Source organism: Oncorhynchus kisutch, linkage group LG3 (assembly GCF_002021735.2).
Source record: "Oncorhynchus kisutch isolate 150728-3 linkage group LG3, Okis_V2, whole genome shotgun sequence".
Taxonomy (NCBI): Eukaryota; Metazoa; Chordata; class Actinopteri; order Salmoniformes; family Salmonidae; genus Oncorhynchus; species Oncorhynchus kisutch.
Genome location: NC_034176.2, coordinates 58,614,199 through 58,685,353, shown reverse-complemented (window position 1 = coordinate 58,685,353; position 71,155 = coordinate 58,614,199). Strand labels below are relative to the sequence as shown.

The 71,155-nt window shown below is 40.8% G+C and overlaps 5 protein-coding genes and 1 pseudogene across 6 annotated transcripts; 4 read left to right on the top strand and 2 right to left on the bottom strand.

The window, feature by feature from the left end:
* The first annotated feature begins 11,304 nt into the window (after positions 1-11,304).
* pop4 (POP4 homolog, ribonuclease P/MRP subunit) lies at positions 11,305-14,862 on the top strand. Its single transcript, XM_020477877.2, has 7 exons — positions 11,305-11,673; positions 11,860-11,912; positions 12,473-12,696; positions 12,827-12,904; positions 12,996-13,057; positions 13,215-13,316; positions 13,439-14,862. The coding sequence occupies exons 1-7, from the start codon at positions 11,667-11,669 to the stop codon at positions 13,573-13,575; spliced, it is 663 nt and encodes a 220-aa protein (XP_020333466.1). The 5' UTR covers positions 11,305-11,666; the 3' UTR covers positions 13,576-14,862.
* Positions 14,863-16,762: 1,900 nt separating this feature from the next.
* Positions 16,763-19,583, top strand: LOC109886121 (pleckstrin homology domain-containing family F member 2). Its single transcript, XM_020477866.2, has 2 exons — positions 16,763-16,967; positions 17,102-19,583. The coding sequence occupies exons 1-2, from the start codon at positions 16,876-16,878 to the stop codon at positions 18,003-18,005; spliced, it is 996 nt and encodes a 331-aa protein (XP_020333455.1). The 5' UTR covers positions 16,763-16,875; the 3' UTR covers positions 18,006-19,583.
* Positions 19,407-30,477, bottom strand: LOC109886089 (protein C19orf12 homolog). Its single transcript, XM_020477843.2, has 3 exons — positions 30,340-30,477; positions 29,510-29,683; positions 19,407-21,351 (listed from the first exon to the last, which is right to left on the bottom strand). The coding sequence occupies exons 1-3, from the start codon at positions 30,449-30,451 to the stop codon at positions 21,086-21,088; spliced, it is 552 nt and encodes a 183-aa protein (XP_020333432.1). The 5' UTR covers positions 30,452-30,477; the 3' UTR covers positions 19,407-21,085.
* si:ch211-260e23.9 (tumor protein p53-inducible nuclear protein 2) lies at positions 30,458-34,266 on the top strand. 2 transcript variants are annotated; one of them, XM_020477859.2, is made up of 4 exons: positions 30,458-31,117; positions 32,396-32,562; positions 32,767-32,902; positions 33,015-34,266. In XM_020477859.2, the coding sequence occupies exons 2-4, from the start codon at positions 32,436-32,438 to the stop codon at positions 33,241-33,243; spliced, it is 492 nt and encodes a 163-aa protein (XP_020333448.1). In that variant the 5' UTR covers positions 30,458-31,117; positions 32,396-32,435; the 3' UTR covers positions 33,244-34,266. The 2 variants fall into 2 exon arrangements, with proteins under 2 accessions (XP_020333448.1, XP_031665416.1); XM_031809556.1 differs by having other exon boundaries at positions 30,490-30,875.
* Positions 34,077-37,101, bottom strand: LOC109886101 (uncharacterized protein F13E9.13, mitochondrial-like; annotated as a pseudogene).
* A 226-nt stretch (positions 37,102-37,327) lies between these two features.
* On the top strand, positions 37,328-42,065 carry LOC109886072 (G1/S-specific cyclin-E1). Its single transcript, XM_020477835.2, has 13 exons — positions 37,328-37,513; positions 38,015-38,062; positions 38,259-38,346; positions 38,439-38,498; positions 38,695-38,864; positions 39,292-39,427; positions 39,878-40,024; positions 40,122-40,217; positions 40,493-40,627; positions 40,857-40,968; positions 41,089-41,246; positions 41,417-41,543; positions 41,635-42,065. The coding sequence occupies exons 2-12, from the start codon at positions 38,049-38,051 to the stop codon at positions 41,531-41,533; spliced, it is 1,233 nt and encodes a 410-aa protein (XP_020333424.1). The 5' UTR covers positions 37,328-37,513; positions 38,015-38,048; the 3' UTR covers positions 41,534-41,543; positions 41,635-42,065.
* Positions 42,066-71,155: the final 29,090 nt, after the last annotated feature.

Genomic DNA, 71,155 nt, shown 5'->3' with positions numbered 1-71,155 from the left:
AAGTCTCTGAATGTCCTTGAGTGGCCCAGCCAGAACCCGGACTTGAACCCGGTCTAACATCTCTGGAGAGACCTGAAAATAGCTGTGCAGCGACACTCCCCATCCAACCTGACAGAGCTTGAGAGGATCTGGAGAGAAAAATGGGAGAAACTCCCGAATTACAGGTGTGCCAAGCTTGTAGCATCATACCCAAGAAAACTCAAGGCTGAAATCGCTGCCAAATGTGCTTCAACAAAGTACTGAGTAAAGGGTCTGATTACTTACATAAATGTGATATTTTATTTATTTTATTTTATAAATTTGCCAACATTTCTAAAAAACGTTTTTTGCTTTGTCATTGTGGGCTATTGTGTGTAGATTAATGAGGGGAAAAAACGACTTAATCCATTTTAGAATAAGGCTGTAACGTAATCAAATGTGGAAAAACTAAAGGGGTCTGAATACATTCTGAATGCACTGTATGCCAGATATGGTATGTACTGGTCATGCAGCCGAGCCCTTTTGTAAAGTCAGTTTGTGATCGTATGTTTAGCAGACCGAGGTAGAACATGTGAACTCAGCTCTTTTGTGGATGGTAGAAATTGAGTGGGAAATAGTCCGTGCCTGTGTTATCATAACGATTAGCAGGGCTAGTTTAAACATCAAAAAACAGACAGTGTGTTGTGTGTCAATAAGATTGCGATATTTATGAAATATTTTCCTTGGGTAAACATTTTAACTCAAAGGAGCCCATGGATATGTTTTAAGATTGCATTCCATTCTAATGTATTAAAAAAAATATGTAACCTTTGTTTAACTAGACAAGTCAGTTAATAATGACGGCCTATACCAGCCAAACCTTGACAACGCTGGGCCAATTTTGATACAGCCTGAATTGAACTAGGGTGTCTGTAATGATGCCCCTAGCACTGAAATGCAGTGGCTTAGACCGCTGCGCCACTCAGAAGCCATCTGCTTGTAAGTGTTGGAGGGGGGTGGTGTTTTGGACAGTCCAGAGAGGGCCCATCTACAGCTGGTTCTTCGCCCCTTGATTCATCATCTCCCCAGCCTGGTTCATCACCTCTCCGGCCCCTCTCCCCAACACCCAGGCCCTTCTCACCAACACCCAAACTCTTCTCACCAACACCCAAGATTGCTGTTCACCACTGCTCCCCATTTGATTTGATTTGGAATACATTTATTAGGATCCCCATTAGCCAAAGCCAATGGCAACAGCTAGTCTCACTGGGGTCTGACACATAACGAAAAAGACATTACAGACAACATACTTTACAATTTACATACATTTAAAAACATTAACATGTAGTATGCATCTGTCACGGCTGTTGAAAGATGAGGAGCAAGGCACAGCGTGGTGAGCATACATTTTCTTTATTTAAATAAAAAATGATGCAGAACAAAACAATAAACACTACAACAAAAAACCAGTGAAGCTCGAAGGCTATGTGCCCTAAACAAAGTCAACTTCCAACAAACACAGGTGGAAAAAAGAGCTACCTAAGTATGGTTCTTAATCAGAGACAACGATAGACAGCTGCCTCTGATTGAGAACATCACCCGGCCATAAAACATAGAAATAAAGAAACTAGAATTCCCACACAAGTCACACCCTGGCCTAACCAAAATAGAGAATAAAAACCTCTCTATGGCCAGGGCGTGACAGCATCTGTCAGTTACACATACATGTCAGTACATACACACAACAAGTAGGTCACATGGGGGAGAGGCGTTGTCCCATGAAGGTGTTGCGCTATATAAGATGGAAGGGAGTTCCATGAACTCATGGCTCTGTATAATACTGTACGTTTCCTTGAATTTGTTCTGGACCTGGGGACTGTGAAAATACCCCAGGTGGCAAGTCTGGTGGGGTAGTGTGTGTGTCAGTGTTGTGTATGAGTTGACTATGCAAGCAATTTGGAATTTCCAACACATGAATGAATGTTTGTTACAAAAACAACAACTCTTAGCCAAGGGAGACTGGCATGCAAAGTATTAATATTTGACTATATTATCAAGACTGTTTCAATGACAGCTTTTTTCCATCGACCTAACATTGCAAAAATCAAAAACTTTCTGTCCAAAAATGATGCAGAAACATTTATCCATGCTTTTATTACAGTTAGACAACTGCAATGCTCTACTTTCTGGCTACCCGGATAAAGCACTAAAATAAACTTCAGTTAGTGCTAAACACAGCTGCTAGAATCTTGACTAGAATCTAAAAATGTGATCATATTACCCCAGTACTAGCCTCTCTACAATGGCTTCCTGTTAAGGCTAGGGCTGATTTCAAGGTTTTACTGCTAACCTACAAAGCATTACATGGTCTTGCTCCTATCTATCTTTCCAATTTTGTCCTGCCGTACATACCTACACGTACGCTACGGTCACAAGGCCTCCTTACTGTCCCTAGAATTTCTAAGCAAACAGCTGGAGACAGGGCTTTCTCCTATAGAGCTCAATTTTTCTGGAATGGTCTGCCTATCCATATGAGAGACGCAGATCCAGCCTCGACCTTTATGTCTTTATTGAAGACTCATCTCTTCAGTAGTTCCTTATGATTGAGTGTAGTCTGGCCCAGGAGTGTGAAGGTGAACGGAAAGGCAATGGAGCAACGAACCACCCTTGTTGTCTCTGCCTGGCAGGTTCCCCTCTCTCCACTAGGATTCTCTGCCTCAAACCCTATTAAAGGGGCTGAGTCACTGGCTTACTGGTGCTCTTCCATGCCGTCCCTAGGAGGGGTGCATCACTTGAGTCGCCCAATGGACCTCCCGGTCGCAGCCAGCTGCGACAGAGCCTGGGCTCGAACCAAGAGTTTCTGGTGGCACAGCTAGCACTGTGATGCAGTGCCCTAGACCACTGCACCACCCGGGAGGCCAGAAGGGCTTTATAAATAAAGTTGACTGATATTATCCCTGATTAAAAAGAAGAGGAAGAAGTGCTGCTCTATTCTGGGCCATTTGCAGCTTAACAAGGTCTTTATTTGCAGCACTTTACCATATGTGCGTCGTTTCAGGAATTTAGGCATGTGTCGCGGGTCACTACTTCACTGGAGAGCCTTATGAATGTAAACTTTTTTAAAATCAAAATGTGTTTTTTGGCAGAAATGCCATCTCGATCATGTGAACTTTCATGTGCCTTAAAAACAAACTTGTATGCCATCTGTAAATAGGAATTAAATTGTTAAATTACGAGCCTAGTTGGTTTAGCCACAGAAAAAGCCAGCAACCTTCCCGCTAGCCATAATTGACTGAGATAATGAGTGTGCTGGACATGTCGAAGAGATGAGTTTGGATTCATCTGCCATATACCACGCTTCTGTCTATTTAAGCTGGTCAGTATGTGTAGATAATCTTGTTTAACGCGGCTTTTAAAATATATATTGCCTAGTAAAACTGCATAAGTGTCACGCTCCACTTTCTGGAGGACCGAGTTTTGAAATCAGTGGAATTCGAGTATGATAGCTAAGGAGATGGAGAAAACACATGTCTCCGGATTACATCTTCAAACTTTGTGCAACCATGGCACCCGTGACAGGGAGACACATCCATCCATGATGTATATGGGTAAGAAAGTCTAGCTAGCTACATTTTGGTTAGCTACCTGCAGATTCATGCAGTGTAGTAACATCAGGAGTTGGGATTATGGTTCATTGTTTACCTAGCTAGCTAGCTAGCTAGCTTCATGTCTTAACCTCTTGAGTGTAGGGGCAGTATTTTGATGTTTGGATGAAAAACGTACCCAAATGAAACTGCCTATTTCTCAGGCCCAGAATCTAGAATATGCATATAATTGTCAGATTAGGATAGAAAACACTCTAAAGTTTCCAAAACTGTCAAAATATTGTCAGTGAGTATAACAGAACTGATATTGCAGGCGAAAACCTGAAGAAGGGCCTTCTATTTTGAAAGCTCCCTGTTCCATTGCATGCCTTCCCTCCATTTAAAGGGATATCAACCAGATTCCTTTCCCTATGGCTTCCACATGGTCTGAACAGTCTTTAGACATAGATTCATGCTTTTATTCTGAAAAATGAGCGAGAAAGATCACATTGCATCAGTGGATGGCTGGGTGCCAACAGCGTTTTGCATGCGCGAGCAGCTTGGAGCAGACATTTTCTCTCTCTCTCCTATTGAAAATGCTACGGTCCGGTTGAAATATTATCAATTATTTATTGTAAAAACAACCTGAGGATTGATTATAAAAAACGTTTGACATGTTTCTACGAACTTTACGGATACTATTTGGAATTTTCGTCTGCCCCGTCGTGACCGTTCGAGCCTGTGGATTTCTGAACATAACGCGCCAACCAAATGGAGGTAGTTTGGATATAAAATAAATCTTTATGGAACAAAAGGAACATTTTATTGTGTAACTGGGAGTGCAAACATCCAAAGATCATCAAGGGTAAGTGATTCATTTTATTGCTTTTCTGACTTTCGTGACCAATCTACTTTGCTGCTAGCTGTTTGCAATGTTTTGTCTGCTGAGAGAGATGTCCTTACATAAACGCTTGGATAGCTTTCGCCTGAAAAGCTTTTTTGAAATTTGACACGCCAGGTGGATTAACAAGCTAAGCTGTGTTTTGCTATATTTCACTTGTGATTTCATGAAAATTTAATATTTTTAGTAATTTCATTTGAATTTGGCGCTCTGCAATTCAGCGGATGTTGACGAAAAGGATCCCGCTAAAGGGATTGGTGCGCCAAGAAGTTAACAAAATACTCCACTATGCAAGTAACCATTTCGGGTGCGTTCATAAATTCAGTCTGGCCATCTACTCCGATTTCATAGCACTCTCGTCTGACTGTGCCAGAGCGCAGAATAACTGATGAATATAAAAATGCTCATCACCCGTTGAATATGGCCAGTGTCTGTAAACGTTGGCAAAAAAGTGTAATTAAATTGTTGCCGGCAGCACAGTTACAGTCAACAACACTCTGGATAACATAAAAACAGCCTAACCAGCTCTGCAAGGGCGAGTAAAATGGTCCGAGTTTGGGTAGGGGCTAAAGCTTAAGAGGGTGTGAACCATGCTGAATGGGTGTAGACAAAGAAGAGCTCTCCAGTATGTATCAAAACATTCAAAGGCCATTTTCTCCAAAGTTTATCAACTTTCAAAGCATAATTACATAAAAAACACAATTTCAAATTTTGTAACATAAGACCGAATCAAGGCAGACGGTCACATATGACTGGACAGTAATCAAGATAAGATAAAACTGAAGGCTGCAGTACATGTTTTGTTAAGTGTGGTGTCAAAAAAAGCAGAGCATCTATTGCATTTATTACAGACCTCTCCCAGTCTTTTGGGAAACTATTGACTCTACATGGTTTGACCATGACAGTTTACAATCTAAGGTAACAACAAGTAATTGAATCTCCTCAACTGTTCAACAGCCACACCATTCATAACCAGATTCAGCTGAGGTCTAGAATTTAGGAAATGATTTGTACCAAGTACAACGCTCTTAGTTTTAGAGATGTTCAGGACCAGTTTATGACTGGCCACCCATTCCAAAACTGACTGCAAGGATTTCAGTGACTTCTTTTCCTGTGGTTGCTGATGCGTATATGGTTGAATCATCAGCATACATGAACAGACATGCTTTGTTTATTGCCAGTGGCACATCATTGGTAAAAGTAGAAGGCCTTGATGCCTGCCCTGTTGTATACCACACTTTACATGTTTGACATTAGAAAAGCTTCCACTAAAGAAAACCCTTTAAGTTATATTAGACAGTTAGCACTGAATCAACGATATGACAGAGGTTGAAAAGCCATAATACATACTTTTTCTCAACAACAGGTAATGGTCAATAATATCAAAGGCTGCACTGAAATCTAACAGTACAGCTCACACAATCTTCTTATTATCAATTTCTTTCAACCAATCATCAGTCATTTGTGTCAGTGCAGAACATGTTGAGTGCCCTTGTCACGATCGTCGTAGGTGGAAGAAGAGGAGGACCAATGCGCAGTGTGATAAGTGTCCATATTTTATAATAAAATAACTGAACACTGAACAAAACAACAAAAAGACAAACGAACAGTCCTGTACGGTGATGAAAAAACACTGAACAGAAAATAATCACCCACAAAACACAGGTGGGAAAAGGCTACGTAAGTATGATTCTCAATCAGAGACAGCGAACGACACCTGCCTCTGATTGAGAACCATACCAGGCCAAACACATAAACACAACATAGAAAAAAGAACAAAGACTACCCACCCCAACTCACGCCCTGACCAAACTAAAACAAAGACATGACAAAGGAACTAAGGTCAGAACGTGACATTACCCCCCTCCCAAAGGTGCGGACTCCGGCCGCAAAACCTGAACCTATAAGGGAGGTTCTGGGTGGGCGTCTGTCCGCGGTGGCGGCTCTGGCGCGGGACATGGACCCTACTCCACCATAGTCTCGGCCCACTTAATTGGCGCCTTGGGAGAGGCGACCCTCGCTGCCGACCTCTGACTGGGGACCCTTGCCACGGATTGAGAACCATACCAGGCCAAACACATAAACACAACATAGAAAAAAGAACATAGACTACCCACCCCAACTCACGCCCTGACCAAACTAAAACAAAGACATAACAAAGGAACTAAGGTCAGAACGTGACAGCCCTTCTCTATAAGCATGCTGAAAGTCTGCTGTTAATTTGTTTACAGAGGAATAGCATTGTATTTGGTCAACAAATACAACAAAAAACAAAAAATGAACAGTTTGCTAAAGGTTGGCAGCAAGCTGATAGGTCTGCTGTTAGAACCAGCAAATGCTGTTAAACTACTCTTGGGTAGTGGAATGACTTTGGCTTCCCTCCAGGCCTGAGGACAAAGAATTTCCTCTAGGCTCAGATTAAAGATTTGACAGATAGGAGTGGCTATAGAGTCATCTACCATCCTCAGTACCTTTCCCTCTAAATTGTCAATCCCAGGAGGATTGTCATTAGTGATCGATAACAATCATTTTCCCACTTCTCCCACACTAACTTTACAAAAGTCAAATGTACAATGTCTCTATTATTAGTTTTTTAATGCATGAGTACAATGGCTCACTGTTCGTTGTTGGCAATTCCTTTCTAAGTTTGCCCACTTTGCCAATGAAGTAATCATTCAAATATTTGGCAACATCAAATGGTTTTGTGATGAATAAGCCATCTGATTCAATGAAAGATAGAGTTGAATTTGGCTTTTTGCCCATCATTTCATTTCAAATTCAATAATTATTTATATCATTGATCTTTGCTTCATAACTTAACAGAGCTTGAGAAAATCTGCAAGGAATAATGGGGAAAAACAAAACAAATCCCGATCTGCAAAGCTGATACAGACATACCCTAGACGACTCAAATCTGTCATCGCCGCCAAAGGTTCTTCTACAAAGCATTGGCTCAAGACTTGTGTAATGAGACGTTTCTGTATTTAATTTTCTATAAAAGTTGAATATATTTCTACAACCACGTTTTCACTTTGTCATTATGGGGTATTGTGTGTAAATGGGTCGGATAAATCAGGTTTTTTATCCATTTTGAATTCTGTAACACAACAAAATGTGGAATAAGTCAAGGGGTATGAATACTTTTTGAAGGCCCTGCATCTTGCATCACTTCTTCATCGGTATTGCTGTCACAGAAATGCAGGGCTCTAAAATGAACCAATGGGAATTCTTATGTGAGCAGGTAGTTAACAAAACACCCTCTACTTGGTGCTACATTTGAAGAATTCCTCAAAGACAAAACCACTGACTTTTATAGCCAGACACATGGTTATACATTTTTATTTTGCTTGTCAGGGAGATTTGTTCGGCTCATTCATTGTGACAGACATTTGAGTCCTCCTAAATCATTGAGGACCTTGGATATCAAGCTTTAAATGATTTAGACATTTTTACATGTGATTAATAGTGTCAATTACGGCCCTATTCAATATGCCGAGATTTGAGTTTTTTTTAGCTTCCAATTACATTCTGCTCTTAGTTCTACCATAGTTCTTGGGATACTGTCTGGAAGCCTATGGCTATGTGCTTTTCTTTTGTAGGGGAACATACAGTATACTCTTAGAAAAAAAGGGTTCCAAAATGGTTCTTCAGCTGTCCCAATTGGAGAACCCTTTTTGGTTCCAGGTAGAAAGAACCTTTTTAGGTTCTAAATAGAAGAAGAAAAATGTAAAGAGTGTATGTGCACACACTTTCCTTTTTTATTTAGTAGACACAATTACTCCGATAGATTTGCAGTCCCTACAGCTATGTATTGCCCATTCAATGACCAAACCCCAACAGTGGTATTATTAGCCGTCTGTTCTACCCAACTGAGCTACCTCGCTTCTAAGCAAGTGTAAAAACCTGGAGGAGAGAACCACTAAGTGTAAAGAAGAGTAAAGGTCAGTGAAGCCCAGCAGAGCTGCAGAGGCTGAGGTGAATTAAAACTGACCTTCACAATAACACATCAGAGCACAACAGTGGAGGACAGCTCTAATCTCCCAGGTATCCGGCTAGTCAAAAAGGCCCACGTGAGAATCCCCTCCTACCAAGTGCCAATATGAATTTTAAGAAAAGTGAAATCAATAGTCAAATCATGACTTAATTCTCACGTCCTGGGGCATAAGCCAGAGGCCAATCATTTAGTCTTTAAGGTGAAAAGAAACAGACACAAGAATACAAAGTCAGTCAGCTAGATAAGCGCAACAGGGGTTGAGTAAAGATGCTGAACATCTTTTGATGGCCTCCTTAATAATATTTGCTGGAGTACATTGAGACTACCGAAACTAGAAGAAACACACAAGTGCAGGAGAACAGGTATCAGGGGAGCAGAAAGCTGGTGGGCATAACATAGGCTTAGTGCACTTCATTGCCCAACAACAGCCTATTGATGCTTCACTGAAATTGAGTCTTTAAAATAAAAAGTAATCTAGCTTTTCTAAATTGTTCTGTCACTCTGAAACTAAAACAGCATGCTTGTTGAGGAGGGGGGATTATCACTGTTGGGGCATAAGACTACAAAGAGACTCTCTCGTCAGCAAAAAAAAAGATGACTATAATTGTAGAATATTTGTCTGGTATAATTTGTGTGGATGCCATTTTGATTTATTTGAAAATGCTATACATATATGCTATTTTAGGAGCAGGATGCATGTTCATGTCTTATGGAGAATAACTAGCTAGCTAAACATTCAAAATATGACTCACTCAAGTATCAGCTTCCTAAATAATGTGATAACCCTTCATATTAAGCCTCTTCACGCATTAGTCTAGTTGTAGGGTAGCCAACTACACAACTCCTCGATTTACGATGAAGGTGAGCTGCTGCTAGTATGAGTGGACTGGAGCTCCGATGTCACATAAAATTACGTTTTTATTTTAAAAAACATCTGAAGTTTGAGTCCACTAGGTGTATCTCTACAGCATGAGCATAGCTCTAGGAGACATAGACATCCCCATGCAAGCATCTTGTCTTATCATTTTGGGTACTTTTGAAAATGTGATATATCAGCTTGCAAACAATGTAAAAATAAATATATATCATTGCATTAATAAAGCCACAAACAAACATGGTCTCTTTTTTAGTTTCTTGAGTAAGGCATCTCCAAAATGCAGGTGTTCCACCCTAACTCAGTGTATTCTGTGGTGGTGGGGCAAGTCACTCATTGGGACACTAAGTCACCGCCAAGTCTATGGGTAGAGCTAGAAATGCATGCATCACCTATGCATATTTGTAAACAACAGCTGGTGCACAAAATCTAAGGAAGTCTCGAGGTTTTGCTCACCTGAGGTAGAGTATCTCATGGTAAGCTGAAGACCACACTATGTGAAACCAGAGGGAAAACAACTCTGGACCACCTTTACACCACACACAGACCCATACAAGCTCTCCCTCGCCCTCCATTTGGCAAATCTGACCATAATTATATCCTCTTGATGTGCTGCCTAGAAGCTAAAACTAAAACAGGAAGCCCCATTGACTCGGTCAATAAGAAAGTGGTCAGACGAAGCAGATGCTAAACTACAGGACTGGGATTCTTCTGATGGCATTGAGGAGTATACCACATCAGTCCCTGGCTTCATCAATAAGTGCATTGATGATGTTGTCATCACTGTGATCGATCGTACATACCTCAACCAGAAGCCATCGATTACAGGCAACATCCGCACTCAGCTAAAGGGTAGAGCCGCCGCTTCAAGGAGCGGGACTGTAACCCGGAAGCCTATAAGAAATCCTGCTATGCTATGTCTGTAGCCATGAAGTGCTTTGAAAGGTTGGTCATGGCTCACATCAACACCACTATCCCAGAAACCCTATACCCACTCCAATTGCATACCGCCCCAACAGATCCACAGCTGATGCAAACTCTATTACACTCAACACTGCCATTTCCCACCTGGACAAAAGGAACACCTATGTGAGAATGCTATTCATTGACTACAGCTCAGCGTTCAACACCATAGTGTCCTCAAAGCCCATCACAAAGCTAAGGACCCTGGGACTAAACACCTCACTCTGAAACTGGATCCTGGACTTCCTGATGGGCCCCCAGACTTCCTGATGGACCCCCAGGTGGCAAGGGTAGGGAACAACACATCCACCACGCTGATCCTCAACACGGGGGCACCTCAGGGGTGCGTACTGAGTCCCCTCCTGTACTCCCTGTTCACTCATGACTGCATGGCCAGGCATGACTCCAACACCATTCTCAAGTTTGCTGATGACACAATAGTGGTAGGCCTGATCACCAACAACGATGAGACAGCCTATAGGGAAGAGGTCAGAGACCTGGTGTTTTGAGGGTACTATGAAGCTGAAGCTGCCAGTTTGCTCTGTTCTGTGAAGGGAGTAGTACACAGCGTTGTACGAGATCTTCAGTTTCTTGGGAATTTCTCGCATGGAATAGCCTTCATTTCTCAGAACAAGAATAGAATGACGAGTTTCAGAAGAAAGTTCTTTGTTTCTGGCCATTTTGAGCCTGTAATCGAACCAACAAATGCTGATGCTCTAGATACTCAACAAGTCTAAAGGCCAGTTTTAATGCTTATTTAATAAGCACAGCAGTTTTCAGCTGTGCTAACATAATTGTCAATTAGCCTTTTAAAATGATAAACCTGGATTAGCTAACACAATGTGCCATTGGAACACAGGAGTGAGGGTTGCTGATAATGGGCCTCTGTATGCCTATGTAGATATTCCATAACAAAATTGTTGTTTCTAGCTACAATAGTCCATTACGACATTAACAATGTCTACACTGTATTTCTGATCAATTTGATGTTATTTTAATTGACAAAAAAAAATGTTTTTCTTTCAAAAACAAGGATATTTCTAAGTGACCCCAAACGTTTGAACCGTAGTGTATAGACATTTTTCAGAATTTTCGGGAGGTGCTGCAGCACCCTCAGCACCCCCATACAGAAGACGCCTTCCTCCAATGACTCTTATGTGTAATGTAATGGAACAAATAGTCATGATCAAGTGCTAGGTTTACGGTAGGAACGTCTCAAGGATCCCCTATAGCCATAGCCTCTCGCCGGCCTAAGTCAGTGTTGCAGCTGTGCGCCTGCGTACGGTAGTCCCATGTGTTGTGAATACATGCATTGTCAAAGTTGAGTGCTAGCTAGCTATTTTACAACTGGAGCTGTGGCTTCTACAGACATACTTGCGTACCAGTTGAAATATGGAGAGTGAGTATCCTAACTTGTCTTTTTTAAACGAACTATTACTCACATGAATCCATTCATTGTTCATTATTTAAAGATTAGCTAGCTACACGTTTACGAACGTTAGCATATGTGTTGTTCCTAGCTACATCTCACAACATTAGCTAAAATGCCAACTGATAACGTAACATTTGTTCTCTTATCTTCTAGGACTCGTGCAGGCTAGCCTACCTCCTGATCAGGGACACATTCTGGGTATAGTGGTGGGTATCCTACGGTGCTGTTGTGATACTGTCGTGTTCGCTATCATTATGTAGCCAGGAATGAGGTTGGACACAACCTGAGACAGGCATTTATAGAAAGCATTCCACTGCAACTAGGTAGTCTGCTGTTCGGATCTAATCACAGACACTCTTTAACATATTCACCATTATAAACTGAGTGGTTCGCAAACCAATGGAATGAACGACCAGCCGGCTTGGGTAGCAGCCCTAGATTTGTGTTGGAACTATATCTTGTGGAAGGATGGAATAGTATGAGTAAATTCATACTATGTCAGTCATTATTTGAATATGTTGGTAACCCGTTGTATAAAAGTCATAATGCTTTCAAAGCCAGTGTTTGGAGGATATAATGGCATGGTTTGCCGGGCCCTCTACTAATATATCCTTCAAACACCAGCTTCTCAGGCATTATCACTTAAATATGCTGCCACATAGCCTAACTGTTTTCAGTTGTGCAGACAAGCTAGCTACATAGCCTAACTAGCCTGTTAGTTATAGTTGTCTCGTGATGGGATATGTCTGTTCTGGTGCCCATACAGTCTCAGAGTGATAAGCAGGCGGAGATGTTCACAAATGGCTTTCTGAAGAACAGTTTACCGGGTATGAGCAAGAAGGAAATCGGCGACTTCATGCTTCACAAGGCTGTGGTTCTAAAGTATGCGAAAAAGGAGAAGAAAAAGAAAAACAAAAAGAGAGCCAAGGGTCTCAATGCTAAACAAAGGAGAGAGATGAAGGTCTTTCAGCTGAAACCAGAGCATCAAAAGTTTGTACATGCTTTTTCCTTGTAGTAGGACTAAATATGTTGTTTACACTGCTCTGACATGTTAGAGGTTTACATCCTAATAAGGCGTTTTTTTTATTTTTACAAGCTTGTTATTATTTTATCTCTGCAGATATGAGCTTTTCTTGCCCTTGCATGAGCTATGGGAACAGTACATCAGAGATCTGTGCAACGGATTGAAACCAGAGAGGTAAGAAAAGCCTTTTATTTGGTTCATGTAGGACAAAGCTTTTTGTATGGCTAGAATGTTAAATCCTAATAACATGACATCTCTTTTGAAGCAACCCACAGACAATTCAGCAGAGGCTATTGAAGGCTGATTTTCATGGTGCCATTCTTACAGGTGAGCGTTTGTTTATTTGGTCCAAAAAACGTTTGCCGTTACTGTCACTAATCGATGCCAGTCTTCAGGATCTTAATTGGCACATCTATGGCACATTGTGTATATATATATTCATGTGTATGTAATGATTACCAATGTTTTTGCGTGTGTGAAACAGTGGCCAGGTCCAAATGCCCCTCGTATGTAGGCACCACAGGAATCCTAGTGCAGGAGATGAAACATGTCTTCAAAATCATCACAAAGGAGGACAAACTGAAAGGTTTGTACGCCACATTTCAGTACCTTTTTGTTTAGGTACTCGTTAAGTCTGCTGTTGTTGAACTGTTTTTCAACTGCCAAACTGCCATTCTATTTTCTTCCTTATCTCTCCTTCTTCTGCAGTCATACCGAAGCGAAACAGTGTGTTTGCTGTGGAGATCGATGGCTTTGTCTCCCATATCTACGGTAGCAAGTTTGAACTCCGCTCAAGCGAGCGATCCGCAAAGAAATTTAAAGTCAAAGGAACCATAGACCTGTGATCCTGTTGGAGTGTAGTAATGAGACTGAGCTCAGAGGCTCAAAGGACAGAGAAGTAAACAACTCCTGTCAGGATCTATAATAAGGACTATCACCATCTTCAATTCTTATTTTCAAGTCATATGGGAACCTCGGCTTCTGTTTTGGATGCAAGTCCTGTTCTATAGCATTTTATACTGTGGCAAAGACGGAAGACCTGACAAACTCAAAGCAATCAGAACATAGTTGTGATTAGAGAGCATTTGTGTTGGTATTTTCTTTTTTTGTAAACGTGTCAATTGATTGGTCAATGATTTAATTGTAAATACATTGATCTGTTTTGAGCAACACTACCTATGTCCACAAGGTGGCACTAAATCAATCTGCTTCAATGTATGTACAATAAACATATCTATCTCTATAAATTGTTGTCAAATGACAGATTACATTTCCTTGATCAGCTAGTTTGAAGTAACACAATGAGTTACAATACAATGATACTACTATGTGGAAACTGAAAATGTGCCTGTCTTTGGTATGCAAGATGCTTAATTTCCTGATAATTTGGGAATTTCCTAGTTGCTCAACTTTATGAGGTACCTGTTGTATATTGTTGGTTTGGATGTTGGTTTGTCAATTGAAGTGGCGTAGATACTAAACATTGCTGACCTGAAATTTTCATTTGGTAGTTGAGTTGCATTGACAAGTAGGTATCTCTGTTGGCGTTTGGATTGCTCATATTTGTTTCTTAACCATGAGTGTGATTTTGTCAACTTGTTATGCTATTACAATAATGACAACTGAGTAATTGAATTTATATATATTTTTTAAATCAATTTAATAGACAGCATTTGCTGTCTGTTTTGTAAAATATTGTAACATTTTATTTCCCTCATTTCCCAGTAAAAAGCCTATCCCTGTTCTAAGTAGTGTGCTGATGCATGAGATATTTCGTTTTTTGGGCAGGTGGTGTGTATGAGACCGACTGGAAGGGAACCACTTAATGTCATCACTTCCTTCTTCACTGGGACTTCAAATATGCTTTCTACTTTCTTTTCACAGGGTGTAAGGGGTGGTGAATCAGTCTGTGCAATGCAACACATGTGTCTATGACCTCATTTGATGCTGCAAAAAGCATACATTTTTATTCAACCTTGTATGTGTAATATTCAAGTCCACTGTTTCTAGCATGCATGTGCTATGTTTATTTGTTCAGCCCTGGTGACTTGGCATTCCATGCTAAAGAATAGCCATACTGGGGCATATTGTGTTCCCTCATTAAAAAAAACACAGGATGCACATTAACCAGATTTCACAATTATTTTGTTCTACTTCTGTATTCTTGTAAAGCGTAGAGCTAGTTGGAAATCTGTCATATTTGTCATGGTATAATGGTCGGTAAGAGTATTCCTTGAAACAACGTCTTAATCTTTTTCTCCACCTGTACAGTCTTTGCTGTATTCTGCTCAACCAGACAGACAATTGGGGTTGTTCTTTAAATGTTGGTTGTTGACAGTCAGTTGGTCTGTTTTAAAAATAGAATGATGCCTTTTTGGTAAACATCAGGCACAGTTAAACTGTAGTGTTTTTTTCTACTGAAAAAAGGCCAACCTTGTTAGCTGTAACAACTCTTGCACCTAGTTCAATGATACACACGTTTGAGCTAACACAACACAATTACATTGTTTACTCATTCCTAGTTGTGTTTAAAGAAGATATGGCCTCTGAAAATGGCACTTTGTGTGTTTGCTTTTTTAATCTGCGTGTTCCATCATAAGGTGGCCTGAGAAGATCACTTGTGATTGTGATGTTAAATTTTTTCAATGCTTCCCTATCAGAAGTTGGTCTTTGTGTAGGCCTATGTCCTAGTTTATACAACATTCCATAAGAGTGATCCATCAAGAGAACACTTTCTCATACTACCGAATATTTGTGGTTTTCCCCAGAGCGAGTGTCTGATCAACATGCAGCAAAATAATTTGTGATTTTCCATTCAATGCTGCTTTTCAATTATAGCAAGTTCATTGTTTTGTTTTTCAGCTGCAACCATTAGCTAGTATCACTAACCGTCATTATATTCCTATAATTTATAGACTTGTGATTTTTTTCTTATCATTATATTGTTATTAATATTTCTGCTTAAAGCTGGAATCCTTGGTTGCTATGTACATTTTTGGACCTATAAATGGATGATAAACTGAACGGGTTATGATAGTAGGTGCCAGGTGCACCGGTTTAAGTGTATCAAGTACTGCACACTGCTGTGTTTTTCACTCCACAGTTTCCTGTGTTTTATCAAGAATGGTCCATCAAAAGAGGGTGTAACTCAGTATTAGGAATGTGTTCCAAATGTTTTGTACACAATTCAGCAGGGCATGGACTCGACAAGGTGTCAAGTGTTCCACATGGTGCTGGCCCATGTTGACTCCAAAGCTTCCCACAGTTGTGTCAAGTTGACTGGATGTCCTTTGGGTGGTGGACCATTCTTGATACACACGGAAAACAGTTGATTCTGAAAAACCCAGCAGCATTGCAGTTCTATGCAAATAGTCTGGGTAGCCATTTGATTAGCCGTTCAGGAGTCTTATGACTTGGGGGTAGAAGCTGTTAATACTTTTGGACCTAGACTGATTGAACAAGTGACATCAATAAAGGATCCTAGCTTTCACCTGGATCTACCTGGTCAGTCTGTCATGGAAAGAACCATTCTTAATGTTTTGTACACTCATATCCATTGATTTTTGAATAATTATAAATGCCACATGAGCTTAGGTTAACTGTTGTTTTTTACTCCAGTGTTTGTAAACATTGTACATGTAAACAAACACTGTATAGCCTCAAAACATGGTTAAAAAACATGTTGATATCATGGATGATCAGTCCTTGCATCCATAGCTCTCTCTATGAATGTGAGAGTGTTTACATTTCTCCAAGACCCATCCCTCAGCTTTTTACCAAAACACTGGCGGGATGACAGCTTTATTATTGTTTCAATTAAGGATGCTAGCTCTAATGCTGTCCAACAGGGGTTTTCCTATATTCATAGTCCTAGTCATAGAATTTGCATTTACAATACTTGTATTTACTGTAATTTAACAGGATCTCTATGCCCCGAGTCACATCCCGTCATGTTTTGGAATCTGGTCTTGCCTGTTTTCCTTCTTTCTAATTGCTCTCTCTCTCTCGCTCCCCGTCAAGTTGTTTTGGAACTCCCCATGCTGTGCGACTCAACAGGAAATGTGAGTTTCACATATAAAGGACCTCTTGTGGCAACTCACTCTTCATTACAGAAACTACTACTTGACACTGACTAAACCTACTGTATGGTGGTCAAACGGGAACTAAGCGATTTACTACTGAGACACAGACTGCTGCAGCGTAAACAAGATATTAATCACAAAACAGAGAGTAAAAGGTACAATTTACTATTTTTCACTATACATTTATTAGATCATTAGTGACATAGGCCTACCATTTTGTCTCATGTGTAAACTTAATGTCATTTTTTTGTTATTTACATTGTATTTACATTTTGTGAATTTCCTGTAGTGTTGTAATCCAGCTCATCATGGTGGACCAGCTGGCTTTCACGCAAGAGAACAGAGAGCGGATCCAGGCAGTGGAGAACTCCTTTGGCCCCTCTGGGAAGTCCCTGTTCAGACCTGGCCGGGTCTTGATAGGCGAGGGGCGGCTGATGAAGCTGTGTCGACGCCGCCCACAGCCCAAAGTATTTTACTTGTTTAATGACATTTTGGTCTACGGTAGCATCATCCTTCATGGACACTGGCACAAGAACCAGCAGATAATCGCCCTGGAGGATATCCAGCTAGAGGACCTGGAGGATGGGGTCAGCATGGAGAACCAGTGGCTGATCCGCACCCCACGGAAGTCATTTTACGTGTCAGCTGCCTCTGCTGAGGAGAAGCATGCCTGGATGAAGCACATCGAAGACTGCAAGTTCAAGCAGCTGCAGCATGCCGGCTGCCAGCCCGGATGCACCTTCGCCACCACCTGGATCCCTGACCGGGCGTCCGCCATTTGCATGCGCTGCTCTAAAACATTTCGGGTCAACAAACGTCGCCACCACTGTCGTCGCTGCGGCTTCGTCGTCTGCAACGCCTGCTCCAAGAACCGGGCCGTAATCTGCCACATCTCTACTAAGCCTGTGAGGGTATGTCGACTGTGTCACCTCAGTCTCCAGGACCATGGGTTGCTGACCCAGGACGAGGTGCGTTCACGGGGGAACAGTGATGGGAGGAACTGCTCTGATGAATACGAACTGGTCATGCCTGAGTACGAGGCGACTATCGACAATGAGGCAGATGAGCGGGTAGATGACCACGCACCACACAAGTGGGTTGAGTCTCAGATCAACTCTTGGTCCCCGTATAACTATTTAAAACCGCACCATCAAAGTCCCAATCTCACTGGCTTGTCAAGCCACTTGACTTGAATTGGATTGACTTTTGGACAATGTGAGAGGACACTGAAAAGTATTTACTTAATGAGTATGTGGTGAAGAAGTGTCAAATCAAGACGTTACAAGGTCACATTTAATCAGAAATATTGTGCAAATATGAACACTACTGGATCAATATATTCCTGTTAATATACCTTTGAGTGTATTGGGGGGGGGGGGGGGGGCGCTTATGTGTCATCCGTTTGATAAATGTTAACCTGTATTATGCATTGTTGACTGTCCATTATACACACGCGCAGCATCTTTGTTTACATGAAATATTTTGCACTGAATACTTTTATATTCATCCTATACTTATCTTCTTTAAAAAAAAGGCATGTTGACTAAGATAACGTGCCCATATTATGTGTACCTGCAATTATAACTCTAAATGACAATACCTATACTCGTTTATCACATTCACATCAACCATTTACCGATAAAATAAAACATATTTTGATAGCAACCTTTTGTCATCCTTGTCCCGAACACCTGGTAAGACTGCTTTGTTGACCTCCAAACAGCTGTAATCAAACTATTAAGTGCTTAGTGTTACAAAAGTCCAGCAGACACATGAAACAGTCCTGGGGCAACAGGTGCAGTAGATAAGCCTTTAGAGAAAGTTCTTCCGTCACTTGATTTTCCTAACTCTAGTGTTGTCATTGGCAATACTCAGGCCAACTGCCAATGACATTTTGGAAAGAACATTCAAATGCAACATGTCTATCATGAACACTTTATCTAGAAGTCTTTGCTTGGTAAAGCTCCGCCTTAGTTTACTGGTCACCATAACAACACCCACCCGTAGGAAAAAAAATTGCGTTGAAATTGGAGACATATCTCCCTCACTCACTTTAAGCATCACCTATCTGAGCAGTTTACACAGCCCATCTGTAAATAGCCCATCCAACTACCTACCTCATATTGTTTTTATTTACTTTTTTTTTGCACACCAGTGTTTCTACTTGTACATCATCATCATCTGCACATCTATCACTCCAGTGTTAATTTGCTAAATTGTAATTACTCTGCTACTATGGCCTATTTATTGCCTTACCTCATTACGCCATTTGCACACACTCTATATATATTTTTCTATTGTGTTACTGACTGTTTTGCTTGTTTACTCCATGTGTAACTCTGTGTTGTTTTTTTGTCGCACTGCTTTGCTTTATCTTGGCCAGGTCGCAGTTGTAAATGAGAACTTGTTCTCAACTGGCCTACTTGGTTAAATAAAGGTGAAATACAAATAAAACACAAAATAACACTTCAAACAAAATCAGTTTAAATTGTCTACTGTCTAAAAGGTTTTTCAACGAAGATATAAGACTGCTCTCACATCCCAGACTACCAATAAAGTGGTGATGTAATATGATATCGTGAGACTTCAAACCATTGGAATTTGAAAAAGCTGTGATTAAACTGTTTATTAGTAAGCCACTCCTACAAGACTAACAACCATCTCTCAGAAACGAATGACATAACTTCTTATGAAATTTCTCCTGGAGATTAATAATCTATCTTTCTCTGTATGATGTTATGACAACCTCCATGACTACATTTGCTTGCAAAGAAGGAACAAGGAAACGTCTAGAAAAAAAAAAAGAAAATGCACAGAGGCATCACAACAAACAACCTTTGCACATACTTCAAAAAGTGCTTTGATACCTTAAGATTCTAGTATTATTCAAAAGTCTACATTTGAAACATTGAAAAAGAGGAACTATGTCACATTGCGTTCCATTTCAGAAAGCCAGAACAAAAATACTGCGTAATTGCATCAGATCAGATACCATTCTGTTACATGCATGCATCTGTCCAGGAGAGATTACATTGCGTAGCATTGTCTTCCTTTTCTTACAAATAACGTGTTAAGTGGTTGAATTTCCCTTTACGAAACTGTCAGTTGATTCACTGAAACAACATGTTTTCTGGCTTAATTATGTCATACTAAAAGCTTGTGGTGATCATACAAGTCACCTTTGACCTTTACTTAATTTATCATGATTTTCATATAAACACTTCAGTACAGAGCATTACAAAAAGTGTCCAAGATTTTCCCAATTAGTTAATTATAGGACTGGGTGGGACTTATCACCATTATGCCCCAGAAGTATTAAGGCCGGTTTCTCAGAAGTACTCATCTCTTACCATGTTCACAACGCATGAGTCGCTTGAGATCCCAGGCACACTTACAAGAGGAGTGATCAGGGTTATTTTGTCATTGTCTTTGTTGCAAATAAATGTCAATTATAAATGCACAACAATATTCAACGTGTACATTTCAGTGCAGAATATTGGCAACAAATGATGCCCTACAGTACAAATAAAGTGCACCATATTGATTAACCGCTGGACTGTTCTTACAAGAGAAGTTTCAATCATACCGCTACATTCAGAGGTAAAACGCTCTCAACTAAAACCAAACAAATGTGTACATTAAAGGGCAATTCCACCACTTTTCCACCTCACATTCATCATCTCCAGCGCCATACCAGTGTCTACATGCAGTATGTAAAAACAGCGTGTTTTTATGATCTGTGGTGAAAAAGATAAATTCATTAAAAAAAATGCTTCTCTGTGACATAACAGGCTAGGAGTAAAAGTAACAAAACCGTGATTTTCAAAAAAAGTTTCTAGCCAGAGGGTATTTTCTTGCTCCTCACGTCACTGCGAGTCTCAAAGTGTTTGAAAATCACTGTTTTTAAATATGTTCTAACTTTGGATGATGTCATTGGGTAGAACTTTTAACTTCATATTTGTTTCTGCAAAACATAGAAATGTGCCATTTTCACATATGTAGACACTGGTATTGTTCTGGAGATAATGAAAATCACGTGAAAAAGTGGTGGAATTGTCCATTAAGTGCTTTAACAAAGGATATGATCAGATATTGGGTGACATGACAGGTCTGACATGAGCCTCGATGTATTAACTCCATAAGGCCTCTTCCAGTGAAGGTTATTTCAGTCTCCAAAAATAAGCTGGAGTTGAATTTGAGTACAAAAAGTTGTTTCTTTCAAAAGGCAGCAAATGTGTGTTCTAAGTTCCTCCAGATATTCCGTCTGTGTAGATCAGTCCCCATATCTCACCTCTGCTCTCAGTTCCTTTGTGATATAACTGAGTAGGGCAGCAGTGACCTGCTGCTGGAGAGTAGAATTCCCTATGACCAGAGCGGTCAGCTGGGCCAGGTCTGTCCAGTCCAGTGAGCCCAAAACGGCCATGATATCAGCATAGAGCCTCTGCTGCTGGTGGGGAGGCAGCTCCATGATGATCTGAGGGAGAGGTCTGAACTGTCCACTGGTCATCCACCATCCCAACAGGCCACCTACTGCACCACCTAAAGAGCCACACAAACGAGATCTGTGTCAGAAGTTCAAGAGGGGAGAAGAGCTGCAGCCCACAGATGGTTAAACACTCATGGTTTTAAGATCTACAGAGAAGACAGAAATACCAATGGTGGAGGTGTGGCTGTTTATATTCAGAACCACATTCCTGTAAAGCTTAGAGAGGATCTCATGTGAAATACTGTTGAAGTAATATGGCTACAGGTTCATCTGCCTCACATAAAGCCCATTCTGGTGGGAAGCTGCTACAGACCACCAAGTGCTAACAGTCAGTATCTGGATAACATGTGTGAAATGCTTGATTATGTATGTGATATCTATAGAGAGGTATACTTTCTGGGTGATTTAAATATTGACTGTCTTTCATTAGGCTGCCCACTCAAGAGAAAGCTTCAAATTGTAACAAGTGCCTGCAACCTGCTTAAGGTTGTAAGTCAACCTAGCTACAAACAGTACAGAAATGAAATCATCAACATGTATTTATTAAATCTTTACTAATGCTGCAGAAATTAGCTTGAAAGCAGTATCCAAATCCATCAGATGTAGTGATCACAATATAGCAGGCATATCTCAGAAAACCAAAGTTCCAAAGGCTGGGCCTAATATAGTGTGTAAGAGGTCATACAATATGTTTTGTAGTGATTCCTATGTTGTTGATGTGAAGAATATTTGTTGGTACGTGGTGTGTAATGACAAACAACCAGACGCTGCACTTGACACATTTATGTAATTGCTTATCCCAGTTACTAATAAGCATTCACCCATTAGGAAAATTACTGTAAAAATGTTGAGGAATTGAAAAAATGTTATAGTTGAGAGGGATGAGGCCAAAAAGATGGCAAATATGTCTGGCTATACAACCAATTGGCAAATGTACTGCAAATTGAGAAATCATGTGACTAAACTCAATAGAAAAGAAGAAGAAGAAACTACACTATAAAACAAAGATAAATTACAAAACATAATAGTAAAAAGCTTTGGAGAACCTTAAATGAAATTTCGGACAAAAAGGCAAACCCCGCTCCATCATTCATTGAATCAGATGGCTCGTCCATCATAAAACCATCTGATAATGCCAACTGCTTTAATGATTTTTTCTTTGGCAAGATTAGCAAACTTAGGTATGACATGCCAGCAACAAATGCTGACACTACACATTAGAGGTTGACGATTAATAGGAATGGCCAATTAATTTTCATAACAATCGGAAATCGGTATTTTTTTTACACCATTATTTATCTAGGCAAGTCAGTTAAGAAGACATTCTTATTTTCAATGGCTGCCTAGGAATGGTGGGTTAACTGCCTTGTTCAGGGGCAGAACGAACAGATTTTTACCTTGTCAGCTCGGGGATTCAATCTTGCAACCTTACGGCCTGCCTCACAAGGAGACTGCCTGTTACGCGAATGCAGTAAGAAGCCAAGGTAAGTTGCTAGCTAGCATTACACTTATCTTATAAAAAACAATCAATCATAATCACTAGTTAAACTAGTAATGTCATCAACCATGTGTAGTTATCTAGCGTGTCCTGCGTTCCATATAATCGACGAGGTGCATATTCGCAAAAAAGGACTGTCGTTGCTCCAATGTGAACCTAACCATAAACATCAATGCCTTTCTTAAAATCAATACAAAGAAGTATATATTTTTAAACCTGCATATTTTGCTAAAAGAAATCCAGGTTAGCAGGCAATATTAACCCGGTGCAATTGTGCCACTTCGCTTGCGTTCATTGCACATAGAGTCAGTATATATGCAACAGTTTGGGCCGCCTAATTTGATAGAATTTTACGTAATTATGACATAACATTGAAGGTTGTGCAATGTAACAGGAATATTTAGACTTATGGATGCCACCCGTTAGATAAAATACGGAACGGTTCCGTATTTCACTGAAAGAATAAACGTCTTGTTTTTGAGATTATAGTTTCCGGATTCGACCATATTAATGACCTAAGGCTCATATTTCTGTGTGTTATTATGTTATAATTAAGTCTATGATTTGATAGAGCAGTCTGACTGAGCGATGGTAGGCACCAGCAGGCTCGTAAGCATTCATTCAAACAGCACTTTCGTGCATTTTGCCAGCAGCTCGTCGCTGTGCTTCAAGCATTGAGCTGTTTCTGACTTCAAGCCTATCAACTCCCGAGATTAGGCTGGTGTAACCGGTGTGAAACGGCTAGCTAGTTAGCGGGCTGCACGCTAATAGCGTCTCAAACGTCACTCACTCTAAGACATGGAGTGGTTGTTCCCCTTGCTCTCCAAGGGCCGCGGCTTTTGTGGAGCGATGGGTAACGCTACTTCAAGGGTGGCTGTTGTCGATGTGTTCCTGGTTCGAGCCCAGGTAGGGGCAAGGAGAGGGACGGATGTTATACTGTTACACTGGCAATACTAAAGTGCCTATGAGAACATCCAATTGTCAAAGGTATATGAAATACAAATTGTATAGAGAGAAATTGTCCGATATGTCCTATAATAACTACAACCTAAAACTTCTTACCTGGGAATATTGGAGACTCCTGTTAAAAGGAACCAACAGCTTTCATATGTTCTCATGTTCTGAGCAAGGAACTTAAACGTTAGCTTTTTGTACATGGCACATATTGCACTTTTACTTTCTTCTCCAACACTTTGTTTTTGCATTATTTAATTCAAATTGAACATGTTTCATTTTATTTGAGGCTAAATTGATTTTATTTATGTATTATATTAAGTTAAAATAAGTGTTCATTCAGTATTGTTGTAATTGTCATTATTACAAATAAAAAATAAATTGTCCGATTAATCGGTATCAGGGTTTTTTGGTCCTCCAATAATCGGTATCGGCGTTGAAAAATCATAATCGGTCGACCTCTACTACACATCCAAGTATATCTGACCAAATTGTGAAACACAAGTATTGTATTTTAGAATTCCATAAAGTAAGTGTGGAAGTGGTGGAAAATGTATTGCTGTCTATCAAAAATGACAAGCCACCGGGGTCTGACAACTTGGATGGAAAATTACTGAGGATAATAGCGGACGATATTGCCACTCCTATTTGCCATATCTTCAATTTTAGCCAACTAGAAAGTATGTGCCCTCAGGCCTGGAGGGAATCTAAAGTTATTCCCCTACCTAAGAATAGTCAAATCTCCTTAACTGGCTCAAATAGCTGACCAATCACCCTGTTACCAAGCCTTAGTAAACTTTTGGAAAAAATGGTGTTTGACCAGATACACTGCCATTTTACAGTAAACAAATTGACAATAGAAGGCCATTCAACAAGCACAGAACTTACACAAATGACTGATGAATGGCTGAGAGAAAATGACGATAAAACGTTTGTTGGGGCTGTTTTGTTAGACTTCAGTGTGGCTTTTGACATTATTGATCATAGTCTGTTGCTGGAAAAACGTATGTGTTGTGGCTTTACACCCCCTGCTATATTGTGGATAAAGAGTTACCTGAAATGATCTCAATCCAATAAATGTTTATAGAAAGTTAGCAAAAAGAGATAAGATCTTGCTACCATGGAAAGGAAAATACCTGTCTATTTGAGGAAAAATCACCCTGATTAACTCCTTAGTTATATCACAGTTGACCAATTTGATTATGGTTTTGCCTACACCTAGTGACCTGCTTTTTAAATTATATGAACAAAAAATATTCAATTTTAATTGGAACGGCAAGCCAGATAAAATTAAAAGGGCCTATTTATATAACAAATATGAATTTGGTGAGCAGAAATGATTAAATATTAAAGCATTAGACCTCTCACTGAAGGCATCAGTCATACAAAAGTTGTACTTAAATCCAAACTGGTTCTCTAGTCAATTGGTAGGAATGTCTCATCCTATATTCAGTAAGGGTCTTTTCCCTTTATTCAGATTACACCTGCTCACTTTCGGTTGTTTGAAAATATCTTTATTTTTTAAACAAGCCTTAGAAAGTTGGTTGCAATTTCAGTTTAATCCACCTGAAAGGACGGAACAAATAGTATAACAAATATTGTGGTTAAATTCAAATATACTAACTGATTAAAAAAAAATGTATTCATCGAAGAAATGTTTAAAAAAGGTATAATTTTAGTGAATGATATCATAAATAGGACAGGTGGAATTATGTCACACATGCAGCTAACAAAGACATATGGAAATGTCTGCTCTACCCAAAATTACAACCAATTAATTGCAGCATTACCACAAAAATGGAAGAGGCAAGTAGAAGGCGGAAAAAGTAAGGAACTTGTATGTCGGCCATGTATTAAAGAACATAAATGGTTAAAGAAAAGTGTGATATATAAAAACATATACCAATTTAATTTAAGGACCAAAAAAACTGACAGTGGTGCCATATAAATTGCAAAATAGTTGGGAAGAGATTTTCGATGTACCCATTCCATGGCACATGGTCTATGAATTGATACGCAAAACAACGTCGGATTCAAAACTTCAAATGTTTCAATATAAATTACTATACAAAATTCTTGCAACTAATAGAATGTTATATATATGGGGGATACAATCTTCCCAGCTCTGCATATTCTGCTGTGAGGAGGCAGAGTCATTAGATCATTTATTTTGGTATTGTCCATATGTAGCTCGTTTTTGGTCACAGGTCCAGGAATGACTGAAGAATTGCAACATTTGCCTAGAACTAACGCTACAGATAGCAATACTGGGTGATTTAAAAAGCCATAGTCAATCAATCAATAATATAATAATTATTTTAGCAAAAAAATATATTTTAAATTTACAATCTGTAGAATCTATGAGAATAGGAAGGTTCAATTATTTTGTGAAGCATCACAGCACAGTTGAAAAATATATGGCAAATAGAAATCCGAAATGGATGATGTTGAGAGAAAGATGGGAGGGGTTGAATGGAGCTGAAGGGTGGGACTAATAGCAAGGTAAAACATGTAGAACATACAGGGTCTGTAAAATGTATATAGGTTCGGAGCTTTTGTGAAATAGCATAGTTACAAATAGAAATCAAACTGGATGGACATCAGAAATAGAGGAAGGACTAAGAACAAAGAGAGAACTATTGTAAAGTAGACTGTGTCTGTAGAATGTGTATAAGATGTATGGATTGAAGGTAGAAGCAGAAGTGTTTATTAGTTTACTCCAATTGGGGGATCGGCGGTACGGTTTGCGGGGAATAATAATAAAGGTATATTCTTTAAAAAAGTATGTATGTCTATATAGGTATGTGTATGTATATATGTGTATATGTATGCATGCGTGTATGGATATATATATATATATTTATCCCAAAAATATGGGGGATTGGAAATGATGCAGACAATTACATTGGAAGCAACATTCTTTCCGCAATATTAAGCTGATCCTCCCTCTAAAAAATAAAACTATAAAATAAAAAGAGTTACATGTCTAACAGAGGGTGTTCTTCAATGGAAGCCTCTCCAACAAAAGCCCGGTAGAATCAGGAATTCCCCAGGGCATTGAGTAAAGCCAGTGTGTCTATGAATGCGGATGACTCAACACTATACACGTCAGCTACACGTCAGCTACACTAAACCCTAAACCTACACTAAATCTTGTAATGAATAACGTGGAAATTCAGCAAGTTGCGGAGACTAAACTACTTGGAATAACCCTGGATTGTAAACGGTCATGGTCAAAACATATTGATACTACAGTGGCCAGGATGGGGAGAAGTCTGTCTATAATAAAGCGCTGCTCTGCATTCTTAACACCACTATCAACACGGCAGGTCCTACAGGCCCAAGTTGTCGCACCTGGACTACTGTTCAGTCATGCCGTCAGCTGCCACAAAGAGGGACTTTTTAAAAAGATGGAACATTTTAATTGGCTCAGAACAGGGTAGCACGGCTGCCCCTTGGATGCACAGAACATTTCTACCCGAATGCTATACTTTATAAGCAGACTGCATATACCATGAAAATCTCATAGCTGCACAAACACAGAGAGCTAACATAGTCAATCTCTCCTGGCTCAAAGTGGAGGAGAGATTGGCTTCATCACTACTTGTATTTGTGAGAGGTATTGACATGATTGTGGACTACAGGAAAAAGAGGACCGAGCACGCTCCAATTCTCATCGACGGGGCTGCAGTGAAGCAGGTTGAGAGCTTCAAGTTCCTTGGTGTCCACATCACCAACAAACTAACATGGTCCAAGCACACCAAGACAGTCGTGAAGAGGGCACGACAAAACCCATTCCCCCTCAGGAGACTGAAAAGATTTGGCACGGGTCCTCAGATCCTCAAAAGGTTCTACAGCTGCACCATCGAGAGCATCCTGACTGGTTGCATCACTGCCTGGTATGGCAACTGCTCGCTAAATAACTCTACCTATATGTACATACTGCCTCAACTGTGCGCACATTGATCTTGTACTGGTACCCCCCTGTATATAGTCTCGATATTGTTATTTTACTGCTGCTCTTTAATTACTTGTTACTTTTATTTCTTATCCATATTTTTTAAACTGCATTGTTGGCTAGGGACTCGTAAGTAAGCATTTCACTGTAAGGTTTCACAATTTGATTTGATGATGCACCGAGCTGTCTGTTTAAACTACTGGCACACAGCTCGGACACCCATGCAGTACAGAACAGACTATTGTAGGCGCACAGTACTACATAGTGCCATGATTACATGGAACTCTATTCCACATCAAGTAACTCATGCCAGCAGTAAAATTAGATTTAAAAAACAGATAAAATACACCTTATGGAACAGCAAGGAAACATAGACACATACATACAAACACACAATAATATACGCACTATACACACATGTACACATGCATTTTGTGTTATAGATATGTGGTAGTAGAGTAGAAGCCTGCGGGCACACACTTAATATGTTGTGAAATCGGTTATGAATGTATTGTAATGTTTTTTAAATGTATAACTGCCTTTTATTTATGTATTTATTTCACCTTTATTTAACCAGGTAGGCTAGTTGAGAACAAGTTCTCATTTGCAACTGCGACCTGGCCAAGATAAAGCGTAGCAATTCGACACATACAACAACACAGAGTTACACATGGAATAAACAAAACATACAGTCAATAATACAGTAGAACAAAAGAAAACAAAAAGTCGATATACAGTGAGTGCAAATGAGGTAAGATAAGGCAATAAATAGGCCATGGTGGCGAAGTAATTACAATATAGCAATTAAACACTGGAATGGTAGATTGGCAGAAGATGAATGTGCAGGTAGAGATACTGGGGTGCAAAGGAGCAAAAATAAATAAAATACCAGTATGGGGATGAGGTAGGTAGATAGATGGGCTGTTTACAGATGGGCTATGTACAGGTGCAGTGATCTGTAAGCTGCTCTGACAGCTGGTGCTTAAAGCTAGTGAGGGAGATGTGAGTCTCCAGCTTCAGAGATTTTTGCAATTCGTTCCAGTCATGGGCAGCAGAGAACTGGAAGGAAAGACGACCAAAGGAGGAATTGGCTTTGGGGGTGACCAGTGAGATATACCTGCTGGAGCGCGTGCTACGAGTGGGTGCTGCTATGGTGACTAGTGAGCTGAGATAAGGCAGGGCTTTACCTAGCAGAGACTTGTAGATAACCTGTAGCCAGTGGGTTTGGCGACGAGTATGAAGCGAGGGCCAACCAACGAGAGCGTACAGGTTGCAATGGTGGGTAGTGTATGGGGCTTAGGTGACAAAACGGATGGCACTGTGATAGACTGCATCCAGTTTGTTGAGTAGAGTGTTGGAGGCTATTTTATAGATGACATCACCGAAGTCGAGGATCGGAAGGATGGTCAGTTTTACGAGGGTATGTTTGGCAGCATGAGTGCAGGATGCTTTGTTGCGATATAGGAAGCCGATTCTAGATTTAATTTTGGATTGGAGATGCTTAATGTGAGTCTGGAAGGAGAGTTACATTTTGCTGGACCCTAGGAAGAGTGGCTGCTGCCTTAAATAAAAAATAAACACCCATATTTATCCAAATCTACCTCACCAATCATAAGACAACATTGGCTGAGAATTATTCTACCCTAATGCCATACTTTATAGGCCTACTGCATATACACTGAAAATCTCATAGCTGCACTCAATACAATTAGTTTGAGAAAGGATATGTCTCCACCTTGTGGTTGAAGTATGGAAATGCAGACAATTATAATTATGGTTACTTAATTGATAGGATCCTTACCAACAGCAATCCCTGGGGGACCACCTAGAAGACCTCCTAAAAATGCAGTCCCTCCTGCCACTGCTGATCCTTTCCCAGAATTCTTCACTGCTGCTTTAATCTGCTGATTTGCAGACAGGTCACAGCATAGTTGCATGACATCATCCATACGTGGAGCCATTGTAGCTTCTCTCCCTGGTGTTATGGCAAGAGGGACACTGAAGATCAACATGCAACCAAGCCAACTCATCTGTCTCTAGTATACGAGTAAAAATAGCCACTACACTGGAAGAGATGTATGACTTGACTTCTGTGAAATGCCCTTAAGACTAGGAGTATGCCACCTTCTGGTAATGAACTGCATTACACTGCTGAGAGTAGCCTATACCGAAAGTAAAATAAACTATTGTTCATGAATGGTATAGGCCTTTTTCACTCCAAATGTTGACAAAACCAGGCAACTATATTATTGTAATCAATTTAGTTATCACATTTAGCATACAGAAACTGGGAAAATAACGGATGACTTAATGCAGACCATTGCCATGAGTCAAAAACTTCTCACACAAGATATTCGACATGCTTCCCTCGGATTTATGTTATAACCACAATAATAACGACCGCAGATAACAATAATTCTACTTCACTTCTGATATGTAGGCCTTTTATAATGGCGTTAAGACGAAATATTGTTAGTATGTGTCATCATGTGGCCATCAGCTTTCTCTCTCCGTTACAAGTGCGGCAATAACCTTTACATAACGACATAGTTGTCCCCATCACACAGGACGGACTCTCACGTTGGCCTACATGAAAATAGCCTAAAGTAAACATTGGTGGTGAATCCCTACCGTCAGATCTCGCACTTCGATGATGTGTAACTGTTTGTGTATAATGAGCGTTGGTAAAAAACAAATAGGACCGCGGTGGATGACGGGACATTCGTTTAGGACAAGCCCACATCCTGTTAAAACGATTCGCTGTGGTTTGTTAGAAGCACAAAACAACACACAGCCAAATGAATAGGTCTCAGTAGGGCAACCTGGCATAAATGTCGTTTACGCGACAAATATTTGCAACAAAGTTGCACGAAAAGTAATTGATACAATTCCCCCATTTTCGTCAAATTGGTGGGGTTCGTTTTGCAAGGCCCAGTGCTCAAGGTTGGTGGAGACTCCTCTTAAGAATCAATGGAATAATCTAAAATAACCAACTCCGCGCATACGGGGCACCGGGCCATGCAAAACGAAGACGACCACTGTGGCGGACTGCAGACAGCTGTACAAAAAAAGAAAATCTTCCACTCTTAAGTATTTTGACTTGTTATTATAGACCACACGCCTAGACTATTTGAAAGATTGGACATCGGTTGAAACCATGTATCTAGGTATGTTTCAAAGAAGGACACTTTTGTTAAGTTGACAGCTAGTTGCCAAAATATGATGGCAAAGGTTAGTAAGTGCGCAACCAACTGAAGCTCCGCCTTCGAGTTTGGATTTTTGTTTACCACCCACCAAAGCAAAGTGAAGCAGTTGGTGTTCATAAACAAGTCTGTATCAAAACAATTACAGATCAGTTATAGTTTCGAGCTAGCCATCGGCCACCGCCCGTTAAATATACACTTGTCAGGTAAGAAACAAAATACATCGTAGCCTTCAACATTGTGCGAGAGGTTGTATCCGTGTAGCAGCCTTTGTTAATGTGTTGTCTAGACACTTTTCTTTAGCCTACTAATGTATCTATCCATTGCGTGTTTGTATTGATTTCTACATTCCCAAAGTGTCCTATTAAGCCAACTTTTTAGTTTGGTAGACTACCATGTAATTGTAACCATGTCATGTGTAATTTTGTATGTACGTTTATTTGTTTGATCGTCAGTGAATTACATATAGTAAATGCAGTTCTTAATTATTTACTTATTTATTGAAGAAGTCTAAACGCAATTAATGCCATATCAAGTTCACCCAAACTACTCTCCTATGTTTCTTTTCATGATTTAATAGTTTCTATCACACATGTATATATCTTGAATAGGGTCTAATGTAAGGATTGTCTTACATGTCTTTAAACTTCCGACTTATGGACTTTTTGATGGCACACCAGACAATATATGCAATACATTTAGCACCTTATGAGTTAATTCTGTCTGGGCACCATTGGATCTTCCCTTGCTGGCAGGCTGGGGTGTAGCTGTTTATTGACAATATAGGTTGACAAGTACACCAAGGCATTCAAAGACCGTGGCTGTCTGGACAGCCCAAGGTCTAAAAGTGGACGTTGTGGTATTCTGTCTAGTTTATGACACAGCAAGCCTGAAAGACATACACATACTGTTTATACCTGATTATGTTTTTAATAGGCCTATCTGACTAGAAATGTAAGCCCTTTGAATCAAATGATATACACTAAAATGTATATATAAATACTATTTTTTTTACAAACCAGCTGTATTCACCATAGTTTGGCCAATTGGCTTCATATTCACGACATTAGTTTATTCAGAACATATCTTAAGATTCCGATTCTGTCTTGAAATGAGATTGCTGGTCAGAAAGGATACCATGTCCTCCAGTCTGCAGATAGCTTCCAAGGGGAATGCTGTTCCTCATTCTGCTGTGCTGGCAGGGTCATTAACCCAGGACCCAATGTTAAAAACTAAAGGTCATATTGTAAGGTGTTGTTCAGAGTCTGCTTCCCGGGAATAGTTTCCGTTCTATTTTCTGTCAATGTGGATATTAAACTACACATGCCATTTCAGGTTGTGCTGTTTTCTTGTATTTGATGCAATGTTTTACCACGATAAGTTTAGCAATTTTACCAGTTTAGCAATAATTGCATCCGTTATGCAATTGTTTACCTTATGGGGTTGACATACTGTAACACTATGTTAACTCATTTTCTTTGCAGACTGCAATAAGAGGGCCAAGGGAGACAAAACATATACACAATGATTGGAAAGATATTTGCCCATTTCCTTGGTAGCACAGATGATGATTTTTCCACAGATGACAATGAAACCTATGAGGAGCTCATTGAGTTTGAGGAGGGAGGATGGGTCATTATCAACATTCATGGTAAGCCGATAATTATGCTCCCTGAAAGTTGAAATCACAAGTTAGTTGTTAAACTGGTATGGATATTGTTGTCTGCGGTTACTTTTTTTTGTAAATGGTAGCATTGTAGTTATTTGGATAGTAGATCTAATGGTCACTATTAGAGGTCTCACTAGTGTTTTTCCTCTTTGGTCTTGGTTTAGTACATTTGTGGTCTTTTTCCAGAGAACAACTCCTTGACCCCGCCTGAAGAAGACCCTTTGGAGAACCTGCTGATTGAGCATCCCAGTATGTCTGTATACCAGATCAGACACCAGACCAGTGATGAGGAAGACTCAGATGAAGAGGATGCTTCTCCCAGGTCAGTTTTCATCCAGGGGATCCATCTACTTAGTCAGTGTGATAACACAACCATTATCCTAGAGAAAGAAGCGCCACATTTTACACGTATTCTGTCCTTTCCCCCCCTGCAGGCCTGTGCCAGTCAAACAGCACGTGTCCTGGAGGTTAGCTGCCTGGGGCAGCCCGCTTCCATGCAACGTCCAACTGCTTGCCATACAGCGAGCCAGGACTCACATGGAGTGCAAGGAGCTGACCAGGAGTGCTCTCCAGAGACAGAACCGTGCCAAGATGCGATTCTCCCCCTCTGACAGACGCTTTGGTCACTTCAAACAACCCTGCCAGCGCCTGTACAACTACTGAGTGTCTACTGAGTAGCCACACGGTACTCTACTGAGTAACGTCACTGTCTGAAGCCACTTAACATACAGACCGTAGACATATTACCGGTGTCAATTTCTTTACCCTGATCAAGGAAACCCCCCCTTTGCTGAGTATGTTATTAACATGCTGAGCCCAGTTTGAGAGTGAAATAGCCTTGAGTAGATGTGTGTGCGCATGTGAAAAGTATTATAACTGGCTTGTTACTGTTAAGTCTTATGGCTCTAATAAACTTTTATTTAGTGTATGAAATGCAAAAGGTTTATAGCACTTGCAAATGTGAATTTTATTGGATATGGTATACTTTTTGCTATTATTTTTTGTGCCTTAGATTTAGATACGTTGTGGGTATATTGCTTGAAGGAAAAGTTGTTAAGTTTCATAGCTATGAAAAGCTATTTTGTATATGATATGTTACGATAGAAAACATTGGACCTCGGAACAAATACAATATATGGAAGGATTAGCAAATAATGATGGACACTGTTTCTAATGTATGTTTTGTACTGAGTGATTCACTTTGTTTTCATACATTTATTCCCAGTGTGCTCTTATGTTTGCTGTACTGCTACAAGACCTGTTTGTAAATATATTCAGATTTTTTTTTGCTATTTTGGTGTATATTTAAATGTAAAAAATTGTTAAACAAGTCTGTTTTGTTTGGGTATTATTTGTGTTTTATTAAATAGCATGAGGGACTTCAGTAATTACATGTATTATTACCACCAAATGTATTTCATTAGTCTGCATTAAATTATTTTAGTAGCCCATTTAGTGGATTTCATTTTCGAAGAAAACGCACCTTCCCCATGAACTTCTTAACGCTTTCTGGATCAACAGCATTTGCTCAAACGCTTCCCCTCTTGAAATGAGAGCCAATTGTCATTGCAATAGAATCAAGGTATTGTTCCAAGTTGTCATGGGTTACTCCTGAGCCAATAAGAACTAGGAGTCTTACAGACTCTGCAACATCTGCAAATAGAAAATAAAAGGTTGTTGAGTAAATATTTTGAGATGTTACATTAAGTTTACTGAGTTCATTATATTGGAAAGCTGTGCAAGAGCTTATATGAAACAAATACCTAAATGGTTAGATTTAGGAATGCATTGCAAGTGCATCATGCATCATCTCTAATAAGTAAATGGTAAAAGTATGTTCAGAGATGATATGAGAAAAACACATGAGGAAAGAGATCAATCCAGACTCTGGCAGCTCCATATACCAATCTGACAACAGAGCCAGCCCAATGAAATCGTACTGGGAGACTGTAGGAGCACCTCCGAACTAGGCAGCAGGGTTGTGCGGCAGTCTGGCCAGAGCCTGCCTGTGTTTACAGCCTTCTGTCTAAGTCAGCCATCTGTAGGCTGTGCTTAAAAATAGCAGACGATGTTGGTGTCTATATTAGCCAAGGGCTGTGGCAGGCAAGGGCAGGACCATGGTCAGCATGATCCAGACTGGGGGACTGTGAGGCCGCCATCCTCTCCCCAGACGAGTCTGCTCTTTATAAGGCCAGCAGCGAGGCTCAGAGGCTCCATGGGCTTTAGGGAAGCTTATCCTCTGGGCTACATGAAAAACTAACGCCAGGAACTATCTGCCCTTTCAAATGTAGGAAGTATGCTATAGACTGGTATGCAGTGGGAGTGGTATGGAATTGAGTGAGGTGACTGAACATACTTTTGTTAGGGTGTGTGTTATGGTTAGGGAGAAAGCATGACATGTAGAAAAAGGGCACTCCCTTATTAACCAAGACTACAGGCATGTTTGAGAGAAAATTAAAAAGGGAAGGTAAACTATCTAGAGATGTGAAAACTGTTTGTACTAAGGTGCACGCTGAGCATTCCTAAAATGATACACCTAGCATTATGCCTCAGATATATAATGTATGTGTGTATGTGAGTGTCGGCTGCCCTTTGATCCAAGTGGTAAAATAGTGATTACACAGTAATAGCCTATGCCTTATTTGTTTTTTTGGTATTCATTATAACGAGTTGGGGGTCTTTTTATATTACTGTATGTGTCAGTATGTTTGTGCATCATACCATACATGTGTGTATGTGTCATACCGTACATACATGTCTGTATGTGTCAAAGCATTCAGAGACAGGACACACCTCTGAGTTCCACTGGATCTGCCTGAACCCCTGTGGCTGTTCCAGTGATAATGACCCCGTCAGAGAGGAAAAAACTCAGTTGCTCTGGCCGTCTCCACTATGCTCACATCTGAAGTCAGGACATGGGAGCTTGGAACACAAACCCACAAATCATAAAACATCCAATTACACTTACTACAAAAGTCAGAAATGGTACCTTTCATCTCCTTGCAGTACGGATAATATTAGCTGCAATACTTGCATGTTGAAAACCTTCTGAAATACCATATCAGGACATTAGGCTAGCCAGTGGGGTTGTCTGACTGGAATGTTTTTGAACGATTGCTCACCTGTGCTTCTTTTTTATATCAGTGAAGATCTGTACATGTTCAGCCTTTATTTGCTTGCCGTATCGCAAAAGGTCTCCGACACATGCATTCAAAAGGCCTTCATCAGCAACATGTGAGAAGACATATCCCTCTGCCCTGATAAAATCCATACCTTGGAAATAGACAACGAAATAGGTAGCTAAACATTTGATTTTCCCAACCTCTTAATACGGATCTTTCTACTAAACTAAAATTCCAGGCTAGCCTGAAGCACTCTTGCCTGCATGTATTAATCAGTAATAAGCAAAGCCAGCTATATCAACCTGAAGCCAGTGCAACATCAAGAGCTGTTTGCTGCAGACAGGATCTGAACAGAGATGGACAGATCCCCCTCACCGCTGCACACACTGCTGTCATAGAGGCACACGCCTCTGGTCCAATTGAGAATGTGTACAGAACGTCATGCATGTTCTCAATGATCAGCCCATCCTGTTCAAAAGATCAACAGACAATTAATTTCCAGTCACCCCTGAGGATGACTATTGTGGTTTACATAGGCTACAATATTAGTAACATCAAAAAGTAAGGAGTTCTTCTGTCTTTGCTTATACTTACAATTCCTGCATTGTGATAGATTCGTTGCGTGCTTCCTCAATAATTTGAGGCCATGTTTCCAAAAGGTGTGCCTGAAAAACGTAAAAATCCAAGTTAAAAACAAAAAGAGAGTAAAAAACTACATATGCGTCTCAATAATCTTTATCTGGTAAGGCTTGAACATGAATCATTCCAATAACCACAGATTTGGCACGTCCAACGAGTTTCAGAAACTTCATTTCTGTGATTGTTTCAAACCAGTTGCAATGTGGAGGCACAGTGGCTTTGCAATGAGACTCGTTCCCATATAGCTGCTAGCTTGATCACGTTCCTGGTCAAAGTATATGTTTATGCAGGTTTCGAGATTTATGAGTGATTGTCAGCCAATCCAGTGTTTTCTTCGTGTGGCTCATGAAACATATTAAAATAACAGTTATGACTGAGAGATAAGAAAACACACATGTATGAATTATATATGAAAGCATAGGATGGTGCTTAAAATGTATTTTACTAAACCTGCACTGTTATTTTCCAACAAATCATTAGTGTAGACAAGAGGAAGCCACTAAACGTAGCTAATGCACTAGTGCAGGGCGCCATCACCATTCTCGTTTAGCAAATTGCGCGGCATTAATTTGATTTTAAAATAATGACATACCTCTTGGATTATGGACAGCGAAGGTCCATTCTGTCGGCTTGACAGAGAAACATTTTCAAAAATGTCAGGAAATATCAGCATAACGTCCGGATTTGCAGGTTTTTGAGAAGGACACAGTCTTTGTTTACATCCGTCTTCCCTAGCCACGCGGTACTTTGTGGTTCCGGATTCTAAGCACCGCCCCCGCACCAGCCACGCCTCCCTTTTGCCGGATAAATATGCAATATTTGGAACACCATTATAATGTACATTTCTCACACAACATACGATTTCAGGTGATTTCACTCTTCACTTCTGAACAATTAATGACTAATAATAATGTTCATTGAAATGTAACGGCGAATGATTACTGAACAGCGCCAAGTATTTAAATCACCCGCTCGGACCGCCCCTTATGATTTGTAGACAGCAAGCAGTTTATAAGCCAAGGCGCAAAACTCACCGCACTAGCGAAGAACAAGTAGCTAGCAAAGAGGCCACGAATCGAACAGTAATTGAAATAGCTAGCTCGTAACCGTAGCTATATTTTGTCTGATCCTTTCAGCCAAGTGTGGACTTCTTCGCAGGGGGATATTTTTAGGTAACGTTAAGCTGGCAAATAATTGAAACATCTCTTGTTAGCTAGTAGTCTTGCAACTTTTCAATCAAACTCCCTCAACGTCATTCGAAAAAAGTGATAAGATTGTAAATATCCTGAATTTGATAGGCGATGGACAACATTGGATGGATAGTTTTTTTGTTGTTGTGAGAAAGCTTGTTAGAGCGGGTGAATGGAAAATGGCATACTTGATGGCTCGGCCATTTTCTGTCCAGCTTCTCTCTCTCATTTAGAATAAATGAACTAGTTTCCATCGACTATGTCAAACTGTTAGCAGATAGTGTGGAATCTGCTGTCGATGTATTCGTGGTTTTTGTGACAATTGTTGCAGTATTTCATATGGTTTATCGTCCTTTAACATTGTCCCACTTCCATTTGCCCGCGCCCAGAGCTTTTGACGACTTGGCTTTGTGAGTCTTACGTGGGGGGTTGGGTTGTGGTGTTATTACCTAAAAAAAATCTGAACAAATTTAATGTTTGCAGGTCCTCTATATTGGAGTGATACACGTGGGCTATAATGCTAAGAAAGGGGTAAGTTTCAGTTTTGCAGTTTGACCTAGTCTTGTCAGTCAATGTAGCTAGGTGACGAAAAAGAGTTGACGCTAGGTAACATTAGCTGGCTTGCTAACTAACTAGCAGCGGCTTATCTAGTTAGCGAGTAATAACTAACGTTTCTTAGCATTTCAGCTGGATGCATATTAGAATTCAATATTTACTGTCATTTCAGGAAAAATGTGGAATCCAGGTCTATTGATCATGAGATGCCCAAGGAAACTACAGTGAGATCCAGGAAAAGAAAAGCAGACGTTGCCATTGTAAGTGATTGCTACTGTAGCGATATGGTTACCTGGCTATGTCTTTTTAATATGCTTTATCAGAATGAACATTTTCCTTATTCAATCCTCAGTATTTGCAAGACCCAGATGAAGTGGCAGAGATGATCAAAAAGAAACAGTGTGGAACTCCGGTAACTACATGCGTTCCCTTGCAGACCATTCACTTGTTGGCTTTAGCTAGCAACACACACCAGTCAGTGACCTACACAGGTTAATCAGGACTGTTCAATAAATGACACAATTGTGTTTAATCGGTTGCTAGGAATCCTCTTCGTGCTGTTTTTATCGGTCGGTGGACTTCTCTTTTCTTATCCCTCTCCTGTGCAGGTATGCTGGAATCCCGAGTCGGTTTTCACAAGCCCGTGCAGGCGGATCCCCGCGCCTGACAATGAAGTCGCTCAACCAGTTGCCTTGAATACCACTGGCTTTTCTGCTCGGTACACCTTCAAAAACATATTTGTCACCCCCACCAGGTCTTCCCCTCTTCCTGTGCTATGGTGAGTCACTTCTGGTACCTGGGACAACATGGGCCAGATGCAGTGACGCTGCTAAAGAGCAGGCGTGGTTACTTGACATGTTTGATAAGTAACGTATAATTTTTTTCACTAGGAGATTGCACGGCCTCGTTACCTTAAGCTCTGCACTTGCACTGTCCAAGGCCAAGCATTATGATAACCAATGTGTTCACCTGTTTCATTTGAATGTAACAGACCATGTAGTCCTCTCACTGCTATTGTCTCTCTAAGAGTACATAGTGTGCTGTTATAAGAACAGCTCCCTCCTTGACACTCATTATGTGTACCTGTATACTAAACCTCACAGCTCTGTTTGCACTCTGAATCAAGTTGAGGGGTTCTTTGTTGATCCCTTTTTTAAATTTAATTGATAACTACACATTTGAAATAGATGTGTTTCTCTTTGTAGCTGGGCAAGCAGGGACGATGTATGGAACAACCTGTTGAGGAAAGACGAGACGTATTCTCGAGACATCCACATCATGACCAAACACCCACACCTCCAACCCAAGATGAGGGCTATTCTTCTGGACTGGCTAATAGAGGTTTGTTGCTCTCTCTGTAGCAACCGCCTAAATTTGTCTCCCACAGTGTATCTACTACTTTGATCAAAACCCTCATGTTACTTGATCAGTGTCATCCATGTTTATCTTAAGGTGGTGAGTGTATTAGTTTTACCAAAAACTGGGGCCATACATCTAATCTAAGTCAACTGTGGCTAGACAGAAGATATGACTGTCAGGTGATGCGTATTGGCTAAGCTCTAAGATATTCTAAGGGGAAGCCTCGTCGGCGGCACACCTGAATGCATTAAACCGAAATGTCGTCCGCCTTTAACCCAATTCTTCTGAATCAGCATTGATCTTTAAAGTTGGGTCGTGTTAGACCTATGGTATAGAGAACCATGATCAATGCTTTTATGTGGGGGTTCTCTTCCTTAGCTACTCTGTGACATTGCCTACACCTTAGGTTCTCAACCTTGTTTTCTCTCTCAGGTGTGCGAGGTGTACAAGCTACACAGAGAAACCTTCTACCTGGCTCAGGATTACTTTGATAGGTTTATGGCCACACAGAGCAATGTTTTCAAGTCAACACTACAGCTCATCGGCATCTCTTCTCTGTTTATAGCGGCCAAAATGGAGGTAGGAAGAAGCGTCTTCTACAAACCTGTTAAGTCATTTTCTCCATTTTGTATATCAGTGAGATTTTTAACATGTTCACTACCTCTTTCCTTTTCAGGAAATCTACCCTCCAAAGGTGCATCAATTTGCCTATGTTACTGATGGTGCCTGCACTGAGGATGATATCCTCTGTATGGAGCTAATCATTATGAAGGTATGCCTCAAACGCTTTACGTCCCATTGTTTCTCAGTATGGATGGGTCACACATCCTTATTGTCTGAGGCTCATTGAGACATGATCAACGTTTAGCCATTTACTGTTAAAACATGACCACATGTGTTCCTAATGATGCTCTGTCACTAATGGTAGTTCCTGTTTAACTTGATAGTAGGAGGCTCAGTACACGTGTTTCTTCTATCTGAGCTGGGGGACTCTTCTCTGTGGAATGAAATCATCATGTGGCTCTTACTGTGTCCCCTTTTGCTCAGGAGCTGAAGTGGCGTTTGAGTCCCCTGACATCTGTGTCCTGGCTAAACATCTACATGCAGATTGCCTACCTGAGAGAGTCCGAGGAGGTTCTCATCCCACAGTACCCACAAACTACTTTTGTACAGATTGCTGAGGTAAGGTTACAACTGTGATTTCCCGCCACTGCATGTGATTCATAGGTATATTTTGTTGTAAGATACTAAGAAGCTCAACAAGGCAAAATATGTCCTCACAGACGACACCGCTTTTGCTTATACACGATGGTGTTGTAAGGGAATGTTTTCACATTTCCTCAGACTGGCTCGTTGCCTCAAGTCGGTGTTGTGCTCGTTATCTCCTTTTCATTTTGTTTTCTCTCTATAGCTCCTGGACCTGTGTGTGTTGGATGTGAAATCTCTGGAGTTCTGCTATGGAGTGCTGGCTGCCTCTGCCCTGTTCCATTTCTCCTCGCTGGAGCTGGTGGAGAAAGTCTCAGGTAGGGAGTTTCATTCTGAAGATTCATTCTTCAATCCAACCACTGAGTTGTATTGGTTCGGTGGACTTGCCATGTGTGTTTTTAGCCCTAACCAGACCCTTTTTGTCTTGATCTGTGCAGCTCTGAAGTGGTTAGACGTTGAGGCGTGTGTGAGGTGGATGGTCCCCTTTGCCATGTCCATCAGAGAAGTTGGCAGCTCAGCCCTGAGGCCGTTCAAAGGAATCCCAGCAGATGACATGCATAACATCCAGACCCATGCTGCCTATCTGGACTGGATGGTGAGGGCATCGTTTGTATGGTTTTCTATGCCAATGTTTGACATTGAGGTTGGACATTGTATCAGGCTGTTTAGATTGAATAATCCCCCCCCCCCCTCAACTTGTTTCTTGTGTTCAGTGGTACACAGCTGAGTTGCAGCCTGTATTGAGAGTTCTGTTGGTTTCTTTAGGCGAAGGCATGCTCCTACCCACAAGTGGATGTAGATCGCAGCCAGAGTTCCCCAATACCGTCCGGAGTGCTCACTCCGCCCCCTAGCAGCGAGAAACCAGAGGGCACCGTCTCTTGATTTCCATTGGGTTAGTATGGGGACCAAGATATTGTAGGGCTGGGAGAAATCCGTGGCATTACACCAACATGTGCTCAAATGCTTTTTCTACATGCGTGCAGGTGTTTATTGTGCTACGGTGAATGGATATTTTTGGATGTCTCTGCCTTTTTTTGAGGGATTGACAATTTAATTGGAGTGTTGCCAAGCTGGACCACCTGCCAAAAACCCAGAGCTGTCACCGGCTCTGAGTGCTGCTAAAGAAGGTGGACTTGGATTGATGGAACAGTGGATGAATGTGTGTGTAGCTCACGCTTGCCATTTTGAGAAAGATAATACTGCCAGGTTTGGGGACCAGTAGCTCTGCTGCCAAAATGGACAAGTGGAACAGCCTGCTTCAGAAGCAGAAATATGGATTGTATTTTAACTCTGCAACTTTCTCTCTTGCATTTGAGTTTTTACCAAAATGTATGATATTTGTTTTGAAATGAGATGCTGCTACTTATTTTTTTTAAATAAAGTCACTGTCGCAGACAGCTTTTATGTTTTACAATGTTGTGGGTCTTTGCCTTGTCCAGGGATTGTAGCCTGGTTGAAACCCCCTGACTGCGGTGTTCACTATTCTGTTTTACTGCGTGTGAAATAGCTTGGCGAACTCAATGATCAGGCTGGTTCTACCAGGCCGGTACAGAGTCAATGTGCAGGGGCGCCAGTTAGTCTGGGTAATATGTACGTACTAGATTTAAAGTGACTGCATGGATGATAAACAGTAGCAGCAGTGTAAAGGGGGGGGCAATGCAACTAGTCTGGGTAGCCATTTGCTTAGCTGTTCAGGGGTCTTACGGCTTGGGGGGTAGAAGTTAAGAAGCCTTTTGAACCTAGATGTGGTACTCTGGTACAGCTTGTGTGTTAGCAGAGAACCGTTTATTACTAGGGTGGCTGGAGTCTCTGACAATTTTTAGGTCCTTCCTCTGACACCGCCTGGTATAGAGGTCAGGCAGAGCTGAAGTGATGTACTGGGCTGGACGCACTACCCTCTAGTGCCTTGCGGTCGGAGGATGAGCAGTTGCCATCCATTCGGGATTCTCGATGGTGTAGCTGTAGAACTTTTTGAATATCTCATGTCAAATAATTTCAAGCTCCTGGGGTTGGGTGGGGGGGGGGATAGGCTTTGTGCCCTCTTCACAACTGTCTTGGTCTGTTTGCACTATGATCGTTTGATGTGGACAAAAGAACTTGAATCTCTTAACCTGCGCCACTATAGCCCCGTCGACGAGAATGTGGGCGTGCTCTTTCCTCTTCCTGTGGTCGACGATCCTCTGTCTTTATCGTGTTGAGGTTGTTGTCCTTGCGCCACACGGCCAGGTCTCTGACCTCCCTATAGGCTGTCTTGTCGGTGATCAGGCCTAACACTGTTGTCGTCGGCTAACTTAATGATGGTGTTGGAGTCGCGCCGTTGCCATGCCAGGGATGGGTCTTAAGGACAAGACGGACCAACGTGCATGCCGGCTGTGCACAGTAGATCATTGGCTGGTTAGCTGTGTTGGTCTGCCTTGTACTTTAGGGTGTTGCCACATTTGAGATTTGTCTGCATATTCCGAGTAGAGCCAATGATTCATCATCCTGGAGAGGCCAATGATAACAGCTTTTTAGCCAAGAGCATCACCATCTGGCACCACCATCTAATTCAGTTTAGGAGCCTGAGCTTGCTAATCTACTGATGAAATCCTGCTGTAGCCTACGACGCCGTCCTATCATTTGTGTTACGCTGTATGTGTAACCCAAGTAGGCCTGTGCTACAGTAGACCTAGCCTTTGTTTAAAAAAAAATATATATGTTAATAGGCCCACAATGGAAATCAACTTGTCATCAGTTTTAAATGCGTTATCCATGTGGTTGTATTTTGAAATTGTCAACATCTTTGTTGGATTAATGACAAATGTACAAGATGATGGCTTAGGAATTTCTTTCCTCCATTCGTTTGAGCTAATCAGTTATTGTAACATGGTAGGGGATATACAGAGGATAGCCCTATTTGGTGAAAGACCAAGTCCATATTATGGCACGTACGGCTCAAATAAGCAAAGTGAAATGACAGTCCATTACTTTTAAGACCGGAAGGTCAATCTGGAAATTATAAAGAACTTTGAAAGTTTCTTCAAGTGCAGTCGCAAAAACCATCAAGCGCTGTGATAACAGTCTCTCGTGAGGACCGCCACAGGAGAGGAAGACCCAGAGTTACCTCTGCTGCAGTGGATAAGTTCATTAGTTACCAGCCTCAGAAATGAAAGGCCAAATAAAGTTCAAGTAACAGACCTCAACATCAACTGTTCAGTGGAGACTGTGAGAATCAGGCCTTCATGGTCAAATTGCTACCAAAAAAACACAGACACCAATAAGAGACTGGCTTGGGCCAAGAAACACAAGCGGTGAACATTAGTGGAAATCAGTCCTTTGGTCTGAGTCCAACTGAGATTTTTTTTTTAGTTCCAACCACCGTGTCTCTGTGAGACTCAGAGTAGGTGAACAGATCTCTGCATGTGTGGTTCCCACCGTGAAGCATGGAGGAGGTGTGATAGTGTGGGTGTGCTTTGCTGGTGATACTGTCAGTGATTTATTTAAAAGACAAGGCACTCTTAACCAGCATGGCTACCACAGCATTCTGCAGCGATACGACATCCCATCTGGTTTGCGCTTAGTGTGACTAATTTGTTTTTCAACAGGACAATGACCCAACACAACTCCAGGTTGTGTAAGTCCTGTTTGACCAAGATGGAGTGATGGAGTGCTGCATCAGATGACCTGGCCTCCACAATCACCCAATCTCAACCCAATTTGAGATGGTTTGGGATGAGTTGGACCGCAGAGTGAAGAAAAAGCAGCCAACAAGTGCTCAGCATATGTGGGAACTCATTCAAGACTTTTGGGAATGAATTCCAGGTGAAGATGGTTGAAAGAATGCCAAGCATGTGCAAAACTGCCATCAAGGAAAAGGGTGGCTACGTTGAATCTAAAATATACTTTGATTTGTTTAACACTTTATTTTGTATTTTTTACATGTTATTTCATAGTTTTGTTGTCTTCACTATTATTCTACAATGTAGAAAATAGTAAAAATAAAGAAAAACCCCTGAATGAGGTGTCAACTTTTGACTGGTACTATAACATTTCATTAGTGTTCATGCTTCTCAATGTGGCGCACCTTTAGATGCTTCTTTTAAAGCCTTACCATTTTTATACGTGCCTCTCGCTAAACTAAAGTTTATGCTGAAAGTTATTGAAGTTCATAACATAAGATTTAAACTGTTTAAGAGAAGAGTGCAATATGCATGTTTCTGTAAAATATAAATCACTAGAAACATCTGCTTTTCTTTAAACTCACAAAATATTGTAGAAAGTTGAATGGATTGGTCACAAAGATGACATCTGAGGTGGTGCACTGGGCTAATGTAAAGTACAGAAAACAGGAGGTGTGTGAAAGGTGTAGATGTAAATATCTTCCGTGTCATTTTGTTTGTATTCTTATTCACTGTAACTTGCCACAATTTGGCATCAAAGTGGACAAAAAGGAAAGTCATCTGAATGAAAACAAAATGGAGCATAGGGATGGCCTCTAATGGCTGTCTCTTTCATGCGTTCACTGACAGTGCCCTCTGCTTGCAGTCAAGGAGTGTGAGCTTAAAGATGCACAGGACTAATCCACTAGATGTCAGTATGACGCTTTCACTGTCAAAGCTGCTCTCTTGTGAGACTTGCCGGGGACGACTCGACAGATGCTGCTGGGAGTAATTCTTGTACTTGTCTAATTCTCTGGTCCTTCACTTTGTCACAAACCAGATTGGATCACCTAAGGGTTTGTTTTTCTTTGGCCAGCTGAATTTATCAGATGCATTTATCAAATGGATTGATAGTATTGTCTTACTAAATCATTTGGATATTCAGTCTACATCAATTTTTCACTCTTTTTTTTTAATTTATTTTTTTACCAATGGCAAGAATGTGAATGAACCATGCCATCTGAAATTATCCCCTATATTATTTTTCAACCATTTCCAACGATTGTTGAAAAAATATGGACTGTTCCTTTTCTGCTCTGGTGCTCTTCACACACATCGACTGTTCTGCATCAATGTTCAGTGATTAACGCTGAATTAAAGCAGCAGCGGCCCTTGCTGTCTCTTCAAAGATAGGGGGGGCTTCACCCATCAGACAGGCTCTTGGGGCATGGGACCCTCAGGCAGCCAGGCAGGAAACAGCACAACAGCTGTTATGCGCTCAATGGCCCCTTTGTTCTCGCAGCTCAGACGCTTGTGGCAGCAGCAGGTGCCCATTGGCTAAGCCACCAGCCGCACAAGAGTTCACACCTAGATAGGGGGTAGAGTAGACACCAATCACTGAAAATGCTGAAGGGATTCCACCTACATATAGTAACAGTCTTAGGCCAGCGTTTTGTGTTTTATATCATTCATACATTGCAATTAAAATGGCACCATGTGTCAACATTGGAATGACTAAATTGATGTAATAATCCCGCTTTGATTAAGGTGCATGTACTCTTAATTAAAATTCGGTCACATATTTTTCAATTGGGAGGCTGACTGACACTTTAGGGTCAATAGAAATGTGTTTTGTCATGTCAAATAAGCCACTTGATGACACATCATCCCTGGGGCAAGGCAGGGGGGTAGCAGTAAAAAAGCACTGATATTCATCACGTATTCAGGTTTCCCATAGTCCCACATGCAGTGTTGCATTTTTGAAATGATTAATATCAATCAACATATTCAATGAGTCTATTAGTTGAGCACTATTGGTTTGCAATGCATGCCTATACCAATAACCTATATCTACCGAGGTTGTTTGGTCAGTGTTTGGTCCCGAACCAGACCCTCTTGATCTGTGCAGCTCTGATGTGGTCCAACATTGAGGAGTGTGAAGGGGATGGTTCCCCTTGCTATGTCCATTAGAGAAGTGGGCAGTTCAGCCATGAAGGCCTTCAAAAGGACTCAAACAGACCACCACAGACTACAAACATCCATACCAATGTTGCCTATCTGGACTGGATGGTGAGTTTCCGTTCTTCAAGGAGCTAGAGAGAATGGAGGGAATAAACAAAATTATATTTCCACTAAGCGTGAACCAGATGGGATGGCGTATTGCTGCTGAATGCTGTGGTAGCCATGATGGTTAAGTGTGCCTTGAATTCTAAATAATCACTGACAGTGTCACCAGCAAAACACCATCACACCTCCTCCTCCATGCTTCACGGTGGGAACCACACATGCGGAGATAATCCGTTCACCTACTCCGCGTCTCATAAAGACACGGTGGTTGGAACTAAAAATCTCACATTTGGACTCATCAGACCAAAGGACAGATTTCCACCAGTCTAATGTCCATTGTTTGTTTTTCTGGGCTTTCTTGTTTTTTTTTACAGCAATTGAAGGCCTGATTCACTCAGTCTCCACTGAACATTTGATGTTGAGATGTGTCTGTTACTTGAACTCTGTAACTCTAATGAACTTATCCACTGCAGAAGAGGTAACTCTGGATCTGCCTCTCCTGTGGCGGTCCTCACGAGAGACAGTGTTATCATAACACTTGATGGTTTTTGCGACTGCACTTGAAGAAACTTTCAAAGTTCTTGAAATTTTCCAGATTGACTGACCTTCATGTCTTAAAGTAAGGATGGACTGTCATTTCTCTTTGCTTATTTGAGCTGTTCTTGCCATAATATGGACTTGGTCTTTTACCAAATAGGGCTATCTTCTGTATACCTACCCTACCATGTCACAACACAACTGATTGGCTCAAACGCATTAAGAAGGAAATAAATTCCACAAATGAACTTTGAACAAGGCACACCTGTTAATTGAAATGCATTCCACCTCATGATGCTGGTTGAGAGAATGCCAAGAGTGTGCAAAGCTGTCATCAAGGCAAAGGGTGGCTACTTTGAAGAATCTCAAATATAACATATATTTAGATTTCTTTAACACTTTTGTGGTTACTACATGATTCCATATGTGTTATTTCATTGTTTTGATGTTTTCACTATTATTCTACAATGTAGAAAATAGTACAAATAAAGAAAAACCCTGGAATGAGTAGGTGTCCACACTTTTGACTGGTATTTTAAGTCAACATAGGTGCACTGTGCGGTTGAGAGAGGGAGAAACCTGAAGAGAAAGATATGGAAGTATTCTATCTATGTGCACTCAATTCATTTTGCGATTGATTTTAGAAAGTTAACAGCACAGAAGGGTGAGGGGAAGATTGATTTATACAGTAGGTCCACTTCGTTGTACCCTATAGGGCATGCCCTAAGATCAGGCTGTTGTTTGCAGGCCAACCTCACCAAAGCCCCCTTGCTGTCTTTTTAGGAGGGGATGCTAATGAACCACATTCCACAGGAACGTTCATTCAGTCAGAGCACTGGGGAATTTCAGGCTCCCTTCCATGACCCTTTAGTGAATACTGAAATAGAGTGCTGTGAGCGGTCTCTGGGGCTGACCTGTCAAGCTGTTCAAATAGGCCTATACACTATGTGTTGTCCTACTCTCATGCAAATGAAACAAAAATGATATTGTTATTACGGTAATGTTGTGCACTGTTATACTAATTTGGGACAAAATGTAATAGGCTATAGAAGGGCTTCGATGCAAATGTTCACGATGTATTCAAATCCAGGCGTCAAGGTTTGCATCACTGCTCATTTTCCTCCTTCTCCTCTAGGACTGATTGGGTCCTGGGACCCCATTGGCCAATCAGTAATACTAGTCAATCAATTAACTACAAAGACAAGAGCTACAGTTCTGACCTCAAGGCCAATATTTACATTTCAGCCTATAATAGTATATTCATTCACTAGATACGCTTATTCTAAGATACCACAGTTTAAAGCAAGAGTCCTTAGTTGCTACGTAAATGTTTTGCCTTATGAATTAATCATATATACCCATTGATTCTTGAAGAATATAACTTAGAAATAGCTGAAGAGTTTAGCTCAACTCTCATACCCCATCAGAACCCAAAATATTAAGCTCCAATGTTTGTAAACAACATAAATGGAAACAAACACTGTATAGCCTCAAAACATACATTTGATATCATGGATGGTCAGTCCTTGCATCCATAGCTCTGTCTATGCATTTGAGAGTGGTTACTTTTCAGGTATAAAGCTTTATTGTTTCAATAAAGGATTATAGCTTTAAATAATCAACTCCCACAAAAATATGAAAAGAGAAAAAAGTATGGAAAAAGACAATGGCAAAAAGAGGGGGGGAAAGGCTGATAATCAAGCAAAATAAATAGATGAGAGAGAGCTGCAGTATCTGTCACTGTCAAAGGAGCTGTCAATGAGGGACCACGTGGCTTTGAGACGGCATGCCGGTGTTTACGTATGCGACTACACGAAACACGCCCCCTATTTCTCCTCACGCCCACAAAGGGAGGTGCGGGGAAAGTGTATTTGTATAAACCACGCCCCAACTTTGAATGAGCAACATGTACCTGAGGACTGAGCAGAACGAAAGCTTGGATTGACGCTGTCCTTTTCCATTTCATTTAGAAACGGTGTTGTGTCCAGTAGTCGATTACAATTTCAGATAGAGTTGTGTCACGCGTTAAATGTAAAGTCAATGCATTTGCCACCTTTTATTATACGTACTGAACGGCAAAAGTGCCATTTCCAGAACAGCAGAAGTTGAGAGAGGAAAGTGGAGTCATTTTTGAGACAGCATAGCGAGAAGGAAGTTATTTGCCAAGGTAGTGCCTCAGCATGAACTTTAACATTTTTTAAAAAGTATTCATCAAGTCCTTTGTACCCGTTATGTATGTATGTATGTATGTATGTATGTATGTATGTATGTATGTATGTATGTATGTATGTATGTATGTATCAAGACGGTACATACAGTCGGTTTATAAATTGTTGGCTGCACTGCAAGTGACAAATAAACACAGTCAGAGCCTATGTAGGCCCACAAACAGTATACTGGTAGACTGCTGACCAACACACAATTTCAATCTTGTTCAAACTAGATATAGTATGTAGATCTATATACATCCACACTCTCCTACATATTTATTTGGACAGTGAAGCTAAAACGTTTAATTTGTCTCTACTTAAGCATCTTGGATTTGAGATCAAATGTGTCTATGAGGCAACAGTACAGAAACCCAAACCCTTTTATTTGAGGGTGTTTTCATACATTTCCGTTTTACCGTTTACAAATTAAAACACTTTATGTATCTAGTATGCTCATTTGAAGGTGTCAAGTATTTGGACAAATTCACTTAATACTGTGTGTGTATTAAAGTAGTCAACAGTTTAATTGGGGGACTAGATACATAAAGTGCTTTCATTTCTTAGGTAAAACAGAAATGTATGAAAATACCCTCAAATAAAATGTGGCATTCTGTACTGTCCCATTTACATTTGACATGTTAGTCATTTAGCAGACGCTCTTATCCACAGCGACTTACAGTTTGTGCACTCATCTTAACATAGCTAGGTGAGACAACCTCAAATCACAGTCTTGGGAAGTAATTTTTTCCTAAATAAAGAAGTTGTCAGCAAAGTTAGTGCTATAAGTTAGAAACAAGTGCTATTTCTTTTTGTGTGTGGGGGGGGGGGGGGGGGGGGGGGGGGGGGGGGGGGGGGGGCTGACTGAGATTTCTTATATAACATTCTCTTTGAAGAGGTGGCGTTTATATGAAACATTTGAAACATCCAAAATGCTGAAGTTTGCAGCCAAATTAAAAGTTTTAGCTTCACTGTCCAATTAAATACGCAGGGAAGTGTATTTTTATATGATTATAGATGTGCAAACTATCTATTTGGAAACCACTTTATAATTCAAATTAGCCTATATTCCTACAGACCGTTTTTATTTTTTTACTTACAATATGTTTTGGATGATTAAAAATATATAATTTAAATTGTCTAATTGTAGGCCCATAGGCCTATGACGTAGAAGTACTGTCAACAAATGTTGTTGTTGTATTTTCCAGCACATGCAAAGACAGTGAACTAAACTTGTGTTTGGTGTGTGAATACAGATGACCTTGAAGCATTCATCAAAGACACCTGATGAAGCGCTACCCATCGGATAAGAGGTTAGTAGTGATAGACTCCACTGTGAAAATATTACCATTTGAAGATATTCTACTATACATTTACATGCTATGTTAGGATGGGAATATAGGTCAAACTGATCATGGAAAACCAACCGATTTTAGATACAGTATTATTGTGACTGTGCCAATGATATCCCCTCAAAATATTCTGAGCATAATCTTTTGACACTTATTTACATAAACTGGCTTCAGTATCCCTCATAACTCAATGCATTTTTTACCATATAGTGTTTATCTGTCTTCCACCATTCTGAATGGCAACTACAAGTGTCTACAACCTTCTTTTTTTTTTTACTGCTATGTTACATGTTGCCCGGAACTGTCAGAAGTAGGTTGAGGGTGGAGGTGGGTATGATACGCCCTAGAAAACACTGCCGTTTTCTCTGCTGGTGTTTCATACTTCCCACAGCAAGAGGCTGTTCACAGCACTTGTTTTTGTTTGCTAATAACCAGGCTATTCCCTTCAGGGACACATTAGCTCTTGTAAACAAGTTGCTACAGTGTGTATATACGCTTTGAAGTCACTGACTTAGTATCCTCTCTTACACTTCAATATTTTATTAACTATATTCATAATTATGATATAAAGCAATGCTCATGAAGATATTTTCAATAAATGTAACGCCTCAGCTAGCCAACTGTTCAGCTTATATTTAGGCTATGGAAGTGGAATGCTCTTAGCCATGCATGGTTACTACTACTTGAACACAAACTTTTTCTACAAGTTCACTGTGTGCTATTTTCATCAAAGCCATGGCAGGTTATTGCAGCTAAATTACAGTATAATACACTTCATTGTTGCTAATTTGTTAATTTGGTTCATTATAATCAGTTTACTTCACTTCTCCCTCAAATAACGTAGTCAGACCTAAGATAGCATTTGAACATCAACATAATACAGAATGGCGTCAAAAATAATGTTTGTCAGGACACACGTCTTGATTTGATTAGGATGTTGCTGTACGTCTTGTGAAGGCTTATCTCACTGTAATATTGAGGAAACATTAAGGATCATGGCATGGTAAAATGAACCTTATCGTAGTGGTAATTGTTATTAATGATAATAACAACTGAGTTGATAAAGGAGATTAACGCAGAGTGATATGTCAGTGAAGGCTCAGTTTCATAATATAATAGTAGAATTGCAGTGCTGCAACTGTATTAGTTTGAGTGTATACGTCTATTGTATTACTCCCTATTAATTAGTTTTTCTAGAGTAAGACAATATGGATTAATATGGACTATATTCAGGAACAAATCTGATGTTTTGCATTTGGTACATGTAGTTCTGAATATCCTTATGGCCACGATTAAGCTCTCATGGTGGTGATCAACAGCTGTGAGCACTAGAAATCTGATCGAGTTCATCTAGTGCTCTTCCATTACGTGAAATCTCTGTTGAACAGACAGTGGAGCAGAGAAATTGAACATCACTCAGGTTTTGTTATGCTGTTTTAGTGTGCATCTGCCACCCCCTTGTGGCCTCTGACATTAACTGCAGGGTCAGTGAAGCTATGGCTTTCTACAAATTGTGACTATTTTGGCTATTCTTTGCTCCAGCTGCAGTATTCTGCCTCCATGCCTCCAATAGCTCTCAGAACTGCCGGTAGTGTGATTTGTGATTTGAAAGGTTGCTTTGATGTGTAACCTAACGAAGTGTTGATTCAATGTCAGAACAAAAACCCTCCCACGACCCTTTGATTCTTATTTGCTGTCATTGCTCAAACAAACCAGCAGGGTTATCCATTGCATCATCCGTGTTAATAATAATACATTTCATTTGTCTTATTTTAACATCTGTAGTTGCCACAGTACCAGTCTTTGGCCTAGTGTTTTAAATTGAAAAAGACAGATATGATCCAATCTCAAACTAGACTGTACAGTGCTGTGTATAATAAAGCATGAGGGAATTATAGGCTTATTTGAAAAGGGCAACACAAAGACCCTCTTGTTCCTTTAAGTCTTTAGGTTTTTGGAGGGAGTGTGTGTCGAACACGAGGGCCGCTTCCTGTCAATTCTGTTCCACATATTCCCGGTTCCTTTCCATTGTAATTCCTTTAATTAAAGTGATTTTATTCACAGGCACACAGCTGGCACCGGCTACTTTCCATTAGGCATCTGAGTGGCCGCCTCGTTGGTTGGAGGACCCGCACTGGGGCTGCTTCCTAGGGAGCACAATACTATTTTCATCTCCCCTCTGAGTTTGTTGTCTGTTTTGAATTTATTAATCATTGATTTTAATGCCCGCCTCTTGACAGTGGCAGATACCCGCGCATTAATTAATTCCAGTGTCCCTGTTTAACAAAATGGCATTTAGAAACAATGTGAGGTCGGCTGGTGTTCCCTCTGACCTATAAATGAAGGCGTTGAATGCAAAATGTCAAAATTAGCTTTTATTTGTTCTTCACTATTTGTTCTTTTGTACTATTTATTTGATGGCGTAGATATAAATGAGGCCATTTCTGCTCTATTGAAGTATCTGTAAACACAGTTCGTTTTTAAAAATATTCAGCAGTATTTTGGTAGATCATAAAACACAATAATGTCTCTTTTGTTCAGCATCCTTCTTCAATACTCCTGCTTTGCATGCGGCTTCTGTCGGTCGCTGAATGGCATATTCTCAAAGGAATTGTCGGTCTTAAATTGAGAATAAAGGTGCTGTGCCGTCAACAATAGGTGGACTATGTTTATCCTTTGAGGTCTTAAGTAAGTATGTTAAAAGATTGCCTTCAGTGAATTTCTGAGGAATAAAAAGAAAGATTAGATCTCACATTAGGCATATGGTGTTGGAATTTGAATTGGGTTAGGATTTGAATGTATTTATGTGAGTATTTGAAGAGAACTAAACTATTCATCCATTTAAATGAGTGACTGGTCTGTGTGGTTGAATAGATAAAAGCTTGCTCATAATCCTTATTGACAAGAGGGATGCGTAAAGGCAGCTATTCCTAAGTCCCAGCCGTGCCCTGCCCTGTGGATGGGCCTTATCCTTATTCAAGGAGGGTTTCTTAATGCTAAAGATTTCCTGACAGATTGCTTTCACCAGATTGATTAGCACATGTTGTTAGTAAGTGAACTGTGTCTGTGTGTGTGCCTGTGTGTGTGCACGAGCACCTCTGAGAGAGGGGGGGGGGGGCATGGAGTGCTTATCATTCTGAAAATTAAAAGAAGCAAACAACCACAGCCGTAACATGATGGCATTTAGCTGGCATCCTGCTGGGGTTTAGCACAACACTCTAACTGTGCTGACATCTGCAAAATATAATGCAGAAAAGAGACTCAAGGCTCACCTCACTCAAACTCAAAGTGCAGTAACTACACAGAAGTATACAGTATGTTTGCATAATATTATTTTTTCCTGTAGTTAAAGCAGCAGGATGATTGCCGAATGTAAAATAGCAGGAAGCCTCCTCACAGGTCGTCCAGTCCAGTTTTGTTGACATGCTGGTCTCTAGCCATTGTATGAAGTAATGGTGTGAAATTGCTTGTATGCAAATACACTGTATAGCATGTTCAATTGGACCCTTGTGAGGAAACAATTAGGGCTTTGAAGAAGGTTCCCACTATTCCTGCTGCACCTATGAAGCCTAAAGCAGGTTGGCCTTTCCCTTCATCCCTCCCTCCCTCCCTCCCTCCCTCCCTCCCTCCCTCCCTCCCTCCCTCCCTCCCTCCCTCCCTCCCTCCCTCCCTCCCTCCCTCCCTCCCTCCCTCCCTCCCTCCCTCCCTCCCTCCCTCCCTCCCCCTCTCCTCCCTCCTCTCTGAAGGGGGGATAACAGAGAGGAGAGGATCCATCGATCAGTGCCGATCGTTCAGCGCCCTGCCTGCACCCGGCCTCATTGTTTTTATCTTGTCTCTCAAGCAGGGCGAACCCTGTTGCCATGGCATCCCCCACACATTGGAGATGGCACTTCAACCCTTTTGCTTAATGATCTCTTGGATGATAGCCTACTTGTCAGGCGTTCATGTTCTGTTGAAACGCGAGGGTTTCTGAATGTTCTATCGCAACGTTACTGTTCCGAACACGGGTCCATTCTCTGCTTTCGCAAATCAAAGTGGGCTTCTTTCCCTTTGAATTATTTCGAGTGCTATGATTTGTTTCCACTGGGTATGTTCTCAAAGACGGACCTTCTAAATGGAGAGAAACCAATTTGCATTCATTTACTGCTTTTTTGTTTTGTTTTTAGGCATTACTTTAAACCGTCACTCTTTTGGCAGTTCAGTGCTGGGCGAGGGATTATTGGTCATATAAATAGCTGCCATTGATTTGACCGAAAAGAGACTACTCTATGTCATTATGGAGGCAGAAAATCCTCATTTAGAAATGTGAACAAAAAAAAAGCGGAGCGTTCAATTCAATTCCATAATCCTCCATATTGCATGAAATCAGGGGTGTCGTGTTACAATACACCGTTTCAGTCAATGCTGGGATGGAGACAAAGGTGGCGCCTGCAGCCATCATAATGTACTGAGCAAGGAAATCTGTTCAGAAACTGTTTCATTTTATTATTCTATATCTGTCAACTCCCATGCAGTGTCTTTTCCAGTTCTATATGTATCTGGTGTATGTCTGCATGTGTTATGTGCTTTAAACATTTCATAAGACATGCAGTGCAATGGTTAGAGCCCCTGTTAATTAGTTGAATGTATTTTCTCCCCCCCCCCCCCCTCTGCTCGGCAGTGGATGAAATAGTCGTGTCTAATCGTATATGACTTTGGGGACATGATACGTGCCACAATGCCATCACGTTTCCTGTTATTTAAATATGGAATCAAGCGTCTCAGACATTATTGACCGGTGTTGATTGTGAATCCGGGAAGAGCTGTCTGGTGTAAACGCTAGTCAGTTCGATCACATCTGACCTATTATTCATGTGGTAAAAGAAGAGGGGGGGGGGGGTGGAGAGGGGAGAGAAGTTTGAACATAATCGGGAGAAGGACAGAGTTGTTGCTTTAGTCGTGTTAAGTGTTGTCTCGTGTCTCATGGATCACTCATCAACAGTCTCCAAATAACACCATGGGAAGCGTGTGAATGATTTTTCAAGACTTGCGTTTTTGTGAACTTAGAATGGAGAGAAGACTGCTGGTTTTATTGGTTGAGGAACTTCCTTTTGGAACATTTAGCCGAGTGTTTCTTCCATTCGTTGTTTTCTTCTGTTAAAGGGCCTGTTGGGGCAAAGCAAGCATCTGTGTCTGTCAGAAAGGAGCACAGTTGATATCAGAGACAGTGATCCTGCATGGCTAACATATAAAGTATAAGATTTGAGGGAATTAGAGAATGGATATTTTAGCACGATGCAGGATGACTCTGATTCATAGCTCCATATGCTCCACCAAACACTAGCAGTGGGTGGCCATGTCTCTTTGTTTTATTGCTCTGTCTCAAAGGCAGGAGAAATATGTTACCCGTGTCTGTTCCAAAATGATTTCTCTCCCTTTATTAGTCTTTTGTTTAACCTGTTGTTACCCATAATGTGTTGTAGAAAAGTTGTATTTCTTGTGAGCTAGACATAACCTTGCAAATCTTTTATCTATAAGATTGTCTCTAAGACGCACAAGGCTGGCAAGCAAGACTAAGTAACGTCTATCTGGTGTATTCAATAGCTGGGAGTGACCTCTCAGACATGGTTGAGAGTTGTTTGAATCACTCAGAAAGGATAATCTTCACTACTCCACACTTAAAGAACAAGATGGAAAATGAACGTTCTTTTTTGACATGCGTAAAAGCATACTAGAGCCTACAGAACCAGCTTGATGTCTTTTCACTCTCATAATGCGATATGGGGAAGACTTCCTGCATGTCATAAGGTATTGGAAGGTAAAATTGAATTAAACTAAAGGGCTCTGAAGAATGGGACTGGGAAGTACTCACTTTCCCTCTATTTGACGATGAGGATTGCTGTAAATTGACACTGAAATGGTTCGTCTCGCACCCTCTCAAATGACCTCTCAAACGGATAACATGCATATTAACTGGCTCATCGCAAATTGTGTTGAAATGGGACAGAATGCAGTAAATGAGATATCCATCGTCTCCATGATGAGCACTTCCCCTCATCAGTGTTGCTTTATTTCCCCACTACCGTTGATGGGTTATGACGTCGGCCAATTAGCTGACCTTGTTGCACTGTCCTCTCGGACTAGTCTACGTTGTGTTGTTGGACAAAACTATGGGTTTAATGTGGGTTTGCCAGCATTTTCTGTACTCAGGCACATTGTTTGAAACACATAGACCCTCATTCCTGTGAAATTATGTTGTAAGTATGTACGTTTTCTAGAAGTATTTAAAAAAAAAATTAAAAAAATATTTAAAAAGGCAAGTCAGTTAAGAAGAAATTATTTTTTATAAAGACCGCCTACCCCTAAACCCGGATGACACTGGGACAATTGTGCGCAGCCCTATGGGGACTCCCAATCACGGTCGGTTGTGATACAGCCTGGAATCGAACCAGGGTCTGTATCCACGCCTCTAGCACTGAGATGCAGTGCCTTAGACCGCAGCTCCACTCAGTACTTAGTTAACATCCTTCCTTGGGTTTAGTGTAAGGGGGATACTTTCTCTTCCTCGAGTGGCAACTGTCTGGGATTATTTTTGTGCATCTGAAAAAAAGAGATGCCTTGAATATACATGTTATTAATAATTAACTCCATACTTTATTTCCCTTTGAACGTTATTATGCAGAATGAATATTTCATATGGGTACAAGCCTTACATGACAACTGTACTAAGACAAAGGATAGTAATGGCACAAAGTTTGACAAGTCTGTGTCGGCTTGCTCTAAAATCATTGGCCTTCATCATACATTTAGCATTCAAGAGACGTCAATGGCGAATTTCTATTTTTGTTCGTTTTCTATTTATGCATTCTGTTTTTTGTTTTCTGACTTTCATGCAAACATATAAATGTCCTTACATTCTGAAATCGAGCCTTTCCAGTGCTCGACTGCTCATTCCTACATTTGGATTTGGATAGCAGTTTGTGGCCTGTTTCGATCTGAGACCCATCTCTTTTTATTTCTGCTTTGACTGTGTCTAAACTGAGTCTACCTGCAGGGGGAAGTAACAGGCCAGATAACTCAGTCCTCCTGTCAGTCAAGGTTACAGGATCCCTGTCTGGTGTGCGTTTATCCAATGACATCACTGTCCCCCTCACACTCTGTTTCTCTTTGGTCTGTGTCTCTTTCTCCCACTTTCTCTTGTCTCCCAATATGCCGCAGAGAGATACAATTATCCACTTCATTTGAGTCGCCGTGGTAATGGTTCGCCCACCCCTCTCGGGGAAATAGGTAGCAGTAATTGTAAATTGTGTAATGAATGTGGAATCGCGATCGTGCCGGGCGACGCCATTATAACCGACCCGCTCATGACCCCCGCCCCAACAACAAGTGAGACCCCCGGCCTTTAGTGTTCATGAGCCACAGCGGGAAATATTTAGGCTCTGAGGCAATTAATCCTAAGTGATGTGCTTTTTTACCTCTTTCATTTCTTTCCCTCCATTTGCTTCTCTTTATTTCCTCGATTCTGTCCTTTCTGACACCTTTTAGGGTGTCATTATGGCAGTATATAACACTGTCCTAACGGTTTGAGGATGTTCTTCTTCCTCTTCCTCCTGGCCCTGCAGCAGCTGTTCTTTGCCCAGAGGGTAGGAGTGAAAGACTAGATATCCTGCTCCTCCAGCGATGACACCTTCTGCACCTGTGCGGAGACAGGTGAGTGAGCTCAGTGACGCGCCCCAATTATCAGAAGTGACATTGTGTCAGTGAATTATCTTGGTTAAGAAGTCTGGAGTGCTGGGGAGCAGCGGGAGGCCACAGAACCTGAGGCACTATTAATCTGAGAGTATTGCCGTTGGAACCCCTTCTCCTTGTGTGTGTGATGAGCCGCTTATCATGGATTCCTGCTGTTTCCGAGTGGGGAAGCGGTGGGTTTGCTTTAAAATGCTTTGTATTAATTAACCCCCCCCCCACCCCCACTAGCTCCCTGTTGTACACGGTGTCACTTTACTTTGTTGGTCTTGAATCACGGCTCCTTAGTCCTGTAATGTTCCAGTTCAGCAGTTTTAGTTCTTACCGACGTTTGACTTTGTTATGGCTGCCCCATGGGCACTCCTTATACATCCACAATGTTACAAGGGCCAAAAGGCTGGTGATTTTAAGGTGTAAATGTCCCTCTTACTCCATGAAGGTAGATGGTGTTAGATCCAGAGGTTGGGCCACAGACAGGAGAGGAAAACAGGAGGTCGGAGGAGCAGGAGGCACTCATAGAGGGAGACTGTTAGTGAGTGCCTACACCTCTATTTGATATATAGCACATCATAAGTCCTTCACTTAACTAAGTTAAGAATCCAGCCTTCAAAGATGGGGGTTAGTGAGAGAGACTTTGACTGTGTCATTAGCAGAGGGGGCAGATCACTGAGGCAGTCTGAGATGGGGAGGGTATAGGAGACTAGAAAGTAGGCGTCTGCTGTCCAGCTGAGCCTTGTCTACTCCCCTTCAGCCTCCAGCGCACCCCCTCATTGTCATACAGTAACTCCCAAGAGGCTTTGCGTCTTCAGTGTCTCTCTGCTGAAGGGGAGAAGCAGAAAGCCTGTCTATCACACTCACTGTCATACTCTCACACTTTCCCACGGGGCTACATTACTGATAATGTCTCATATGGCGGAGAGGACTTGTCAGTGTCCCTCCTATCAGAACGATTCCTGTTTTGTCCAGCAGGGGGTGGTGTTGCAACTGGTTTACCAAGCACCTGTGGGATAGAGAGTTGAAATGCCAATACAGTCTAGAGAAGGGGGAAAGAAGGCACACACAAAAACATATCAGACATTTGGTATTAACGGAGTAAAGAAAGATTATTGTTGTTCCAACTTGTGATGTCAAGGTCATTAGTGAGTCAAACGATGAGATTTCATTGTGTTGCCATTGTAACTGGGTGGCAGGTAGCCTAGAGGTTAGAGTGTTGGGCCATTAACCGAAAGGTTGCTGGATTGAATCCCTGAGCTGACAAGGTAAAAATCTGCATTTCTATCCCTGAACAAGGCAGTTAACCCACTGTTCCCCGGTAGGTTGTCATTGTAAATGTAAAAAATGTTCTTAACTGACTTGCCTAGTTAAATAAAGGATAAAAAAATGTAAGACATGATCAGACGTTCATCTCAATTCTCTGAACATACTGTATGTGTTTGATCATGGGGTAAGGCATCATCGACATAAATAATTGTGGTCTCAAAACACTGCCATTCCTTTCAGTCTATTGTTGTGTAATGAATATGTATTTTAGCATGTGTGTATTAAATTACCCATCCTTAAAAATATTATATAGGCTAATCCAGATTTGTTCAACCAAAAGACCCACCCCCCATTGATCTGAGTAAAAAAAAATGCCCTTAAAAATGCTATTCCACCAGATTTAAACTCAGTCAGGCACATTATCAGGCTGGGCTCAGTGAAGCAAAAACATTCCATAACCTCAACCTTCTCCCTGACCCCTCCCTGCTTTTAACAACTGCCGACATAGTTTTGCACTGTTATGTGATCATGCTTGGATGAAATCTGTCAAACAGCTCCCTGAGTTATTAGGCTGTCTGCATCTGACCTTTCCGCAATCAAAGATATATGACTTAAGGGCTCAGATTTGCCATGGCAACGGGTCCAATTTGCCGCTGTGAGAAAAGGTCTAATTGTTGCAGAAATTTAATGATCTAGCGCGACATCAGGGGCTGTGAGATTTTATGAACTGTTTACGCTATAATTTTCTTTTGTTAATGCATTCCCAGCTTAACCCTTTCCCTGCTGGATGCCTGAAGGGAGGAGAGGGGGCTCTCTGCTGCTGCTGCTGTCTGTGTGAGCAATCTGCCTCAACCTGTTTGCATGTCTGGCGCCTTTAAAAAAAAGGGCACTTCTGTCTTTAAGAAAAACCAGCAACATTATCGCCTCAGCGATGTAGACATCAGTAATATATTCTACAAGGTCAAAGACAACTGAGATTAAAATGTCTAATCAGTTAATTTGTTTTATTGAGAAGGACTGGTGTGTGATTGGACAGAGCGGGAGAGAGAGAGAGGGGGATAGAGATGGAGGGGGCGTTGGAGCTGCTTAGATTTGCACATTGGTATTTTGACTGTGTGTGATGCTGGAAAATATGGCTGTGGCATTCTGTTATAGAATGTTGATGAACCTCAGACACCTTGTGTTATTTTCCCCTCCTCCCTCCCTTGCCCTTCGTCTCTCTTCCGCTCACCATTCATTTTCAATCTTTGGCACATTCATACAAGACTGATTTTATTATTTGCCTAAATAGACTTATATTTTATATCTCATTAAATATTCAAAATAAATTCAGCATATTTGAGATGTTCATACATATTCAGATTTGGTAACATGGATCAGAATATTTTTGATTGAGCCCATACAGCGAAGACATTTTGAATTTTCTTTCTGTGTGCAGATAATTCCATTCAGAGGAATGAGTTGAATCACAATTGATCTCATTCTTTTCTTTTTTCTCTCACAATCAAATGTGAAAGAACATATTTTGCATGGCCAGGCTGTTATAGGTTTATACAGTATGTACATATTTGATAACTGTTTGATTCACTTGAAAATGAAATCACTCTCAAGTTTTGGTTCATGGACACGTCACATCCTCATATACATCAATCAGAATTTTCCAAATATAGTCAGACGTCCTAAAACATATTATGTTCTCTCCTGATCCATATCTGTCTTTGAACAAAAGAGAAGGGTTTTGTCCCCTTTCCTGCCTGAGAATATATTCAATCATGTGTGTGTGTGTTGGGTAAATGAGTCTCTCTGAATGTGACCCCCATTAGGTCCAGTGAAAGTAGAGCCGTCCAGCTCTGTTTGTTTTGCGTTAAGTTGCTGGAGTAGTGGCCAGGCCTTGATTTATTAGCGCCGTGTGCCAAATGACCATGATGAAGTGCATTTCCATTTTAAAAGACTTTACAGCTCTATCTGGAAAAGGTAAGACGCAGAAAACAACTCAGCCAGAGGAGGGGAGGGGGCGCAACCAAAGCTAGAGCAGAGGAGACCCAGACTGACATAGATGAGTTGTGAAATAGGCCAGGTGTAGAGACTAGGGAGAAAAGAGAGAGAGAGAGGGACTGTGTTTGTAGAAGGGACATTGATGTTTAATATTTAATCCTGGGTGCAGTTCTTAACATACAGTATGTAAGATGGCAGATTTAAGGGGGAAAACATTTGGAGCACTCAAGGCCAAACTTTGCAATCACGCAAGGGTTTTATGAGGAAAATGTTTTTTTTTGCTAGTGTACACGAGCAATACAACATCCCTTTGACGTTGTCATGTTGCCATATTTCTCAGCCAACGAGTTTAGACATGATGTTACACAAGTGATTTGGTAACAAAGTAAAACATTTTCGGTGACCCAAGGTTCCTATAAGGTTTGACATTGAAAGTAGACCCACCAAAAATGCACCTGCGTGCATCTGTAGTGTGCAACAAACAGGCTTTACATCCAGAAAAGTGATGAAGTGATTGTTGAATGAAAATACACCCGTCTTTCGGACAAATATGTGGCACTAATTACTTGTCTAACCTAAATCTCCCTGCGCCAGATGTTGCTAAAATATAGTGAGACGAAGACAAATTGCACAATGTTGTTTTAGCCCTCACAGAAATGTAGACGTTTAAATCATATTTTCCTTGACCCTGTTAAGGAGTTGTTCAATGTGAATGTGAAGTGCGCCGGCAGAAACTAATTGTAAAGATATGGTAGGTATTGCGTAATCTTGCCCTCTAAAGCATGTCCCTAAGAAGGATTACGTTAGGATCTTTTCCTCTTTTAATTCAGATTTCTATTTCAGTTACAGTATGTTGACTTCACCCCCACCTCCCTCTGTATCCTTCTGCTCCCTCCTCTCTACTGGTCTTGGCTCGCAGATGTAAAAAAAACAAAAAAAAACGTTCTTGATGACTTGTACAAAGTGGTGAAGAATTTCGAAGCCAGAGTCGGATTCGCAGAAGACCTTGAAAAACTTTCAGGTGTAAGTTACAGTAACTCAATAATAACCCTTTCATAAGAAGCCCCAGCCCCACCTCCGTCTGACTGCCTGCTATAGCAGCCGATAGAGCAATCAACTCTATCCCCTTTCTCTGCTTCTCTCCGTCTCTCTATTGCCTGACTGTCCATATTTGAATTATAAGTGAAGGGGAAATTATGCGCGGGCACCACAAGCACCTTGCCTCTCCCTTTCGTTAAAAGACAGGATAATGAGACGGAATATCTATTTGCACAGCGTAATGTGTGTGTTCCAGCCAGCACTAAGAGACTCAAACGTCTTCTAGTAGACATTCTCCTCCAGCAGGATAGTCTGAACAGGAGAGGAGGGGAAAGACTGGATTTGCATTACAGTGCTCAAAGGAGAGCTGTGCAGGTATATCAGCCTTAATGTACTGTATCTATCTTCAGCCTGTTATATCAGTCTTTTACAAACACATTCGTAGCCTTCCCTCAGTGCTGTCTAGTTATTTCTCAGATAAAGGTAGACACCAGGGAGTGTTGGTATACGGATAATAGGTGCACTGTGATTGGTCCGTCGGCCTGCCAGTCTTAATCAAGGCTAACTGGAATGGAACAGAGGTAAATATGTCCATTAGTGGCCGCAGAGGGAGGGATTAACCAGCGAACGGCCTCTTAAATGCAAATTGTCCTATTCGGAATGCCGTACACAGTGTCCTGTGTGATATCAGTCATGAGCATTCATTCTAATTATTTGGGCAAATGTACTAATTAGCTAGCAGGTGCCGCCCTTATCATCCTCCCCAACATCTTTTGTATTCAAAATAGGTTCCGCAGCATGGGAATTTTTCAGGCCATCAGCAAATATTTACCAGTTCCATCTCATTACTTTTTGAGCACCGGTTTGTGGTTAAAAACTGGCCGTGAATATCTTATGGCCCTGCACATGTGCTCTAAACTTTGCCTTGACCTTTTCCCACTGGCTGGGTCTACTAGCATGGTGCTGTGTGTTCATTTGTAGATACACACTGTGTTCCCGACGCCTGTCTGACTGCTCGACTCTGGAGTTAACACTTAAGCAAACTGAGGATTAGGCATAGAGAAACCCACCCACCTCTCCCCGATTACTAGTCAGTTAATGTCCCCATCACTGGGCCTGGGTTTGATCTATCCATTAACAGACATCCCGTATATTTCAGCTTTAGTACGATCAGGGGAAATGCTGACCGTTTTCATTTCTTTAGCTCAGTGATTAGCAAATTGGGACTTGTCAATACAATAGTAATGAATGATTCAGATAAACATGAATTGGGGCCGTAATCTTTTTTTTCCTGTGATATTATGATATTGCTGGTCTGCATTTTTGCTTGAAAAGAAAGTGATGAATCAATAATTAATTTGAAGCCAGCACATTGATAGAAGCAATGCGATGTAAACATTCCCTATAAATCTGTGCTTTATTACCAGTGCAATTGAAAGATGCGCTACAGAGGCTCATGTGTCACGTTAAGTATGTTGTGAACATTCTGTATGGTTGGAAAAAATCTCAATGTCTCAATGTGTCTGGTTTTGCTGCTGAGAGAGTCATTGTGCTTATTAGTTGCATTTGGAACTTGAAAGTTCATCTCTTCAATTGACAAATCTCAAGAAGGGTGGCCTGCACACTTAACTTTTGAAGAGTCTTTGTTGCAGAGACCGTGAGCTCCTCTGGTGTTGTTCCTCAGTAGAGCCACATAATCACGACTGGTGGATATGTTGATGGATTGATCTACAGCAGGGGCTTGACCATTTCCCTTGAGATGATCCTGAATCTAGCAGTTTACCAGTCAGCAGTAAAACTTTACTATACACAGAGAGTAAGTCAACTTTACTAGGATGATCTTTGTTGCAGTCATTACATTTCGTCCTGTTTGGCCCTGTATCACAATGGCTTCTGTTCAATGGCTACTCGTTCATCCTCAAGTCAGACTAGAAGGACTGATTACATTTCAGCAGACATTAATAGGAAACTCTAATTCACTTTTGACATTTTACCCAATATCTAGATAAAGCAGATCGACAGGGCTGTCTGCGTCAATGCCTCACCAGCAGTGTCTGAAGCCTAAGTGATAAAACAAAAAGTTTTAGCCCAAAATATCCAGCTTCATCATCTCCTCCGACGTATTGAGGCATATGTGTTGTGTTTAAAGACAATGCTGTGAATTTAAAGACAATGCTGTGTATGTGCCAGAGCTTTGATGATGAAGCCAAGTCCTCTCTCCCAGGCAGTATTTATCCGAAGCTCTTCCTACAGCATTGTTGAAGCCTAATGCCGTACATTTTTATAGCCACATTGTTGCGCTGAATGACTTTTTATGTTCATTTACTTTCGACTATGTGGTGTTTGCTCTGTGCTTTCACCTGGAAATGTCTAGGTTATTATTTTTAGCCGTTCAGAGTGCAGACATGACTGTAAAGACACAACATCCTCTTCCTCCGACGAAGAGAAAGATCATGGTGACCGCATGGATGTCTAGCTGCATGGCCCCCTGTCTCACCCAGGGTCTGCCAGGACGTGTGTGTTTGTGTGTTTTGAGGTGTTGTCTGAAGTCTCAGTGTAACCATGATAGAGACCCAGAGGAGGAGGAGAAAGGCAGTTGTGTTCTAGCCATCTGCTTGCCTCACACAGTGAAGCAGAAGAAGGTGAGGTCTGTCCACATCCCCTCTGGCCCCACATCAGAAAGCCTCCGTTGGCCCTACCGCGTCCAGCCCGACCCGAGCTGCTCTGTTTGATTTAATGAGTAGAGCTGGGGTGCCATGGCCAGAGACGGCAGAGAGTCCCTCACACGCCCAGCCTATTCAGCGCTGCCATCACACCCATCCAAACCCAGCCAACCTTACAAGGATGTGTGGAAAGTCACATGACCCCGGAAAACTCGCAGCTGAAAATTGAAAATGGAAAAGAGTATATACCCTTGTGGTTTTCTCACCTTTTTGGATTTTCACATATTTGTAGAATTTGTAACTGTTTATAGGGGGGATGCAAATAGCGGGAGTGTGAAAGCCTGCCTCGTCTCTCGCCCAGCCAGCAAGTGTGGCAGTGTTTTAATGATGCATCTGCTCATGTCAAATGATTCTGGACACATGGCAAACTCTGGGCTGCCGGGCTCTTTGATGTCATTGAACACACACAAGCACATGCACACAGACACACACTCATATGCAGCTATGTACCGGGCACTGGTTCACTTGGGCCCCCTCTGATGCTGTGGTGGCTGGTTTTAATGTCCCTGCCTAATGATCTGGCACGCCTCGAAAGGTAAATGATAATTTGCTTTAAGTGGAGCCTTTAGGCGGAAAAGCCTTGTAGGGCTTAACTCTTTTTCAAAACGACAGTGTTTACGACAAGCAACCGACAGATTTTTATTTCAAATGGGATTTTTGGTGTGAAAATGCGTCACATCGCAACACCACACTGCTGACTGTCATTTGAACAGACCGATGGTCTGTATGACGATTCTGTGAGATCCTCCATGAAGGCAGCTAGGCTGTGATTGAACAGGCTTCAGTTGGAGCCTAACTGGTGGACACAGCAGTAAGAATTACAGAGAAGAAATGACTAATTCTGGGAATGATGCGAGAGGATACTGTGAAAGCACATTCTGCAGAGACTGCGTGGACATGCAGCCTAGTGTCGTCTTTGTAGAGGAAATCTGGGCGATTTCAAATGAGTTCTCATCACTGAAAAGGACTCATTATCACTTTTGTATACTCTCTCCATTTCATTCTTCATCAGGCCTTTGTAAGCATAAAAAGTGCTCAAACAGTTTGTGCCCAGTTCTTTCTACTTGCAAATCATTTGAAATTCAGCACACGTGATGATGAGTGAAGGACTTCATAATGGATATATTATAAACACTTTAATGGCCGTATTCTTTCTCTGGCATTAGGCCCATAATCAATATGCAATGCCCAAATCCACCGTGCCCCTACCTGTCCATTCCCTATCCCCTTTTCATTACATCATCTCCTCTCCTCTTTAGTCAAGAAGTGTTTAACTAATACACTTTCTCTCCAAACTGTGCCAGATGCTAATGCAAGTGTATATTTGAACTTGAGTCTCCAAAGGGCTGTACTCGTGCTCTTAAAGTCGCTACCTCACTTTCTAAGCTGAACAGGTAGTTTGTCTGTCACCAGTCTAAACCCTGGACTGTGCTGAACCTCCTGTCCAAGAGCTGTGATATCATGAGATCTCAACATCCGTTGTTGGGTTGAGCTGACCAGGGGAAGATGTCAACCGTGGCAGTACTAGGAATAATAGCAGCAGTAGCCACAATACCAGAGCAGTACCAGCAGAACAAGTAGTACCAGAGGAGTACAAAGCAGTACTAGCAGTATCAGTCATTAGTACCAGAGCAGTACTAGCAGTACTAGCAGTACCAGCAGTAAAAGCAGTACCATTAATAAAAGCAGTACCAGTAAGTAGTAACAGAGCAGTACTATCAGTAAAATAAGCAGTAGTAAAAGCAGTGCAAGCAGTACCAGCAGTAAAAGCAGTACCATTAATAAAAGCAGTACCAGTAAGTAGTAACAGAGCAGTACCATCAGTAAAATAAGCAGTAGTAAAAGCAGTGCAAGCAGTACCAGCAGTAAAATAAGCACCAGTAGTAAAAGCAGTGCAAGCAGTACCAGCAGTAAAATAAGCACCAGTAGTAAAAGCAGTACCAGTAGTAAAATCAGTCAAATCAGTACCAGTAGTAAAAGCAGTATCAGAAGTAAAAGCAGTATCAGCAGTAAAAGCAGTATCAGCAGTAAAAGCAGTACCAGTAGTAAAAACAGTCAAATCAGTACCAGTAGTAAAATCAGTATCAGAAGTAAAAGCAGTACCAGCAGTAAAAGCAGTACCATTAATAAAAGCAGTACCAGCAGTAAAAGCAGTACCATTAATAAAAGCAGTACCAGCAGTAAAAGCAGTACCAGCAGTAAAAGCAGTACCAGCAGTAAAAGCAGTACCAGCAGTAAAAGCAGTACCATTAATAAAAGCAGTACCAGTAGTAAAAGCAGTACCATTAATACAAGCAGTATCAGCAGTAAAAGCAGTATCAGCAGTAAAAGCAGTACCAGCAGTAAAAGCAGTACCAGCAGTAAAATCAGTACCAGCAGTAAAAGCAGTACCAGCAGTAAAATCAGTACCAGCAGTAAAAGCAGTACCATTAATAAAAGCAGTACCAGTAGTAAAAGCAGTACCATTAATAAAAGCAGTATCAGCAGTAAAAGCAGTACCAGTAGTAAAATCAGTATCAGAAGTAAAAGCAGTACCAGCAGTAAAAGCAGTACCATTAATAAAAGCAGTACCAGCAGTAAAAGCAGTACCATTAATAAAAGCAGTACCAGCAGTAAAAGCAGTACCAGCAGTAAAAGCAGTACCAGCAGTAAAAGCAGTACCATTAATAAAAGCAGTACCAGTAGTAAAAGCAGTACCATTAATACAAGCAGTATCAGCAGTAAAAGCAGTATCAGCAGTAAAAGCAGTACCAGCAGTAAAAGCAGTACCAGCAGTAAAATCAGTACCAGCAGTAAAAGCAGTACCAGCAGTAAAATCAGTACCAGCAGTAAAAGCAGTACCATTAATAAAAGCAGTACCAGTAGTAAAAGCAGTACCATTAATAAAAGCAGTATCAGCAGTAAAAGCAGTACCAGCAGTAAAAGCAGTACCAGTAGTAAAAGCAGTACCAGTAGTAAAAGCAGTACCAGCAGTAAAAGCAGTACCAGCAGTAAAAGCAGTACCAGTAGTAAAAGCAGTACCATTAATAAAAGCAGTACCATTAATAAAAGCAGTACCATTAATAAAAGCAGTACCATTAATAAAAGCAGTACCATTAATAAAAGCAGTCAAATCAGTACCAGTAGTAAAAGCAGTATCAGAAGTAAAAGCAGTATCAGCAGTAAAAGCAGTACCATTAATAAAAGCAGTACCATTAATAAAAGCAGTCAAATCAGTACCAGTAGTAAAAGCAGTATCAGAAGTAAAAGCAGTATCAGCAGTAAAAGCAGTACCATTAATAAAAGCAGTACCATTAATAAAAGCAGTCAAATCAGTACCAGTAGTAAAAGCAGTATCAGAAGTAAAAGCAGTACCAGTAGTAAAAGCAGTATCAGAAGTAAAAGCAGTACCATTAATAAAAGCAGTACCAGCAGTAAAAGCAGTACCATTAATAAAAGCAGTACCAGCAGTAAAATCAGTATCAGCAGTAAAATCAGTATCAGCAGTAAAATCAGTATCAGCAGTAAAAGCAGTACCATTAATAAAAGCAGTACCAGTAGTAAAAGCAGTACCAGTAGTAAAAGCAGTACCATTAATAAAAGCAGTACCATTAATAAAAGCAGTACCAGTAGTAAAAGCAGTATCAGCAGTAAAAGCAGTACCATTAATAAAAGCAGTACCAGTAGTAAAAGCAGTACCATTAATAAAAGCAGTACCATTAATAAAAGCAGTACCATTAATAAAAGCAGTCAAATCAGTATCAGAAGTAAAAGCAGTACCAGCAGTAAAAGCAGTACCAGCAGTAAAAGCAGTACCATTAATAAAAGCAGTACCAGCAGTAAAAGCAGTACCATTAATAAAAGCAGTACCAGCAGTAAAAGCAGTACCAGCAGTAAAAGCAGTACCAGCAGTAAAAGCAGTACCAGTAGTAAAAGCAGTACCATTAATACAAGCAGTATCAGCAGTAAAAGCAGTATCAGCAGTAAAAGCAGTACCAGCAGTAAAAGCAGTACCAGCAGTAAAAGCAGTACCAGCAGTAAAAGCAGTACCATTAATAAAAGCAGTACCAGTAGTAAAAGCAGTACCATTAATAAAAGCAGTATCAGCAGTAAAAGCAGTACCAGCAGTAAAAGCAGTACCAGCACTAAAAGCAGTACCAGTAGTAAAAGCAGTACCAGCAGTAAAAGCAGTACCAGCAGTAAAAGCAGTACCATTAATAAAAGCAGTACCAGTAGTAAAATCAGTACCATTAATAAAAGCAGTACCAGTAGTAAAAGCAGTACCATTAATAAAAGCAGTACCATTAATAAAAGCAGTACCAGTAGTAAAAGCAGTACCATTAATAAAAGCAGTACCATTAATAAAAGCAGTACCAGCAGTAAAAGCAGTACCAGCAGTTAAAGCAGTACCAGTAGTAAAAGCAGTACCATTAATAAAAGCAGTACCATTAATAAAAGCAGTACCATTAATAAAAGCAGTACCATTAATAAAAGCAGTCAAATCAGTACCAGTAGTAAAAGCAGTATCAGAAGTAAAAGCAGTATCAGCAGTAAAAGCAGTACCATTAATAAAAGCAGTACCATTAATAAAAGCAGTCAAATCAGTACCAGTAGTAAAAGCAGTATCAGAAGTAAAAGCAGTATCAGCAGTAAAAGCAGTACCATTAATAAAAGCAGTACCATTAATAAAAGCAGTCAAATCAGTACCAGTAGTAAAAGCAGTATCAGAAGTAAAAGCAGTACCAGTAGTAAAAGCAGTATCAGAAGTAAAAGCAGTACCATTAATAAAAGCAGTACCAGCAGTAAAAGCAGTACCATTAATAAAAGCAGTACCAGCAGTAAAATCAGTATCAGCAGTAAAATCAGTATCAGCAGTAAAATCAGTATCAGCAGTAAAAGCAGTACCATTAATAAAAGCAGTACCAGTAGTAAAAGCAGTACCATTAATAAAAGCAGTACCATTAATAAAAGCAGTACCAGTAGTAAAAGCAGTATCAGCAGTAAAAGCAGTACCATTAATAAAAGCAGTACCAGTAGTAAAAGCAGTACCATTAATAAAAGCAGTACCATTAATAAAAGCAGTACCATTAATAAAAGCAGTACCATTAATAAAAGCAGTACCATTAATAAAAGCAGTACCATTAATAAAAGCAGTCAAATCAGTATCAGAAGTAAAAGCAGTACCAGCAGTAAAAGCAGTACCAGCAGTAAAAGCAGTACCATTAATAAAAGCAGTACCAGCAGTAAAAGCAGTACCATTAATAAAAGCAGTACCAGCAGTAAAAGCAGTACCAGCAGTAAAAGCAGTACCAGCAGTAAAAGCAGTACCAGTAGTAAAAGCAGTACCATTAATACAAGCAGTATCAGCAGTAAAAGCAGTATCAGCAGTAAAAGCAGTACCAGCAGTAAAAGCAGTACCAGCAGTAAAAGCAGTACCAGCAGTAAAAGCAGTACCATTAATAAAAGCAGTACCAGTAGTAAAATCAGTACCATTAATAAAAGCAGTACCAGTAGTAAAAGCAGTACCATTAATAAAAGCAGTACCATTAATAAAAGCAGTACCAGTAGTAAAAGCAGTACCATTAATAAAAGCAGTACCATTAATAAAAGCAGTACCAGCAGTAAAAGCAGTACCATTAATAAAAGCAGTACCAGTAGTAAAAGCAGTACCATTAATAAAAGCAGTACCAGTAGTAAAAGCAGTACCATTAATAAAAGCAGTACCATTAATAAAAGCAGTACCAGTAGTAAAAGCAGTACCATT

Excerpts from the sequence above, each read along its gene's own strand:
- LOC109886089 (XM_020477843.2), bottom strand. The coding sequence starts at position 30,451 with ATGTGGGCTTGTCCTAAACGAATGTCCCGTCATCCACCGCGGTCCTAT. Across the intron at positions 29,684-30,339 it reads TCGAAGTGCGAGATCTGACG|GGAGAGAAGCTACAATGGCT; the intron begins GTAGGGATTCAC and ends CCATAACACCAG. Across the intron at positions 21,352-29,509 it reads TCCCCCAGGGATTGCTGTTG|GTGGTGCAGTAGGTGGCCTG; the intron begins GTAAGGATCCTA and ends GTGGCTCTTTAG.
- si:ch211-260e23.9 (XM_020477859.2), top strand. The coding sequence starts at position 32,436 with ATGATTGGAAAGATATTTGCCCATTTCCTTGGTAGCACAGATGATGAT. Across the intron at positions 32,563-32,766 it reads GGTCATTATCAACATTCATG|AGAACAACTCCTTGACCCCG; the intron begins GTAAGCCGATAA and ends GTCTTTTTCCAG. Across the intron at positions 32,903-33,014 it reads GAAGAGGATGCTTCTCCCAG|GCCTGTGCCAGTCAAACAGC; the intron begins GTCAGTTTTCAT and ends CCCCCCCTGCAG.
- LOC109886121 (XM_020477866.2), top strand. The coding sequence starts at position 16,876 with ATGGTGGTCAAACGGGAACTAAGCGATTTACTACTGAGACACAGACTG. Across the intron at positions 16,968-17,101 it reads CACAAAACAGAGAGTAAAAG|TGTTGTAATCCAGCTCATCA; the intron begins GTACAATTTACT and ends AATTTCCTGTAG.
- LOC109886072 (XM_020477835.2), top strand. Across the intron at positions 38,347-38,438 it reads GAAAAGCAGACGTTGCCATT|TATTTGCAAGACCCAGATGA; the intron begins GTAAGTGATTGC and ends TTCAATCCTCAG. Across the intron at positions 40,218-40,492 it reads TGGAGCTAATCATTATGAAG|GAGCTGAAGTGGCGTTTGAG; the intron begins GTATGCCTCAAA and ends CCTTTTGCTCAG.
- pop4 (XM_020477877.2), top strand. Across the intron at positions 12,697-12,826 it reads CTGAAACCAGAGCATCAAAA|ATATGAGCTTTTCTTGCCCT; the intron begins GTTTGTACATGC and ends TTATCTCTGCAG. Across the intron at positions 13,058-13,214 it reads TCATGGTGCCATTCTTACAG|TGGCCAGGTCCAAATGCCCC; the intron begins GTGAGCGTTTGT and ends TGTGTGAAACAG.